The sequence below is a fragment of the Physcomitrium patens genome, chromosome 18 (genome assembly GCF_059467195.1).
Source record: "Physcomitrium patens ecotype Gransden chromosome 18, ASM5946719v1, whole genome shotgun sequence".
In the NCBI taxonomy this organism is placed as follows: Eukaryota; Viridiplantae; Streptophyta; class Bryopsida; order Funariales; family Funariaceae; genus Physcomitrium; species Physcomitrium patens.
Window position 1 is genome coordinate 4445396 of NC_143427.1, and position 72089 is coordinate 4517484.

General features: G+C 34.5%; 4 protein-coding genes, 2 long non-coding RNA genes and 2 pseudogenes across 10 annotated transcripts in view; 4 read left to right on the forward strand and 4 right to left on the reverse strand.

The window, feature by feature from the left end:
- Positions 1-11149: 11149 nt before the first annotated feature.
- Positions 11150-12172, forward strand: LOC149987436 (uncharacterized). The gene is made up of 2 exons (XR_016498161.1): positions 11150-11455; positions 11936-12172. It is a non-coding gene; the product is annotated as an uncharacterized LOC149987436 (long non-coding RNA).
- On the forward strand, positions 11869-17070 carry LOC112295449 (serine/threonine-protein kinase AFC3). Of its 2 annotated transcripts, none has more exons than XM_024547068.3 (13): positions 11869-12008; positions 12467-12795; positions 13078-13267; positions 13478-13504; positions 13666-13819; positions 14045-14096; positions 14494-14608; positions 14875-14966; positions 15374-15518; positions 15661-15725; positions 15923-16020; positions 16182-16287; positions 16416-17070. In XM_024547068.3, the coding sequence occupies exons 2-13, from the start codon at positions 12706-12708 to the stop codon at positions 16560-16562; spliced, it is 1281 nt and encodes a 426-aa protein (XP_024402836.1). In that variant the 5' UTR covers positions 11869-12008; positions 12467-12705; the 3' UTR covers positions 16563-17070. The 2 variants fall into 2 exon arrangements, with proteins under 2 accessions (XP_024402836.1, XP_090100284.1); XM_090244158.1 differs by lacking the exon at positions 11869-12008 and adding an exon at positions 12094-12233.
- Positions 17071-17513: 443 nt separating this feature from the next.
- LOC149987437 (uncharacterized) lies at positions 17514-18233 on the forward strand. The gene is made up of 2 exons (XR_016498162.1): positions 17514-17879; positions 18091-18233. It is a non-coding gene; the product is annotated as an uncharacterized LOC149987437 (long non-coding RNA).
- A 1114-nt stretch (positions 18234-19347) lies between these two features.
- On the reverse strand, positions 19348-20967 carry LOC112295151 (naringenin-chalcone synthase-like; annotated as a pseudogene).
- Positions 20968-25676: 4709 nt separating this feature from the next.
- Positions 25677-27089, forward strand: LOC112295571 (phenylalanine ammonia-lyase pseudogene; annotated as a pseudogene).
- A 22258-nt stretch (positions 27090-49347) lies between these two features.
- LOC112295585 (V-type proton ATPase subunit B3) lies at positions 49348-54608 on the reverse strand. The gene is made up of 14 exons (XM_024547357.3): positions 54502-54608; positions 53342-53427; positions 53026-53081; positions 52819-52917; positions 52609-52668; positions 52239-52350; positions 51798-52138; positions 51446-51583; positions 51103-51253; positions 50855-50937; positions 50561-50608; positions 50272-50325; positions 49941-50024; positions 49348-49790 (listed from the first exon to the last, which is right to left on the reverse strand). Exons 2-14 carry the CDS (start codon positions 53391-53393, stop codon positions 49605-49607), a joined length of 1464 nt encoding a protein of 487 aa, XP_024403125.1. The 5' UTR covers positions 53394-53427; positions 54502-54608; the 3' UTR covers positions 49348-49604.
- A 2661-nt stretch (positions 54609-57269) lies between these two features.
- Positions 57270-65531, reverse strand: LOC112295437 (protein ENHANCED DISEASE RESISTANCE 2). Of its 4 annotated transcripts, none has more exons than XM_024547037.3 (22): positions 65094-65531; positions 64245-64319; positions 63739-63798; positions 63432-63497; positions 63200-63273; positions 62857-62963; positions 62562-62666; positions 62325-62371; positions 62078-62166; positions 61769-61858; positions 61429-61493; positions 61076-61141; positions 60710-60877; positions 60164-60387; positions 59972-60047; positions 59558-59697; positions 59241-59342; positions 58997-59044; positions 58691-58834; positions 58385-58480; positions 58078-58179; positions 57270-57795 (listed from the first exon to the last, which is right to left on the reverse strand). In XM_024547037.3, the coding sequence occupies exons 1-22, from the start codon at positions 65220-65222 to the stop codon at positions 57700-57702; spliced, it is 2169 nt and encodes a 722-aa protein (XP_024402805.1). In that variant the 5' UTR covers positions 65223-65531; the 3' UTR covers positions 57270-57699. The 4 variants fall into 4 exon arrangements, with proteins under 4 accessions (XP_024402805.1, XP_024402804.1, XP_090100285.1 ...); XM_024547036.3 differs by having other exon boundaries at positions 59972-60050; positions 65094-65436; XM_090244159.1 differs by lacking the exon at positions 58078-58179 and having other exon boundaries at positions 65094-65427.
- Positions 65532-68416: 2885 nt separating this feature from the next.
- Positions 68417-72089, reverse strand: part of LOC112295638 (uncharacterized) — a 4021-nt gene continuing 348 nt past the window's right edge. Inside the window, exons 1-10 of the mRNA XM_024547477.3 lie at positions 71968-72089; positions 71583-71677; positions 71191-71258; positions 70957-71000; positions 70626-70703; positions 70283-70439; positions 69840-69980; positions 69478-69588; positions 69201-69266; positions 68417-68931 (exon numbers count right to left, since the gene is read on the reverse strand). The exon at positions 71968-72089 is cut by the window's right edge and continues 348 nt beyond it. Coding sequence (XP_024403245.1) covers positions 68821-68931; positions 69201-69266; positions 69478-69588; positions 69840-69980; positions 70283-70439; positions 70626-70703; positions 70957-71000; positions 71191-71258; positions 71583-71677; positions 71968-72089 — 993 coding nt within the window. The 3' untranslated portion in view covers positions 68417-68820. The remainder of the gene's footprint in view (positions 68932-69200; positions 69267-69477; positions 69589-69839; positions 69981-70282; positions 70440-70625; positions 70704-70956; positions 71001-71190; positions 71259-71582; positions 71678-71967) is intronic.

Genomic DNA, 72089 nt, shown 5'->3' on the forward strand with positions numbered 1-72089 from the left:
TTACTTCTTCAAATATAGTAAGCCATCACTAAGACTGTAATCTTGATATTATATATTACCCACCTTCACCCAATCACTAACCATCTTGAAATAAACATCTCAATACATAGTTTTTTTTCATTCTATTTCTTAGATTAAATTTAAAATAATACTATTAATAGTAGTAACTTTTGCATTATCTCTCAATTTGTCTTTTAAGACTAGTCTCCACAATAAGCTATTTGGTACAATATGTTGTCACCGTTACTTGTATTTAAGCTAGATATCAAAAAATTCCAACTATTCTTTTTAACAATGATGTCATGATTTCATATTTTTTAGTTGCAAATCATCTAGCAAGGATCAATGGTTAGTCTAAAAAATCATTGGTTTCTCCAACAAATACTATTACCACATCTTTGTGGCATGTACAATGCTAATTACTCTCAATCACATATAGAATAATTGTACTCTGTTCTTCTGAGCTTGTATGATTCATATGTCAGATTTGAAGGTTCTTACCAAGGTCTTTTTGAAGGATTACTCCAATAGCAAAGTAGAAAGCATCAATGTCAAGCATACAAGGAAGGTTGGAATTATATAGTTGCTATATTGGAGGAGTAATAAGTGCCTCCTTCCACCTATCAAAGGCACTTTGTTGTTCTAGTCTCTATTCAAATGGAGCACCTTTCTGAAATAAATTTGTGAATGAGGCAAAAAATATGTACAAATTGCCAAGCAAAATAGTGATAATATCTAAAAAGGCCTAAAAATGAGTGGACTACAAAAGCATCTTTGGAGTTTGGTCAATTTTCTACCATTTTTACCTTATCTTATTCCATACGCATGCCTTCAAAGGACATTATATGCCCCAAAAAGGTGACTTTTAACTTCCAAAGTTTATATTTTAATTGCTTGTAATAGAAGTAACTATCTTATAGCTAATTCAATACTTCTTTTAAGTATTACTCATACTCTTCAAGGATTTTACTATATATAAGGATATTATTAATGAAAACAATGGTGTTCTTATCTAAAAAGTTTCAAAATAATTTATTTATATGACCCATAAAAGAGGCTGGAACATTGGTGAGGCCAAAAGGTAAAATCAACCATTCAAAATGTCCATAGTGTATACAAAATATTATCTATTCTACATCCTTTCTTGTAATAGGTATCTATCAATAGATGTTCCAAAGATCTAATTTACTAAAGATGGTTGCAACTTGAAGTTGGTCAAGAAGATCATCCACGCGTGAAAATAGATATGTATTTTTAACATTCTGCTTATTGAAGCCTCGATAGTTAATGCAAAGACAAAGTCTACCATCCTTCTTGGATACAAAGAGTACAAATACTCTTCATTGTAATGTTCTTTCTTGAATGAGGCCTTTCTCTAAGAATTTGTCCAATATCTTCTACAACTCTTCAAGTTTTTTTAGTGCTAGGCAATAAATTGATTGATCTATTGGTTTGGCTCGAAGCATAGTTCTATTTAAATGGAGGCACTTTGATCAAGAGGCATGCCACTAGATATGTCAATTAGAAAGACATTCTGATATTTTTATATGAATTAATCTATCTATTCTATTCCTTCAGTTGTCTTTCTTACCATTGATGCAAGATTTGGAACCACGATATATACTAGTTGCTTATGTTATATTTGCTTCTTCATAAAGGTCATCTCTACGAGTAAGTCTTTGGTTGTAGATTGACTTTCTTCTTCACTTGATGTGAAGGTGTGAAGAGTCACCTTTCGTCCATTATCTTTAAAAGAGATCATCCTTGCTACCTAATTGACTTGCTTATTTTCTATCTCTAGCTATGGCATATCAAAGATAACATCATATCTTAGCTTTGTTACTTTGAACCTCTTTCTTAAGGCATAGGTGTCAGTCAACCTCAAGGTTTCTTCTTTACATATTTCACTCAATATATTCTCTTGATCATTTACAAGGTATATACTTCTTCCTTTAATTACCTTAGTTTTAATTCTAAGTCGGTTGGTAATTTCAATTAAGATGCAATTTTTTATAGAGCCACAATTTATAAGCACTTAACATAGTTGTCCTCTTAGTAGTCCCATTAGATGCACTAATTGATTCTTTTTATAGTTATTCCAAGCCATGTTATTTGCCTTTGAAAGACAATAGCTATTTTCAATATTGACCATTGGTCCCTTTATAAAGAAGCCTTATTTTTCTGCTCTCTCTCAATATTAACTTAGTGAGTTTTGAAATAGTGAACTTGCCTTTTTTTGCTGGTGCTTGAATTTTGACATATTAGACAACTTTCAATCTGATGGCCATGCTTCCAACAATAAAAATACAATCTCTTTTATACCAATATTTTTTAATTTTGTAGTGTCAATGATTCTTGTAGGGCATCAATCTCCATTGGCATTGGATGTTGTGCCATAGTATTATATAGTAGTATAGGACTTTGTGCTATAGATCGTTTTCTATGATTTTTGAAATCTATAGCATCAAACTTCTATGCAATACAAATGTTTATAGATTCTTTAATTCTATCTCTCGCTAGATTCTAGGTTTCATACCTTATAAGAATCAATCTATCATCTTTGCCTTTAAAATATTGTTAATTAGGAGATATAAAGACTTGAATCAAGAGCTATAATTTTTTACCAACTTAAATTGTGTAAAATTTATCAATTAATTGCGTACTATCTTCTTCGCATTGATGGGCCAAAATTGATTTCTAAACTCGGTCTCAAACTCCTTCTTATCTCACAATCTACCTTGAGCTCCATAGCTTTGAATTTAATGGCGCCACCAAATAATTGCCGCATCTCTCAAATAGTTAGCTGTATATATATATATTTCTTTTAGTGGTATTTGCCTCAAATAATTAGAAATATTGTCACATGTTGAAGAGCAATTAATATACATCTTCTTGTCTTGAAATCCTTGAGTATGTATTAGGCCTACTCAATTTCAGACTAATAGATGTTGACTCCTTTGTCCTCAAGGCTTCTATTTGCCATTGCAAGGTAGCTATCTAGTCTAAGAGGTGATGTATTGTCAAGGACAAGAAATCGATGAAAAAACAATTCAGACAAGTGAGCCTTTACTCAAAGAGAGGTAATAAAATATATATAAATAAGTATATATATTGAAAGAGAAACTGAAATGGCTATTGTCAAAAGACAAGAAAACTAGAGATCCTTGAAACTAGACTAGAAGCAAGAAAGGACTTGACAAGAGTGAAGAAGCCTTCACTCTTGTTTCTATATATACTATCTAACTAGGGGCTACGTGGCGACCTTCTATAGGACCTCTAATATGTGTTGACTTTGTAGGACACATGCCTTGACTTACAAGGCAAGTTTTTCTACATTTGGGCCACATTGTTAGCTTGATCTTCAAGCTAACAACATGTGTGGCACATGGCCAACTTGTTGACCACGTTTCTAATCCAAAAAGCCAATTAAAGACACCTATGAAGTCAAAGCAACATCTAGGAAGCTTCTAAGAAGCTTCTATATTAAATATTATAGAATTAATTTACTTTTACCTACTTTTACTTACTTCTACCTATTTGTATATGTAATTATTAGCTTACATGATTATGGCCGTGACATTACCCCCCTTTCTAGAGACGAGTTCTACGAGGAGCAGTCATCATATGTTGAGAAAATCTATGATGCGACGAATTGTATTTGCCACATACTCTGATCTCTGTTCTCTTCGAAGATGATTGATAGGGCCTCTCAACCATCAGTAGTGTCCCATACCAGGGCGGGAACACCACCCAGTTATTTGATCATTGTTAAGGCCTTCGTAACTTCGTTTGAATAGAATATTTGGAACACCATCAGGAGTTGTTCCTACCTCTAACACAATCACCAAACATTGGGAGTCCCTTCCCAAATCGTGATACCAAACGCGTTGTATCTCACCATCTATTCGAGGAAGAACATGTCATTTTTGAAGATTTTCATCTCGATTGCGTCCTCTTGAAGGTTGTGACAATCGTAATGTCTCGTCCGGCAGGTCAGCAAATGAAGGCTCTTGAGTTGAATCTGTTGGTTGTTGGTTCTCTATCTTTTGAGCGCCACTACTACAACGAAACTATGAACAAAAATTGAAAGTAGAATGTTATCTTGCCTAGATGTTGTTTCTTTTATAAAGAAGATTTTTATCTTGATTTTGATGGATGTCGTCGATGAAAAGCCTCCACCGCCTTTGCTGCATTTGCAAGATTCTTTATTGGCTCCCATGTGCGTTCACTAATACCATATCCACGCCAATGGACAAGATATTCTAATTTATTTCAACATCGCCTAGAATCTAGGACTTCTTCTACTTCAAACTCTTGATTATTGTCTACTTCTATAGGAGGAGGTGGAGCTTGTCATCTTCTTGGTATGTCCACTGTCTTGTATGGTTCAAGAAGAGACACGTGGAATACTGGATGGATTTTCATTGACTCTGATAGATGTAAACGATATGCAACTCGATTGATTTGTGCAAAAATAGAAAATGGTCTCAGCCTTCAATAGTCCAACTTGTCACAAGGACGAGTGGTCTTGATGTTGCGATGAAGTAGCCATACCTTATCACCTAAGACGAATGATGGTTGTTCTTTTCGATAGACATCCGCATTGGCCTTTTGTTATTGTTGAGCCTTTTTTAACTGCGCCTTCATCGTTGCATGTAGCTCTGATAAATAAATTGCCAAATCTTTCGCAGCAGGATTATCAACTTTTGAAAAGTCAAAAGTATCAAGTCGTAGATGATAACCATAATTAGTAAAGAAAGGTATTTATTTTGTAGAAGAGTGTACCGTGTTATTGTAGGTAAACTCTGCCAATGGCAAAAAAGTTGTTCAATCATCTTATTGGTAATTAATGGTACATCTTAAATATTGCTCCAAAACTTGATTAACACGCTCCGTTTGTCCATCAGTTTGAGGATAGAATGCCGAAGATAGTTTTATATCCACTTTAAGAATCTTGAAAAGAATTTGCCAAAATCTTGATACAAATTGAGTTTTTCTATCTGATATAATATCCTTGGGTAATCCATGATAGCGATAGATATTGTCAAGAAAGAGCTTAGTTGTTTCTTCACCTGTGATAGATTTTGTACATGGTACAAAATATGCCATTTTGATAAAACGATCTACTATCACGAATATAGAGTCATAAGAACCTGAGATTAGAAGATCCGTGATGAAGTCCATAGAAACAAAAGACGATGGTTGTTCTGGAATGGGTAATGGCTGAAGAAGTCCAAAAAGTTGATGACGAGGAGTTTTCGATGTTGAGCAAACTTCACATGATTGTACAAAATCTTTAACTGCCTTTCACATTTGAGGCCACCAAAAATCCCTATATATCAACTCCAAAGTCTTATTATATCCGAAATGTCCTGTTGCTGGAAAGTCGTGACGAGCTTGAAGAACACGTAAACGAGCTTCTCCTTCTGGAACATATAGGCGTCCTTTGAAATAGAGTAGATTGTTCTTGAATTCAAATTTAGATGGATCATGAGATTTAGAAGAATTATTCTTGATATCATGAACAAGAGGGTCTGAAGACATACTTAACTGGACTTGCTTAAGGAAAGTTAAATCAACAGTCAATGTTGATTTTATTGCTCGAAGATGAAATTATTTTGGCTTCAAGAGAACCATTCTTTGTTGCTCAAAAGCTGCATCTCCTTCTTTTGGTGCAAGATAAGAACGTCTAGACAAGGCATCGGATGAACTCGAATCAAGATTTTGTAGACATACTCCAACGAGCTTGGCGACGATTTAATATGCGTGTTGACATAAAATATTCGAGGTTCTTGTGATCAGTATACACGATGACTAGATTAGAAGCGCCTTCTAGATAATGATGCCATTCTTGAAAAGAATCCACAATTACAAGAAGTTCTTTGTCGTCGATCTCATAATTGATTTCTGCTACTGAGAATTTTCTTGAATGAAAGGCTATTCGATGAAGTTTGTCATCTGTTCCCATTTGTGATAAAACCGCACCTAGAGCAAAGTCCGATGCATCTGTTTCTATAAAGAATGCTTTGGAAAAATCAACACGATACAAGATTGATGCAGAAACAAACGCTGTCTTCAAAGATTCAAAAGTAACTTCCGCTTCTTGATTCCATTGGAGTTTGTCTTTACAAGTCAAACGTGTAAGTGGAGCTACAACTCGAGAGAAGTCTTTGATGAAGATCCGATAGTAGTTGGCAAATCCCAAAAAACATTGGACATCTCTTACTGTTTTTGGGATCTTCCAGTCTATAATAGTTTGAATTTTCTTAGGATCCATCATAAGTCCATCATTTGAAATGATGTAACCTAAGAAATCGACTTGAGTAGTGTGGAATATACACTTTTCTATCTTGGCATAGAGTCCTGCATCTCTTAATTTTTGTAACACATGACGAACATGAAGTTCATGTTCTTCTGGATTCTTAGAATAGATCAAGATGTCGTCTAGATAACATACCACAAAATCGTCCAAAAACTCTCGAAAAATATCATTCATTAGATGTTGAAAAGCTGTTGGTGCATTTGTAAGTCCAAAAGGCATGACGTTGTATTCAAAATGTCCATACCTAGTTCGAAATGTAGTCTTCCATTCATCTCCTTCTTTGATGCGTACTAGATTATATGCTCTTCGAAGATCTATTTTTGTATAGATCTTAGCTTGATTCAGTTGATCAAGAAGTCCAGATATTAAAGGTAGTAGATACCTGTTTTTTATGGTAATCTTGTTGAGTCCTTGATAATCAACACACATCTTCAATGATCCATCTTTTTTCTTCACAAATAGAATTGGAGCTCCTGCCGGAGATTTAGAATGGCGTATGAAATTCTTGGCTAGATTTTCTTCAATATACTCCTTGAGTTCAGCCAACTCATTTTGTGATAAACTATAGATTGGTCCGAATGGCGGTTGTGCTCCTTCTTGAAGGTCAATTGAGCAATCATAGGGATGATGTGCTAGGAGTGTATCCGCATTCTTTTTTTCGAATACATCTTGAAATTCTTGATATTGGCTTGGAATGTCACTTGAAGTCTTTTCACCAGTAGAAACGGGTGTAGCATAAATAATGTATGGTGTTTCTTTCATAGCAGCATGTAAGAAAGCTTTTACACATATAAATATGGGTTTAATTGAACTAAACTTATGACTCTCTACTTGCTTAACTACACTATTAGTTATACTTTCAGAGAAAGTGAGAGTTTGGAAAATCCAGTCTATTTGAGGGTTGTATTTTTCTAACCACGATAAACCTAAAATGATTGGATTAGAGGGAGATCTAATGATATTAAATACTACAAAACTATTATGACCATTGATTATTACTTCTATAAGAAGGGTTTCGTGAGTAATATCTCTAGAAGACAATGGACGACCATCTATGACTTCTACATGAACAAGTTTAGTTTTCTTTACTAAAGATATGCTATGTCTTTTAGTAAATTCTTCATCTAAAAAACACGCTGAGGCTCCTGAATCTAACAAGGCAGAGACTTTGTAATGTTTAGGTCCTAAAATAACATTTAATGTAAAACAAGGAGAGGGCTCTGAGGAGAGAATATGACCTTTACTAGAAGTTGTGTAAGGTTCCAGCCGCACGGTCCCTATTGTAGTTGGACAAACTCATTTTCTGACATATTATCTTCTTTCATAGCCATATTCCTCATTTTGTGATTGCGTCGTTTCTTTGGACAATGCTGAGCAGTGTGCTTTGGTTCTCCACAATATAAACATAATCTTTCTTAACGATGACGAGTCTTTTCTTGCTCAGTAAGAGGTTTGAAACGTATTGCATCAATTTGCGTATCCTCTACTTCCGAATGTATGTGTTGAAGAGATGTTGGTGTTGCCATTGAATTATAGTAACGTTGAGGTCCACTTGTACGATTCTCAGATCGGAATTCAAAAAGGCGATTGTCACACTTCACAGCAAAGTTAATTGCTTGACTCAATGTTTGAGGATCAGGTAAGTTGAGCATTAATTTTTTTACCTCATATTGTAATCCGTAGAGAAATTGGCTAATAAGTGCAGCATCATCCTACTTGATATCAGTTGCAAGTTGTCAAAATTGTGAAGCATATAACGTTACTGATCGATTGTCTTGTCGTAAAATATAGATCTTATTGGTTGCAACACGAATTGGATCATGTTCTCCATACATGGATCGAAACTCCGCCAAAAAAGCCTCTAGATTATCCAATATTAGATCTTGTCGTTGAAGAAAAGATGAAAACCACGATAGTGCCGAACTTGAAAGAAGCGTACCAATGAATCTAACTTGTGATCCTGAAGTTGGATAGCTTTGGGGTTGAAGTTCAATCACAAGTTGCACTTGATTGCTAAATCCTTGAAACTTGGATCTGGTACCATCAAACTTCTCTAGTAGGGTAATTCCTTGTTCTCTAACATTTGAAGGACATTCCACCATAGGAAAAAGGACATGGTTTGGTGCAGATGTTGAAGCAGCTCCAACCATTTCTATATCTTCACTTCCTGCCAATCTTGTTGCTCCTTGTGGTGGTAAATTGAGTTGATGCATCGCAAGCATTAACTCCCTCAATTACTCTTGCATTTGTGCCATTGCACTCTTCATTTCAAGAAGTTCTGCCATGATAACACTTAGAAGAGAGAAGATGTCTAATATCGCTGAAGACAAATAGAAGAGAGGACTTGCGAACAAAGAAAATACTAAAGACAATATCAGTTTAGAAGAGGGTAATCCGCAACTTCTAATATGCTTATATCTTATCAAGAAAAAGGGGTAATCCACTCTTAATCAAGATTAGACAAAGCTCTGATATTATAGGTGTACTCTTGTCAATCTCTCAAGGACAAGAACTCGATGAAAAAACAATTCAGACAAGTGAGCCTTTACTCAAAGAGAGGTAACAAAATATATATAAACAAGTATATATATTGAAAGAGAAACTGGAATGGCTATTGCCAAAAGAGACCCTTGAAACTACACTAGAAGCAAGAAAGGAGTTGACAAGAGTGAAGAAGCCTTCACTCTTGTCTCTATATATACTATCTTACTAGGAGCTACGTGGCGACGTTCTATAGGACCTCCAATATGTGTTGACTTTGTAAGACACATGCCTTGACTTACAAGGCAAGTTTTTCTACGTGTGGGCCACATTGTTAGCTTCATCTTCAAACTAACAACATGTGTGGCACATGGCCAACTTGTTAACCACGTTTCTAATCCAAAAAGTCAATTAAAGACACCTATGAAGTCAAAGCAGCGTCTAGAAAGCTTCTAAGAAGCTTTTATATTAAATATTATAGAATTAACTTACTTTTACCTACTTCTACTTACTTCTACCTATTTGTATATGTAATTATTAGCTTACATGATTATGGCCATGACATGTATTTGAGCTTCCATTTAGGATTATTCTACCATATCTTTCATGTTGTAATTTCTCAGCTAGATTCCACTATTGTAGTATCTTCTCACATCTTGGTAGCTTCAATATAATATTTTGTATGACCATAACAGCTGACCTTAGACTAAATGATGACTATCAACATACTACCAAAAAAATAGTCTAACACTTGCTCTAATATCAATGAAACAAGATCAACCTTACTCAAGTGTTAAAAACTCTTCCAATCTATAGCAATATAAAAACCTCATCACAAGGGAGGACAAATTGAACCAGAATAAAACTAAACAAAATGAAACACAAAAGATAAAAATAAGTAATTAAAATTAGAATAAAATAAAAAAAACAAAAAGATACCAAAATCTAATTATATTTAAAGAAAGAGTCGAAAGCATTATCTGACTTGATGCTCCGAAAGGCCTTAGTCAATCCTATTTATACTTTATTCTAATATCCTAAACTTTCTAGAATGTTCCTAGATGATGGGCCCCATTTAGATAACCACCTTAAATTCCTTCTAGAAGGTTCTATAGTGGATTCCACCTAGATAAATATCCTAAACTCTTTTTAGAATGTTCTATAGTGGATCTTACATGATCTACCAACCTAACTCCAATTCTAGAAACTTCCATAACTTCTCAAACATGATTCTAATGTTTTATCCCTGTGTGTCAATAATACAAATATCTTAACTATATCTTGTTATAGTTTGTGTAAATGTATATATTACTTCTAGGTATTCTTATGTTTCTTCAAACATTCTCAATACCCATAAGGTATTAGTAAGAGACATATATTGAACATGGACTCAACCACATGACTTATTTATTTCTTTCTTTTTTTAAATCTAAAAACTTACTCTTTAAGATTGTCAAGTTTTGATATTCAAAGCTTTGAATAATTTTTATCAAAATAAAATTCATGCAAAATTTCTTAACCAAATATCTACATAAGCATATTTACATTGAAAAAAAAATCAAAATCAAAATCAAATAAAATTATGAATTGTTACCATCATACTATCAAATGTATATCCTTCATTAATCTAACATGACAAGCTCTATTTTTAAATTCGTAATTTTATGTACATTATATATATATATATATATATATATATATATTATATAATAAAATTTATAAAACTAATAGATATTTATCCTAGTTATTTACAATACAATGGCTTTGACTTTTATAAAAAAAATACTATTTTAGTATTCTAAAAATGTTATAAATTTCTTATTAAAAATTAAAATCTATAACCACTTTAAATTCCAATTTTTTTAGAGGATTATTATTTTTTTGATGGTCAAATAAAAAAAATTAATTTAATAGTTTTTTTGGATCCTAATCAAGAATTAATTTAAAATAGGACTTGTATTGTGAGTTGTTAAAACTTTTATGAATAGTTTCAAAGTGTGGTGTATATATATATATATATATATATATATATATAAGAAGAATTGATGATTACAAAGCGCCAATTTTGGAAAGGCTTAATGCAGCTTGCTCTTTTATTTATTTATTTATTTATTTTTAAAGTATTATTCAAGGTGATTGTGTTAATAGTCCAAAGGGCATAGACTCCATTGGATGAGCATTGTCATCGAAAGAAGAACAGAGCGAATGAATACGCACATCATTCATCCACTTTGACCACATGCGACGTCGATGACGGCCACCCATCAACTCCACGTTCATCCACACAATAGACGAACACCTCCATCCACACAAACGAATGCGATAATGGACAGGGACGGATGAAACCATCCAAAATGGCATCACATGAGTGAGTTCTGACACAAATACTGTATATCGGTCGTCGGAGGAGACGAGGGACATTCATCCAGAAGTGGGAACATTGTAGACTCGGACACACCGTCTTTTTTTTCATGCTGATTAGCTTTTTCGCAGTCGCGGGGCCGCTCTTCTTAAACTCTCTTCCTCGTTCAGCAGCTCCATGTATCGTCTCGCCATCGCCCTCCTCCTCGTCGCTTTTGCTCGCGACTTCTCGCGGACATTCGATCTCTGGCACCAAATCCGGCGACGACTCCCTCTGTGTCGGGTCGCAAGGTTGATGCCCGTTGTTCACTCTTCTTTTGAGGTGCAGTGTCGCGTCTGGGAGGCCGCAGAAACTAGAACCGAGTGGGGTTTAGTCGTTTAGGAGCGTTCGCGCGTGTTTGTGTGTGTGTGTGTATGTGTGATGTCGTTGTGAGATGCTTGTGGTTTTTTCCTGCCCTTGTGCACGGGTTGAGGGCGAGTGTTGGAGGTTTTTGTATTATGAGTAGGATGTGGGACCAGTGAGCTCGCAGCGGGTTGACTTTTGTTTTGTTTAGTTTTTTTATTAAAATAATAATTTATTAGACAATGCTTTATCGTGTATGAACGTCTTATTAGAAACCCTAAGTTGGAGGTGAAGGGGGAGAGTTTTGGAAGAGGTTATCTGTTTGGATAATCTCAGGTGCCGATTTGAGGGACCGTTGAGAGGAGTGTGGTAGTGCTACCAGGTGCTGACTAGCTCGTGACATGGGACTAGAATTTTGGCCGTTGCAGTTAGAAGAGTTGGGAATCAGTTGCGCGGGCTTGTTCGAAAGATGTTCGTGAGCGGCCGCAGTGAAGCATGCAGGTGAATCAGGAACTCGGAAGGAATGAGTTTGTTTCTGAGTTTCATTCATTGTGACGAGGGTTTAGCTGGCTATTCTGTATTGCCGTCGGAGGTTCTTCCGAATCTTCTCATTCTCCTTGGTTGTTGCGGAGGAAGTTCTTTCTGGAGTCGTGGTTGTAGCCGCAGTGTGCTAGCATCTATGAATCCTACGGCTGGCCAAGAGAGTTTGAAGGATCCTATTATTAGGTTCGAGCTCCACTGTTTTATACCTCTCTTATCTAGAGTCAACGAGGACCTAACGACCTAGAGAACTTGTGGTGTGTTTCTAGGGCAAACAGATCCTCGTTTGTGAAGCTTTTCCTGCAGTTTTAGAACTCTGCCCCCTTGTACCCTTGTGTACGTCAGTGGTGATAGTAGTCTTGATTGGTTCGTAGCCTGTGCTTATAATTGGGTCTTGTGTCTCTGTCTTGCGTAACCAGGACATTCTTCAGTTTGGGATGAAACACGAGTCATACGAGTTCTATTCAAGATCCGCTTGGAGAGTCTTTGGGATAGAAGATGAAGCTTGAAGCCTTGTGGTTCTGTATGAATCATATGCAGCTACATACACCTCGCCATTGTAGTGTTCGCTGTTGGTTTCATCAATAAATTCCCGAAAGCCGAATAGGAAGTGGTCTAGCTTAGGCAGCAAGAGGGAGGGAGCCAGTTTCATTGCATTATGGACCGTACAATATATGAGAGGCCTGAAAAGCGCGCCCGTTTAATGCTACTCGAGGACAACGCCCCCCGGGCTGAGATTTATGATGGGGTGCGTTCTTTTTCTTTTTTCGTGGTCATTTTCTGTCCATACTTCTATGATGCATGGCAATTACGCTGGAGAATGATTCGATAACATAAGATCGTTTCAATCTCCACTGAGCAGATGTACAATTTCCCGTATGCAAGTCAAACGGTTTTGGTGAAATATGTGGTGATGTATGTATATTATGGAAGTTACATGAGATTATCAGTTTGGTTGGTGCGTTCAGTTGAGCCTTGAATTTGATCAACGGAAGCATTTGTGGCTGGTAATCTTTGTGCATGTGTGCAGAGCCACCAGGTAGCGGTCAATAGTGGGCAGTACGAGCAACTGGGACTAGGGAGGGGAGTGCCACCAGCTGCTATAGGGAACAGTCCAGATTTCTACAATGGTTATGCCAGGGTTGCCTCCCCGGCGTGGCGGGAGGATGATAAAGATGGTCACTACATGTTTGAGCTGGGAGAGAATATAACACCACGCTGTAATCATACCTTAAACCCTGGTCATAGTGTCCGTTCGCACGGTTTAGCCTGCATAACTCTCCGCTTGCTCCTGCCTTCTGTTGATATTGGAGGCGCATAACATTGAGAGGCATTAGACGCCTTTGCCAGGAAGGCTGGCTTCAGAGGTTTTAATACCTGATCACGTGGTGTCGTGGTGCCTGTTTGGTTGGGGTTTTGTGATACCGCAGACAAAATCATCAGCAAGATGGGTGAAGGTGGGTGGTCTTCCTTCGATTATTCACATCATCGTCGAACAAATGAACCTTCATGAATTTGGAATAAAAATTGACCAAACGTGGTGAAGTTTGCTAATATTGAAGCGTTTGTGTGGGGTTTTAGTATGTTGGCCTGTAACGTTTTTGGCTGGGTTCTGCAGGGACTTTTGGTAGGGTGTTAGAGTGCTGGGATAGGGAGATGCAGGAATATGTGGCTATCAAGGTCATTCGCAACGTTCAGAAGTACCGGGATGCTGCGATGATTGAAATCGATGTGCTGCGCACGCTTGCCAAGAATGACAAGATGGGCATACGGTTCGTTTGTTTTCTGAACTTCTCGTTTACTTGAGAGTCACAGATGTCCCTTAGAACGATTGTTGAATACGATGATTGGTGCGTTGACTAAATCCTTAATTTATAATCTTTTATTTCAACTCCTCAGTAATGACTTGCGTGCTTTTACTCAATTTTTGGGCAATTGCAACTTATTCGAGGTGGAAGTGTTTTACGTGCATTTGACAAAAGCCTGGTTATGAACAGACGATGTGTGCAGCTCAAGACTTGGTTTGACTATCGAAATCATGTCTGCATTGTAAGTTCCCTTCTCTGTTTTGTTATTCGGAAAAAAGGGACGAAATAATTCGTTGTGAAGACGCTTTGTATGGCATTTTAGCTGATGCTAGTTTATGCCAGTTGTGTTTTTGCTCTCACACTGACGTGTATTGTGTGGATTCAGTAATGTTTGATTCTTTTTTTGGAATCAACCGCCCCCTTTCGAGGTTTGATATTGCGGTTCATGACGTTCATGTCGAACATTGAGGTTCCCTGTTTGTAATAGGGAGTAAGAGGTTTCTGATTGTTGCACTTGTTGTTCGACTTTCCTCGTTGATATCCAGGGATTCGCACATTGAGTTCTTGGATACAACGTTTGAAATTACTCCCTGAATTAAGGCGCGTACTTCTTTTGTTTACTATTGGTAATTATGCAGGTGTGCGAGAGGCTGGGGCCAAGTTTGTACGATTTTCTTCGAAAAAACAATTATCGACCGTTTTCTGCAGATCTTGTTCGAGATTTTGGCCGCCAACTCTTGGAGTCTGTAGCTTGTAAGTCATATTTTGTATGTATATATTTGCAAATAATATATGATTTTCCTCAGTGTATGGATGTGTATTTCTTATCTGATTCATCAGAAATATGATCTGTTTTGTGGTATGTGAATGGATCCTGCAGTACCACGTTAGTGCCATTTGATTGTACTTAACTTCTGGACTCATCACCTTGTTTAGACTTTTTCTGTTAACGAATCAGCAACAAATGAATTTTCTGGTGTTTGATGTTATAATCACGACTATGCTGTTGTTTGTCGCAGACATGCATGAGCTAACCCTGATCCACACCGATCTTAAACCTGAAAATATTCTATTGGTCTCCTCTGAGTACGTGAGAGTGTCAGATTACAAGGTATTGGAAAGTGTCGTAGAGGAATATGTGTAGTTTCCGGCAATGAATCTCCTAGTTTATGCTTCTATCCTGTTCAACATGTCATCTTTCGAGCAGTTCTGAAAATAACTCAAATCTATAGATACTGGTAGCGATGAATTGCTAGATAATGTTGATGTCAGTACAGCGGGTTTTTCTCTTTTGAAATGATGCTATGAATTCGCTGGTTTAGCAATTGTTTGCAAAGGTGCACTAGTTTTCCCATGTACTACGGTGGTGATTTTGCTGCATGATTTTTGATTATTTCTTTGAATTTGTGTTTCCTATTTGCACACTGATGTGTTTGCTTGATTTCTGAATTTTTGGGGTTTTTTTGGTGGGGGCTGCTCTGATCTGCATGCATCTATTAATGTCGGTGAAATGTGCAGGCATCAAATCCAGGAAAACATTTCAAGCGGGTGCCGAAAACAAGCGAAATTAAGCTTATTGACTTTGGTAGCGCGACCTTTGACAGCCACTACCACTGTTCAGTTGTTTCCACTCGCCACTATCGGGCACCAGAAGTTATTTTAGGTTAGATTTTCATCAACTTTCATGCTCTTTACGAGCTGATATTAGGTGTCAATGAAGGTGGTTAATCTTGCTAAACGTTCCGCATCAAGTTTCGCGGAAAGCTGTGTGAGAATGGATAACCACAGAAATGCTTTTGTTCTAGGTCTTGGCTGGACGTATCCTTGCGACATATGGAGCATAGGATGCATACTCGTAGAGTTGTGTTCGGTATGTGGCTTCATCCCTGCCTTGATCTTACCTGTAATTCCATTTACAATATATATATATATATATATATATGTCCTGTTTATTTCAACTTTTATTATTAGTGTACTGTTGCCATGTTATTCAGATTTTGATACTCGTGGATATTTTGAGATTATGGTATGTATCTATTAGTAATTGTGCTTGTTTGCGGGTGGCAGGGTGATGCATTGTTTCAAACTCACGAGAATCTAGAGCATTTGGCTATGATGGAGCGAGTTTTGGGTCCCATCCCTGTGCACATGATAAAGAGGGCAGAGTGCGTACCATGATCCTCGTATTATTTATTGGCTCTATCGACTGCGGTCTTGTAAATGACTTGCATTAAATCACCATATCTGAGCCTATGAGTATTAATCATCTTCAATTTTTTTTTTTTGAACTTTCCTGACTTCCTATGATCACCTGTATCCTACACAGTCGTCGAACAGAAAAATACTTCAGACATGGGAGGGAATTAAACTGGCCTGAAGGGGCAGTGTCAAGGGAAAGTATTCGAGCCGTGAGAAGATTACCCAGACTACGGGTTTGTTCTCCTCCTTGACCATTTTACATCGTTTATTGTTCTTGTATTCACGTGTAAGAATACACAGGTGTGTTCTATACTGCTGTTCTATTGTTTGACAGACTGTGAATCGCTCGATTGTGTGGCAGAATTTGATTATGCATCATGTGGACCACTCCGGGGGACTTCTTATCGATCTGCTTCAAGGCTTGCTGAAATTTGAACCATCGGAACGGCTTACGGCTAAAGAGGCGCTTAAGCACCCATTCTTCAAAGAGTCCAATCGGCGCCTGTAAGGCTACTACTGATTGCTGCGTCTACGGTCCATGGGGTGCCCTAACTTCAATTGCTGGAATTGATCACAATAAGACATGTCTGAGAAGCGTTGTTGTGGAGAACTGTCGGAGAATTGTCCTATGTGTCCCTAAGTTTGCTGAGTATTTATGGCAGTATCGCTGATTGGTATAGTCTTTCCAATCACAATGACTGGGAGGCATGTATTGAAGAGACGATATTAACGAGTCCTGCTCGTTAAACAATCCTCGTCCACCCTTTTAGAGGTGCTCCACTCTAAAGACGCATCCTTTTTGTGGGCGTTATTCTTTTCACCGGTTTCGCGGACTGCATTTCGCGTACCAGGTGTGAGTGTACTTGTATTGTAGGGCCCTATCCTGTCGAGAGCTTTGGCAGTAGCTTGATAGCCATTGAGTTCAAGGACATTGAGGCCCCTTCTCTAAGGAAGGCTCAAGCTTGTTGTAACATGGTTTCCACGTAACGAAGGTTTCCAGGATGCTAGTCACACGAGATAGATGTGTTCTTGATTGCTGTCGTATTTATGGTACGAATTACTTAGATGTTTCAATACAAGCTACTTCCATATGCACGTATTCTGTGTTGATACTAGTTTTGGTATTGTCTTTCAACATACGAGTGTAGTTTTTTCCATTCCAATCCTATTTCAAGAAGCCAACGCTGTGGCTTGAAAACAAGCCACTTACTCATTTTGAATCGGTTGAACAATAAGAAATCAAATAGACCACGTGTAACTTGAAATTGTAGACAGCTACTGTATCATTTAGCCCTCACCCATCCGGTACATTCGTATGAGCACACTCCCGGATTAGTAGGTGGGCTCAATACTTAAATCAGTGTAAATGAGCTTATCAATTGAACATTATTGTTCCCTCATTCCATTATCACCCTGCAGCGTTCTTCATGATATCAGAGCAATCCTTTCAAGGACCGTAAGTCTCTCCAACACTTTGCTTAGCACATTGCCCAGCACTTAGCTTGTGACGTGTTGTGGACGAGTCAGAGTTCTCTAGTAACACTAGGCAGGCTGGTAGAGGCAGAGGTAGCGCTGACCTCGCAGGCTATGACCAGCAGACAATCGGGCAGAATAATCGTTCCGCATAACACACCTCGACGCAGAATGCAGCCTCCAATACCACACACTACACAGCAAAGTCACCATGTTGCCCGAGATCATATGTCCATGGAGGAGATCAAAGGGCAACAACATGCTTTGAGTGCTCTCAAAGCAAATGCAGAAGGCACAGCATTTCGGCTCATGAAGAGATTCACAGACCCATACGACTGTTGGCAGCATCAAGGTATGAGGCTGACAATAACCCTCGCAAAGTTTCTCTTATGGTCAAGTTTTTTTCCATGAAAAAAACTAGCGCCATGAGCATGGACAAGTATTTGATAGAGATGAAAGAGGTATCAGATTCGATAGAAGAAGTGAATGTTCCTCTCCCCAAAAATGTTGTAGTCTGGTACACTTTGAAAAATTTACCAAATGAATACGAAGTCTTGAAGCAGATGATATTGGGTGACAAGCTATCCACCTGTTCCGAACTAGAGATGCTGCTCTTGAGTGAGGAGATGGCCCACTCAGTTTGGAAGAGTGGAGAAAAGAAGAGCGAAGCGCTTTTTCACTTACCGTGACCAAAACAACAACAGGCGTCCCTATAATCGTGGTGGCGCAGAAAACCAAGGTGGTCAATCTGGCTACCAGCAAAACTCGTATCATCGCAACTGTGTGTGTGGGCATTGAAACTTGTACTTGGGAGGACCCAATTATGGGAACCAGCACTTGGGAGGATTAATAGCTGGGAACCAGTTTTCCAGAGGATAAACTTACGGACGAGGTCACAACAAAGGCCGTGGCCACTCTTGTTCATTAGGAACCAACGTGGGAGAATTGACACAAAGCCGTTCCCAAGGTTGAGGCTCATACCAACATTACAGATCCTCTGTACTTAAAGTGGATGATGGATCGTCTCAATGGGATGGAAACCAAGATCCAAGAACGACGTTGCAGACAAAACAACGGTTGCTATGCGCCTTCCCTAAGGTGCAATTTAAAGGGTTGATCATGTTATTGAATAACCTGGTACCCACAAAAATCTCCTCTCAGTGGATTACTTAGCAGAGAAAAACTTGTGCTTAGAATTCATGAGTGCACGATTTGCAACACTGTTGGAAAGTCAATAGCCATAGCCGAAAGAGATGCAAACAATGGTTTGTATAGATTCCATGGAAATACTATCACAAACTACACAGAGCTAGGCTCCTGTGAAGTAAACATCATAACCACTTCTAATCATATTAGAAAAACCTTACTTTGGTACAAGAGATTATGTCCCTTTTATTACCGGCCGTAGTCACTGGCCTCCTATCCATCACAATTGGCATATTACCATGTAAAACTTGCATCAAGGGCTAAAAAGCCAAGCCAAAAATACTAAACAACGCACCATAGAAACCACCAAAATTTTAGAATTATTTCACACCAATGTCAGTGGTCCATTTACAGTCAAATCCTTAAGAAAAACCCCCAATATAAAACTGTACTTTGCACCTCTGATTGCATTGTGACTATACATTGCCAAACTCATGTCTTCCAGAAATGAATTGAGGGAACAATAAGAACGTTAGAGTAGATGCACTGCCAATTTAGCATAGCGAGAGAAATATACCCACAGGCGCCAGATCGTTTAGGTTCTGGATACGAAACAATGGAACCCTAGATTTTTGAGTGTATAAAGAGCTTGCTGAAGTAAGAATGTAGGTTGATTCGATAACCTGATTTCTCTTTTAAAATTAAGCGCGAACTCTAGCTCAGGAATACATTGAAATTGAATTGCACACTTCGATGCTATGCTATGCAATAATATGATATGATACAAATTGGTGAGAATGGGGAGTAAAAAGGAGAGGTGGGGTGGAATCTAAGCGGAGTTGGGAGCGGCGCGGAGCACAAGCACTTCCAGTGTCAGTCCTGGTCCGAAGCCAATAAAGAATCCGAACTCGCTGTCTTCGCCCAAAGTGGACGCACCCATCTTCACAAACTTGTGCCGAATCTGATCCAACACAAACAACACAGAGGCGCTAGACCTGTTGCCAAACTCGGACAATATGTCCTTGCTTCCTTGCATCTTGTCCTTTGTCAGCTTCAGCTTCGCCTCCACCTGATTGAGAATGGCTGGACCTTCGGGATGCACCGCCCAGAACATCTCGTTCCATGCCGGTGATCCCACTGGCTTCCTGGCCTCGTTCAAAAACTTCTTGATGTTCTTGAAGATGAGCCCAGGTACATCCTTCATGAGGTGGAAGATGAACCCTGCTTCGGGGAGATGTCCATCGATAGCTCCGTCACTCTCTGGTAAGATGGTCACTCCAGCCCAGTGCTTTTTGAACAATAGCTTCTCTACCTCAGGCTTGGGGTCGGATCCAACCACGTACACGCAGACACCATCGCCGAACAGAGCTGAGCCCACAAGCCCGTCCAAGTGGTGCTTGCTCGAGGCTTTGTATATGACTGCGGTCACCTCGCTCGCTACTGCTCGTACTCTGGCGCCTTTGATGTTTTCGGCTAGATCCTTGGCCACTTTGAGCACGGATGCACCGCCAAAATACCCGGTTTGGCACATCATGATACGCTTCACAGTGGGCTTCAGGCCGAGCAGCTTGGCCAGGGCGTGGTCGGCTCCAGGCATGTTGACGCCCGAGGTGGTGGCGAAGACGATGTGGGTAATGTTGGACTTGCAGCTGCATCATTCCTTGATGGCCTTTAGGGCGGCCTCGGCGGCGAGCTTGGGGACCAGGACAACCACGACGTCGTGGCGGACGTTCAGGGAGGGCTCCATGTACGTGCAGATGCCTGGGTTGGCCTTGAGCACCTCCTCCGTGAGGAACATATGGCGCTTCTTGATGCCCGACTTGTCACAGATGCACTTGAATTTGGCCTTGAGGGCTTCCTTCTCGCCGCAGTTGGTGATGTTGAAGAAGAAATCGGGGTACTCACTCTGCAAAAACTCCGCGAGAGGCACCGCAGTCCCGATGCCTAGCACGCAGGCTGGCCCTTCAGCGCAGGGCTGGCCCCTGGGAAGCGCGGCCCTCGTAACCTCCCCAGCAGAAGCCATTGGACGACCTCGGTCGATTTCTTCACTCTAGTTCTCAATCTGTGCTGCCAAACGTATTTCGACTTTGTCTGTTTGCTAATTCTGCAACAAGAGAGGTTGTTCTACGCACCGATTCAGTTATGCTACCAGTTGGGATATGCGGAACATCCCACTCTCTTACTTCGCCACGAACTAGTTTATTTTCGTAACTTGAGTACAACGATTGGAGAGATTGCCAGAGAAGTGATAGACGGTGTGGTTGGGTGGCGACTTTCGTTGTGAAGCTCATATCGGCCCTACTATTTCATGCACAGCGTGTGCCCTTTAAGAGCATCGCGATGTTGACACTTTCATCAGCGAAACGATCCATTCCAGCAGACCAGCGTGACTGACTCTGAGAGTCAGACTGAAGACCACGAAGAATTGCAGCACTTCGTCTTTCCAAACATGAACACGCATCCGACTTTCCTCCAATAGAAAGTGGGTCCACCCCAGAGAACCTGAGAATCACCAACAAGAACATGAGGGGAATTGTAGTTTAACATAGTGTTGAAGTAAATGACAAGCGAACTAAATTTCAACAACCCTGTATCATAAATCAATCTGGAGGACTCTCATCCTTCATGTGGCACCAGGAGGCTCATATTGGATTCACAGAATACTACACTAAGAATATCAGGAAAAACAACAACACTTTATTACAAGTCAAATCTTACATATCAATGAGAAGTTTTTATTTCTTACTAGTAACACACTAGTTACTAAACTCTCACTAAATAATAACTTCTCCATTGATATTACAACATGTCTTAATTCTCCCACTTCAATGGAGAAAAGCATTAGCTTGAGTATAGAGTCAAAAAAGCACGCAATATCTATCAGGAGCTAGAGCTTTTGTAAAAATATCAGTTACATTTTTGTTAATAGATATATAATCTATTTGTGGAACTCCATTTTTAACTTGCTTTTGAATCATGTGATATTTAATATCAATATGTTTAGTGCGGGAATGAAACTCAGGATTAACTGCCAATTTTATTGTACTTTGTGAATCAAAGTATAAAATAGTAGGTTTTTCTTGAGTATAGTCAAGATGTATTAACATTTATCAACATCAAATAATTTCTTTTGCTGCCATGTAAGAGGCAATATATTTGGAATAGGTTGTGTTGTCAACTAAACATTCTAGTTTCTTCAATCTCCAACTAATTGATCCACCATTTAAAAATAAAATATATCCACTGTGTGATTTTTGATCATCCAAATCAACCACATAGTCAGCATCAGTAAATACAATAAGCAAATTTGATAAATTTGTGCCACCATAAACAAGTTTAAAATCCAAAGTGGCTTGAATATATCAAAATATTTGTTTTACAACATTATAATGTGCTTGAGTAAATTTTGTTTTGAAATGTGAGATGTTACAAAGTAAGTAATATGAGGTTGAGTTCTTCTAAAGGCAAACTGAAGACTATCACCAGTATTTATAAAAGAGAAATTTTCAACCAAGTCGTTGTTAGCAGAATTAATACTTCAAAGAATAGAATTACAATCCACTGGGATAGTAATTGGAGATGATTTTGAAAATCCATAATTACATAAAATCCTTTTAAAAAAGTACATTGATGTATGAATAAAAGTTTTGCAGCTCGATTTCTTTTAATTTGTAAACCAACATATGTGTTTAAATCACCAACTTTGGTTTAAGAAATGTTGTTTATTGTCATGATGCATACTTTCCTTATTCACATTCCTTTCATGTATTTGAGAATTGTAAAAATCCAGATCTATGGTTATAAAATTTTGAAGTGTTCTTGTAGATGACATGTTTAATTCCAGTAAGAAAGGTTGCGTAGATTCTTGAAAAATTCAAGGAGATTCCCGAAAAAGAACTTCAAATAAAGTTATACTTTGAATAATATTTTCTTTGGATAATATTTCTTGTTTATAATTGTATTCATCAACGATTATATCTTGACTGATTATTACTTTTTTATGTATTAAATTCCAAATTTGATAAGCTTTTGATTCATTTAAGTATTTAATAAATAATCCCATGCAACTTTTAGCATCAAGTTTCTTTCTTAATTTGTCAGGTACATGATTATAAACTTTGCATCCAAAATGTTGTATATGAAAAAGGAAAGGCTTCTTTTTACTATAAGCGTCAAAAGGAGTAATACTTGGAAGAAGATGAGAACATGTGTGATTTAAGATGTAAATTATGTTGTTAACGACCTCTGCCCAAAACGTTGGATCAAGATGAGCTTGATAAATCATACTTCTAATAGCCTCTATAATTATACAATTCTCTCTTTCTGAAACCCCATTTTGCTTTGGAGTATATGGAATTGTTAATTCATATTTTATGCTTTATGTATGTAAAAATTCATTAAATTGTTGATTACAAAATTCTCCTCCATTGCCCATTCATAAAGTAAGAACCTTATAACTAGTGTCTAAATATGGTTTTACAAACCTTTTGAAAACATATAAAAGCTTCTAATTTTTGAAAAATACAGAAAACAAATCGATATTGTGTAGAATCATCTTAAAATAAAATAAAATATAATAATCCTCCATGAAATGGCACACTCATGGGACTAATATCATGTTTGGTGGTTTTGGCAAGTTACCCAAAATCCAGAATATAATTTTGGGTGTTTAAAAAATTTAAGTCAAATATCAATTACTGAACCATTAATAGCCATCTTTCTTGTCATATTGTAATGCAAGTGGCCAAGATAAAGATGCCATGTTTGAATATTTTGTAGTTCTTTTGAAATCTTTTAGTTGAATATGGTAATTGATCTAAAATCTTGATATCTTCTTTTTCCATCATAAAACATTTATGTCCAACAGGTGTGTCAACAAGCCATATTGCATTTGCTGGTAGAGGTTTATAATTGATGAACCAATGAAGCTTGTCAGTCATATGTTCTTTTGCACCACTATTAGCTATCCATCCTTCTGTAATTCTTGCAAATGCTAGTGCACTATCAACTTGAGTAATAATAGAATTGTAATTAAATCCATTTTGATCTAATTCATAATATTGCTCTTGATATAAATCATTAGAATGATAATTTTTTGATTCTAAATAAGGAGCTTCTGAAATCTAAGAAGTACTAGAATTTGAAGATTCTGCAAATGAAGCTTGTGTATTTTGTCCTGATTGTAATCCATATGGTTTGAGCATTGATTCTTGAAAATTTTGAGAACAATCTTGCCACCAATGGCCAAAGATTCCACAATTATTTACATCGGGATTTTCTTTTCATTTCATTGATATTTGAATTTCTGAACTCTATCTTTTGATAAGATTGAGATCAGTAAGAATTTTGATTATTCTGTATTATATCCGGTCGATAGTAAGGTTGCCTTGATAAAGTGTGTGGCCCTGGAGAAGAGCCTCAACACCGCAGCATAGGTCCTGGATGCCGCAAAGGTCTTGGTCCTGAAATGTTTCGTGAATAATTTTGGACAGGCTCATTAAGATACATACCTGAAATTGATCAGCAAGGATTGTAATTCCCACTAGTGGACTGCCCTCAATAACTACTCGCATTGAAACATCCTCTATGTCCAACTCAAAATGCCCTTGACTTCGTAGTTAAATCATTCTGAGTTTGTAATCAAATCCTGTGTTCTATTCTCGGATGCAATTTCAGATTGGATAAGTTTTGAACATCCTTTGATGTCCTCTCCTATGCACTTGATAGAATCCGTCAAAATTAGCAAGGAGGTTTGAAGTGAGTTTAGATATCATGTAGGAATTCGCAAATATTGTATCACCCAAATCCTCCAACTCGCTCATAGTAAGTTCCAGTTGAGCTATGAAACTAGAAAGGATTGACAATGTTAAATTCTAGCATCAAAGAACTGTCGCTAATAGTTCATAAACATTGGCACTGTTTTTAAATTCATGCTCTTCTAATCATCTGATCCAAACTTGTTGCGCCGTTTTGCTCGTGTTAGAGGTGCGAGAAAATTAATAGAGTATAGGTGCTATAATCCGCTTCTGTCCATTGCGCACTTTTTGTTTCTTTCCACCCTATGCCATCAATACGAGTGATGTACCCTTTTGCTCGAACGATTAGATCTTTATCGATAGACATTGTGATCAAATTGCAACGTGATCGAATTATAAGAAACAGAAAATGAGTAGGAAGTTGAGAAATGAAATATGTGTAAAATCAAGAAAATGTTCGAGAGAACAAGAATAAGCACTGCAAATTTTCTAAAAACTGCAAATGAAAAACTTGAAAAATATACTGAATACAGGAGTAGCCACTCAATTGCTCTAATCACTTGATCAATCGCTCTTAAAGAAGTCAATCTCTCTGATATTATTTGCTTGAAAACAAAAGAAAACAAAACAACTGAATTAATCAAAATCTAGCACTTTGATCTTGATTAACACTCTGATCTAGCACTCTAAAAAAACAATATGTATTACAGAACAACGAAGCGTGGGCCCATAACCTATTGGATTCACAGAATACTACACCAAAAATATCGGGAAAAACAACAACACTTTATGTTGCATAAAGAGCATTCCCCGAATCTCATTAAGCTTCACTTCACCCTGAGGCCCATTCAAGCAGCGAATGCCGGACAGAGCCTGCATCCCACCCTTCAGTAATTGATTCACCTCCCATCTCTTGAAAGATCAGCAAAGTTTGCTACTACTGCTTGGTTGAGATTGTTTCCTGAAGTAGGCGTTCAGGCCCGACTTCGAACTCTCAGTACATCACAGTCTTGCGTAGCTCCGCGCACCCAGTAGATCTCGACAGATAGTGTAATTGCAGGTCTTCAATACCAACAACGGCACCACGAGCTGGGGAGCTTAATGTCATCGGATCAGGTGAGCAAATTGATGCGGCATCTTCAAACATGATGCTTGATGATAACACATCACCTTACTGCATTGACCTACTCGGTAATGGAGCAGTTCATGGTGCGGATCCTCTGAACTGGGCCAAGACCGCCAAGGCCATGGAATGCAGCCACCTCGAAGAAACTAAGCGCATGGTCGACACTTACCAAAATGCCACCCAGGTCACGATCGATGGAGCCACTCTCACTGTACCTCAGGTAGCAGCCATTGCTGGCAGACCTGACGTGCATGTCGTGCTCGATGCTGCCAATGCCAAGAGTAGAACTTGACGAGAGCTCCCACTGGGTGTTCGACAGGATCATGGGCGGAGGTGATATCTACGGCGTTACCACCGGGTTCGGAGCGACCTTTCATTGTTGCACGTAGCAAGGAGTGGAGCTCCAGCGCGAACTCATCCGCTTCCTGAATGCGGGAGTCCTCAGCAAGGGTAACTCCCTGCCATCCGAGACTGCCCGAGCGGCGATGCTAGTGCGTACCAACACGCTGATGCAGGGCTATTCTGGCATCCGCTGGGAGATCCTCCAAGCTATGGAGAAGCTACTCAACGCGCACGTCACCCCCCAAGTTGCCCTTGCGGGATACCATCACGTCATCCGGCGACCTCGTCCCCTTGTCGTATATCGCCGGCCTGCTTACCGATCGCCCCGATTCGAAAGCTGTCACCGAGGACGGACGAGAGGTTTCCGCGCTGGAGGCCTTGCGCATCGCAGGCGTGGAGTAGCCCTTCGAGCTGGCGCCGAAGGAAGGGCTCGCCCTTGTCAACGGCACCGCAGTCGGTTCCGCCCTCGCTTTCACCGTGTGCTACGATTGCCAACATCACGGTGTTGCTCGCCGAGGTTCTGCCCGCGCTCAGGGAAAGCCTGAATTTGCCGACCCCCTGACTCACAAGCTGAAGCACCATCCTGGACAGATGGAAGCTGCGGCTGTCATGGAGTGGGTGCTGGACGGGAGTTCCTTCATGAAGGCTGCCGCCAAGTTCAATGAGACCGACCCCCTGCGCAAGCCCAAGCAGGACAGATACGCGCTGCGAACTTCCCCGCAGTGGCTGGGCCCTCAGGTGGAGGTCATCCGCAACACCACCCAAGCCATCGAGCGGGAGATCAACTCTGTGAACGACAATCCCATCATCGACGCTGCCAGGGGCATCGCCCTTCACGGCGGCAACTTCCAGGGCACGGCCATCATCGTGTCTATGGACAACATGCGCCTGGCGCTGGCCGCCATCGCTAAGCTCATGTTCGCACAATTCTCCGAACTTGTGAACGATTACTACAGCAACGGATTACCGTCCAATTTGAGCGGGGGATCCAACCCCAGCCTGGATTACGGCATGAAAGGGGCAGAGATAGCCATGACCTCGTACTTATCTGAAATTAACTACCTAGCCACCTAGGTCACCACCCATGTTAAAAGTGGGGAGCAACACAACCAAGATGTGAATTCACTAGGATTGGTGTGAGCTCATAGGAAGCGGTAGAGATTCTTTCTTGAGAAGAAAAAATTTAGTTGGATAATACAAAGATGGATGAAGATGATTATAGATGAAGTTCAACTATAATAGATGTAAATTCCTCCTATAAGAAAATAGTGTTGGAAGTGAAAGGCATCTCATTCCATACTTCTCTTATATGCAACATTTTTAATTTCTTCTTACTTGTGTCTTGCTTATTGTATTTCTTTAATAAGTTCTGCACCAACATACTTTTTGTTATGCCATTCAAATAAGTTGATGTTATTTTTTAGTAGTTGTATTTGTGTAGAATAGGTCTTATAGTGTTTGTTGATATAAGAATTTGTAAGATCTAAACTTGTGTTTTGGCATGAGGAGGTGCTGATTTTAACCTCATAGATCTCCAACACTACTTTGTGGATTCTTAATTCTTAAGATTGTGAGTTTAAGACCTTATAAAAAGACCTTGATATTATCTTTTTGTATTGTTGAAGTTGTTGCACTTACTTTGTATGTATTATGAAATATTTGATTTAAAAGAATGAAAGAATTTAATAGTAAGGTTCATTAGAGTGCTCGCACTTGTTAAAAGCTTCAAAACTTGAATTAAGAATGTTTTGAATGAGAAAGCACTCAATAATTCATAAGAGAGCATTCTAAAATTTTGCTAGTATAAAATTATTTTGGTGATTTTGAGTACATAGAGATTTCTTTTTTTAATATTTTTTAATTAAGTTCTTCTCAAATATGGCTTCTAGTGAAGGCGTAGGTTTCAAAGTGATCGAGAAATTTAGAAGGAGTAATTTTTACCATTGGAAGGTCAAAATAGAACTTTTGTTGGCATCCTTGGACCTTTGAAACATTACAGATGAAAGTAAAGAGTCTCTAAGTATACATGTAGATATTGAAGAGAGGAATGACTTTAAAAGATGTGAAAAGAAGGCTTTTGGCATAATTTCCACTAATTTGGATGAAGCCAATTTTTCTCACATTATTTCTTGCAAAGAACCAGCAAAAGTATAAAAGACTCTTTACAATATATATGAGAGCAAGAACTTGTTCAACATCATCTTTACAAGGAAGAAATTCTTCACTTACAAGATGGAAGAAAGTAAAGACCTCTTAGCTCATATCAATAAGATAAAGGTTCTTGCAAACCAATAGCAATTGTTGACAAGCGTTTAGGAGAAGGTGATATTGTCATGACATTGCTTAGAAATCTTTTTAAGTCCTACAACTACCTCATTGTGGCATTGGAGTCCATCAAGTTAAAGGAACTTACCATGAACTATGTAACGGCAAGACTTGCCCATGAAGTGACCAAGAAGAAAGAAAATGAATCTCAAAATGAAGATTTGGCTCTCTTTTGAAGATAAGGCAAGAAAAGCTATTCTAATCAATGTAGCAATATAAAAAATTGCTTCATTTGTGAAAAATCAAGTCATTTTGTATGAAATTTCTATAAGACAAAAAAATGAGATAGAAAGATTATCAAAAATGTATATGAGCAATTTGAAGAAGATGATTTTGCATTCATGGTAAGTGAAGACACCTTCATGGTTGCCATATCCAAGTGCATTGTTGATTTAGGTGCTACGAAATACATAACTCTATACAAATATTTATTTAATATTTATAAAGAAATTTTAGCAACAAATATTTTTATAAAAGATAATGGTATGGTACAAGCTATTAGAATGGATTCTATTATAGTTGAAATTTTTGTAAGAAGATAAACCAAGAGGATCAAATTGAAAGATGTCTTATATGTACCCAAGATTAAGAAAAGCTCTTTTTGGTGACTAAACTAGTTTCGTATGGTTGTAAAGTGTAATTTGATAAGAAAGAATGTTTTGTAAAGACATTCGATGGAGATAATGTTGCCAAGGGCTTTAGAGATAGCAATGTCTACTTAATTAAGTATAAGAAGGTGAATAGAATTGAAGTGGTTGCATTTGTTGAGTTTTCAAATAATCAAGACAAATTTAGCTTTTAACATCAATAATTTTGTCATTTGAATGCTAAGAGCATGAAGAAATTTCAATCTATAGTAAGTTGCTTGGATCTTTGACATTCATGCAATAATGCTATGCTTCTTGCTTGTAAAGGTTGTATCTAAGGCAAACAACAAAAGGCCTTATTTTTAAATGGAATTATAACATGTGCAAGCAAATTGTTGAAAATTATGCATTCAAATATTTGTAGACTAATGAAAATGCCATCAATTGAAAGAGCAAAGTACTTTGTCACATTTATTGATGATTTTTAAAGAAGATGTGGATTTTAATCTTCAAATCCAAGAATGAGTATTTTTTAAGGTTTAAGGAGTTTAAAGCACTTATAGAAAAGCAATGTAAGTGGAAGATCAAGGTGTTATGTACGGACAGTAGAAGTGAATACTTATCAAGCATTTTGATGAATTTTTGAAGATCCAAGGCATTACAAGATAAATCTCAACTCTTTAAATTCCATAATAAAATAGAATTTCTAAAAAAATAAATTGAACCATTTTGGAGATGGCAAGGAGTATATTACATACTTAACACCTTGGGCATAAGTTTTAGATAAAATTCATGGTAAATATAGTATATACAAGGAATAGGTATTTTATAAGTGTACTTACATGGGCGACTCCAAAAAAAAGTATGGAATGAGAAGAAACCTTATGTTTCATACATGAAATTATTTAGATATATTATTTATGCAAAAGTACCAAATTGTATAAGGTCCAAATTTGATACAAAAGATACAAAATGTATATTTGTTAGATATTAAGAAAGTACTAAGACATATAAGCTAATATGTTGAGATACCAAGAAGATCATCAAAAATCATGATCTAGAGTTTTTGGAGCATAAGAATGCTTGTGAGTACTTTGAGATATATTAAAGTAGGAGTAATAATATATTTGTGGATACATCTTCAAATTCAATAATGAAAGAAGAACAAGATGATGACAATGAAGATGGTAGAGGTGTGAATGAAGGTGAAGAGACAAAGAAGATGAAGAAGAATGCTTCTACAATTTATAGGACCAATAATAAAAATGCTCAAGATTATAATGATAATGACGAAGAGTACCAATTTTTAAATGAGAACAGACAAGCTTTAAGAGAAAAAAAACTTGAAAGAAAGCATAAAGTGTAAGAAGATGAATCTTCTTCAAATGAAAGGAGATATCTTTTGAGAGAAAGTAGATCATGTGATAAATGATAGAAGTATCATATATTTTTTTCAAATAAATATATAACATAAATATATCATATTTTCCATTGATCTATTGAATTTGTATAATATAATGAAGTCCATAGATGCTATGAAGTGGAAGAAGGCTATGGAAGAAGAGTAGAAATTACTTGTGGACAATGGCATATGGAAATTGATTCAACTTCCATCAAATCGATCTTTAATTGATTGTAAGTTGGTAATTAGAATCAAAAAAATGTAATGGACAAAGTTGTGAGATATAAGTTAAGATTAATTGTTAAAAGCTATTTACAAGTTGCTGATATTGATTTCAATGAGACATCTATTCTTGTGGCCAAATTCACTACCATTAGAATCATTGTCATAATTAGGACAACAATGAACTTTGAGATGCATCAAATGGATATAAAGATGGTTTTTTTGAATGAAAAGTTGAAAGAAATCATCTATATAGATTAATCTCAAATATTTTTTGAAAAAAACAAACATCTTATTTATAAGTTGAAGAAATCCTTATATGGACTAAAACAATCATCAAGGGTATGGTACCAATATATTGACACATTCTTTGTGAATGTAAGATTTGTAAAGAATGATGTAAATTATTCTTTATATGTGATGCAATCAAATGAATTCATATTGATTTTCATCCTCCATATTGATGATTTAATCATATTCAGTAATACCATGAAGAAGATAGATTGATTGAAGGCAAAGTTTAAAAAGAAGTATGAAATGAATAATTTGAAAAAACTCCATTATTTTTTAGGAATGGAGTTTGTAAGAAATCATAGTAATAAGACTATTATAATGAATCAAAGTAAGTACATACAAAAAGTATTGAAACAATTCAACAAAAAAGATTGCAAGTCCATTGGAACACCTTTGGATGCCAATTTGAAGTTGATGAAGTTTACAAATGAAGAATTTACTAAAGTTGAAGATAAAAAGAAAGAAATTCAATATAAAATAGTAGTATACTCACTTATATATGCAATGATTGGTACAAAGATGGATCTTACATATACTATGAGTGTTTTAAGCCAAGACATGTCAAAGGCTGGTCTAATCCATTAGGCAACCATTAGAAGGATTATAAGATACTTGAAAGGAAGTTTGAACTTCAAATTGTGCCTTTAAGGAGATAATATTGCATTGCATGGTTATTGTGGTATAGATTGGACTAAAGATGCAAATGGTAGAAGGTCGATAATGAAATATTAATTTTTTGTTGAAGTGAGAAAAATCTCATGGAATTGCAAGGAACAACCAACAATTGTAAGATCATTAATGGAAATGGAATACATGGCAATAAGTTATTGTACAATGGAGGCAATTTGGCTAAGACAAGTTTAAAAAGATATTGGACTTGTACTATTGGAAGCAATTCTAATGAAGTGTGATAATTAAAAATATCTTTTTTTATAAAGAATCCAAAACATCGCTCAAGAACCAAATATATTAACATTCAACTTTACTATATAAAAGAAAAGATTGAAATAGGAGTGATTGATATGAAATATTGTATAATAGAAGATATGCTTGTTGAATTGTTAATAAAAGTACTAATAAAAAATATTCATCAAAAATTGGCGAAGGTATTAGGTTTAAAAGCCTTTGACCAATAGCAAAGTAAAAGTGATAAGTAAGAATAAGATATAATTATCTTAAATAATTTACTAATGGTCAAAGAGTAATAAAAGAATGAAGATAAATTACAAATGTGGTGGCTAGGATTTTAAGTCGTAGCTAAGTTAAAAAAGATTTAATTAGATAAAGCAAAGATAGATGAAGATGATTATAGATGAAGTTCAACTACAATAGATATAAACTTGTCCTATTAATAAAGGTTGTTGGAAGTGAGAGGCATCTCATTCCATATTTTTCTTGTATATGATATTTTTGATTTCTACTTACTTTTATCTTGTTTGTTGTATTTCTTTAATATTAATATATTCTAATATAATATAAAGTATAATTGGAATATATTAACTTATCAAAATAAAATTAATAATGAAATAAATGAAATTACAATAAAAACACTTTAATGAAACATTGGATAGTTTCAAACAATTGCAACTCAATTAAAGGTTGCAAATATAAAAGCTCAAAAAAGCACATGGTCCAAAGATTTATTTCTAAATTTTATGGCATAAAGATTCATTTCAATGAATTACATTCTTGAATTTCAGATCTATAAATACAATATAAAAGGATGCATGCATTCTTTCAAAAAGAAAGTAGATTTATGGCAATATTTAATTCAATTTAAGATGGACCAAGAAATAAATATACTAAAAAAGAAGGTATGAAGAAAAAAAATGCACAATCTAAGACTTGCTTTTGTATTCACCTATAGATAGTTGAAAATTGTGACAATTTGAATGCCTCATATGATAACTCAATAAACAATAGCTTATGAATTAAAACTACTAATTATTAATTTTTTTGATTTAATTAGTTTTAAAAATATAAAAAAACCACAAAAAATAATAAAAAATATATAACAATATTTATTAAATCTATTTTTCTTTATAATAAATAATTCTTTAATTCCTTATTTTAATTTTAATAGATATTGTTGATAAAATGTATTGACCTACTTTGTGTACTTATAAGATTTTCTTAATAGTAGCTTATATTTTATTAAATAATAATATCTTTACAAGATTTGAGGATAAAAATCACCTATAATATAGAAATTAGAATGCCAAAATATAAAATCAAGTTTAAAGTTTTTGATTTGGGAGACTTGATAGAATATAGTCTTGGACAAATTTGGAGTCAAGGATCAGAGTATATAGGATAGATTTTTTGATCCAAGAGTAAGCTTAGAAGGAGCATATTGCACCTTGGATGTGACATCAATAAAGTTGTGAACTAAAAATATTTTCTATAGATATAGCTTCAAAGGAAGTGAGCCATGTATACATTGCATCTATATACATGTGATTTATCTTTATTATTTTTGTCATTATAAATGTCACATATACTTTTTGTAATAAATTCTTGAATAACATCCCTCTATATTTATTAATATCTTATCTATGCTAATATTTAAGATATTCTAACCTATTTCAATGTTGCTTCAAATCTAAGACCTCTTCTACCTCAAATTCTTGATTATTTTTTATTTTTTTAGGAGAAGATGGTATTTTTCCTCTTATTGATATGTTCACTATCTTGTATGACTTAAAAAAGGACACATAGAATAAGAGATGGATTTTTAAAGATTTAAGAAGGTCTAATCAATATGTAACTAAATTGATCTATTTACAAATAGAAAATAGTCTAAGTCTATCGTAGTCCAACTTATCACAAAGACAAATGGTCTTTGTATTACAATAAAATAATTATACCTTATTTCCAACATGTAATTAAACTTTTTCCTTGCAATAGGTTTTGCATTGATCTATTGTTGTTCACGAGTTTTTTGAATTGTACTTTCATTGTTGCATGTAATTGTTATGAATAATTTATTAAATCTTTTGTTTTAGGATTATCAACTTTTAAGAAGTCAAAAGCATCAAATTATAGATGATAATCATAATTAGCATAGCTAAGTAAATTTTGAATAAAAAAATGTATCATATTATTATAGAAATTTTTTGCTAATAGCTAAAATATTATCTAATTATCTTAATGGTAATTGATGGTATATCTCAAATACTACTCCAATACTTGATTGATTTGTTTTTTTTTTTTTTGTTTATCAATTGAAGGATAAAAATTTAAATATTTTTTTTTAATATTTAAAAAAAATTAAAATTTTTAATATAAATTAAATTTTTCTATCTAACATAGTATTCTTTGATAATTCATGATAGCAATAAATATTATCAAGAAAAAATTTAAATATTTCTTCACATATAATAGATTTTGTATATGATTCAAAATGTACCATTTTAATAAAGCAATCTACTATTACAAATATAGAATCATAAAAACTTGAGAATGAAAGTTTTGTGGTGAAATCTATGGAAACAAAAGATAATTGTTGTATTTTAATATAAGTATTAACTAAAAAAGTTTGTAAGATTGATGATGAGGGATTTTTGATCTAAAAAAATATTACATAATTATAAAAAAAAAAAAAATGTTCTATATTTGAGACTAATAAAAATCTCTTGAAAGTAATTATAATATTTTATTGTATCTAAAATATCCTACAACTAAGAAATCATGACAAGCTCGAAGGGTATATACTTATGCTTTATCTTTTGGAACATATAAGTATCTTTTGAAATATAGTGGATTATTTTTTAATTTAAAATTAAATATATTATGAGATTTAGAAGAATTATTTTTAATATCATAAATAAGAATATTTAAAAATATACTTAATTGTATTCAATCAAGAAAGGTTGAATCAACAATCAATATTGATTTCATCATTTAAAGTTGAAGTTACTCTAGTTTCAAAAGAATAGTTTGTTGTTAATCAAAAGTTATATTTTTTTTTCCTTTAGCACAATGTAAGAATATTTAAAAAATACATTATATAAATCTTATCATTTTTTTGGCCAGTAAATAATATTAAATACAAATCTTAATAATTTTTTCAAAATTTAAAATTTTTAGTAACTTGAAAAAACTCTTTAAGAAGATCAAATAAAAATTTAAAATATTTTAAATATATTAAATTTTTCTTATTATTCTTAGAATCTTTTAATCTATGATAGTTTGAACTTTCATAGGTTCTACTATAAGGCCATTATTTAAAATGATATATCCTAAAAAGTTAATTAGAGTAGTATGAAATACATTCTTTTCCATCTTGGCATATAATCTTGCAACTCTAAGTTTTTATAATATACAACAAAAATAAATTTTATATTCTTTTGTATTCTTAGAATAATTTAAAATATTAATTAAATAATTAAATAATTAAATAATATAAAAATTCTTAATAAAATATTATGCATTAGATGTTGAAAAATAGTTGGCCTATTTATAAGTCCAAATAGTATGGCATTGTACTCAAAATATTCATATCTGATTTTAAAATATAATCATTTTTTTTTTAAATGTATAGCATAAATTTTATATTCTTTATAGATCTATTTTTATAGAAATATTGACATAATTCTATTAATCAAGAAATTTTGATATTAAAAGTAAAAGATACCTATTTTTAATAATAATCTTATTGACTCTTTACTAATCTATACACATTTGTAATGATCAATTTTTTTTCTTTACAAACAAGATATCAACTCTTCCCAAAGATTTTAAATGGCATATAAAGTTCTTAGCTAAGTTTTCATCAAAATATTCCTTGAATTTAATCAATTTATTTTCTAATAAGCTATAGATTGGTCAAAATGGCAACAAATTTTTTTCTTGAGGATCAATCAACTAATTAAAAGAATGATGCTTTGAAAGAATATATGTATTTTTTTAAAAAAAAAAAGAAAAACAACTTGATAATCTTTATATTAAATTTGAATGCTCCTTAAAGTCTTTTGATCATTAGAAATGGATGTTCTATGAATAAAAAAAGATGATCCTTCTTTTGTAGCATGTATAAAAACTCTTTCACATAGAAATAAGAATTTATTTATATTAGAATTATGACTTTTTAATTGAATAATAGAAATTTAGATTATACTATAAAATAAATTGATACTATAAGAAATTCAATCTATCCAAGCATTATATTTTTTTAATTATGATAAATCTAAAATAACTAAACTAAAAGAAGATCTAATAATATTTAATAACACTAAGCTATTATGACCATTTATTGCTATATTTATAAGATTAGTTTTATATATAATATTTTTAGAAGACAAAAAATGACCATCTATGATCTTTACATATATAATTTTAATTCTTTCTATTAAAATTATTTTATGTTTTTCAATAAAGTCTTTATTTAAAAGTTAAAAAAAGACTATTGAATTTAGCAAGTCATAGGCTTTGTGATTTTTAGATCCTAAATAAATATCTATCGTAAAATAAAAAGAAAGTTTTAACAAGAAAATAGAATCTTTGCTAGATGTTATATAAGATTTCAGCTCCATGGTTCCTATGGTAGTTGGAAAATCTTGTTTTTTGACATATTGTTTCTTTTGATAACTATATTCCTTATTTTGTAGTTGCATCTTTTCTTTGAATAACATTATAGTGTGTGCTTAGATTCTTTGCAATAAAACTTTGATCATTTTTTTTTAACTTATTACATACTTTTCTATCAATTGCTTAAATTTATTATAATAGCCTTTCAACTCTTCTTTCAACCTTTGAATTTCTACATTGAATTATTTTTAATTATTTTTATATTCTTATTAATTAAATATATTTAACTTTAATAAAAATATATAATTTTTAAATTTTATTTATAAATATTATCTTAAAAATATTTTTATTTAAGTTAAATTTCTTATTTTAATTCTTATTTTCTTTTATATCATAACAAGAGTTTATTTTAATAGCTAAATTCTCTTTCTTTGCCTCTATTTTTTAATACTTTATTCCTTTTACTATTATCAATTCTTAATGAATTTTTTTTCTTCTATATTCTATTGTTAGTCTTCTTTATACTTTATTTGTTAATAATCTAGTTTTTTTTTTTTTTTTTTTTCTTTTTTTCTTTTCACTAGACTTACAGATTTTTTAGCTAAATCTTTTCAATAATTTTCTACTATGATAAAAATAGAATCATTAAAGCCATCTATTAATATTATTTTTGTCTTTCATTCTATTCTCATTTCTTATTTATTTTATAAAAGAACATCCAATGTTGTTAAAACTATTGCTGACATATATATTGCACTATAAAGCATTATTTTTTATATAAAAGAGACTCTCTTGTGCTTTAATAATCTTTCTTTGAATATTATTTAATATTAATATTGGCAGATTATCTTCTTGCTATTAAAGCCTAACTTGATTGCATATAATTTTATAATTTCTATTAGATTCTTATTTTATATAAGACATAATTGCTCATTTTTAAACTTCAACTAATCCTTATGATAAAATTCATTCATTGTGATTTTTCAACAAATGTAATCTTGAATTTTCTCCAAACTCATTATAATATTGTTGGAATAAAAATATTTCAAAGACTCTCAAATTCTTTTTTTTGTAAAAAAAATTATATATATATGTATGTACATAAATTCTCTTAAAAATTAAAGATTTTTTTTATTGACAAAAATTCAATCAAATTTCAACTCAATTGATCTATTGAGATAAATTATAGAAATAATAGAAAGACCTTATATTTGTGTTATTTATTTATTTTAAAATATATAATATTAATTTTTATTAAGAAATACTAAGTTTTTTTAATAAAATACTTTAGATACTAATCTAAAATTATAATAAAATTTTAAATAATCTTACACACTTTCAAATATGTAATAAAATTTGAAGCACTATTTTTATAATTTTTCTACAAAAAAGATGATGTTATAACAATTGGTCATTTTGTGTGTAATTTCCAATAACAAAAAATAAATTAGAATTTTTTCGTTTAATTAATAAAATTATTTTTTGGCCATACATTAGTTAGAGTAATATCACATTAATAGTAAATTTGAAGAAAACACAATATGTCTCTAATGTTATAAATATCTTTATATTCTAATCAATACTAATATTAAAAATGATTTTTATAAGTAATTAATATAAAATTTAATTGGTCTGCTTATTTAGATACTAATATAAGGATAATATAGATCTGTATTGTGATGTTTGATTAGGTTTTTCGTAATTAATGCTTTAATAATACTAATAAAAATCTTTTTTTTATTGTTGTTTAGTTACATTAGAAATTCAGTATGAATAATTATAAACTTACAAAAAAATTAACAGATTGTAATGTTATCATCTTCTCTAATTGCAATAAAAATATCTTATATTTTTTACTAATTTTGTAACAACCAAAATATATGCATTTTTTATCAAGTCTCAAAAAATATAAAATTGGTTAGTTTTCTATGATGAAGGTGAATTTCTACCAAAGTATCCACCATGCCATAAAACTTTTGATTGCAATTTTATTATGAAGTATTTTAACTCATTATGGTCAATATGACAACATACTTGTATTTTGATAGTTAATAAAAATAATTTTAGATAGAAAATATCTTATCAATAATTTTTTCAAATTAGAGTATCATAAATTTCATTATTAATAATCATAAGATAAGAGACAATCATAATAATTTTTATTTATAATATTATTTTATAAAAGCTAATTCAAATTATAAAAGATTAAATATCTTAATAAATTTAAGCATCCATAAAAGAATTATATTAATATCAATTTTTTTAATAATTTTATTAATAGTAGAGCTATATTAAAAAATATATAGATTAAATGACAATAGAAATCAATAAATTTAAAAATTTTGCCATACTTCAATAATCATAGTAATAGATTGGATTTTTTTTTCTTTCTATCAATGTTAAAAGATCCTTTCTAAGAGCTATTAAATGGTTCTAATTGCTCTTATTGTAAAATAAATAAAAATAAATAAATAAAACAAAACAATAAAGCCACTTGCTATGCCTTAAAAATTAATTTAGTTCAAATAATGATCACTAACATATACAAATATTTACATAATTCTTAGGTAGAAGATAAATATAAGTAGATTTAATAATATTTTATAGAAAAGCTTTTTAAAAGCTTTATAGATATGAATTTGATTTTATATGTATTTATAGTTGATTGATAGTTTGAAAACTTGGCCAACAAATTGGCCATGTATCACATATGTTGGCAACTTGTGGTATAAGTTAACTATGTAGCATATATGTAAGAAATTAGTCTTGTAAGTTCAATATGTATCTTATAAGTTAAACACATGTAAGATGTCTTATAGGATGTTGCCACATAACTCTTATTAAGTTAGTATATATAGAAACAAGAGTAAAGCCTTCTTTATTCTTATCAATATCTTTCTTATTTTTAATCTAGTTTCAAGAATCTCTAGTCTTCTTATCTTTAGCAATAGTCATTCTAATTCTAATACTGTACTACTTTTGAATAAATATCTATTCTTTTTTAGTGATACAAGAATGTATAGAGATTTTTATTATTTATAAATCATATCCTTGATAATTTGACAAGGGCTTTAATTTTCTTTTCTTGTTTTATTTTAAAAATTTATAAATTATTCTTTTTTTGTGCTTTAAAGATTGTGATTATATATATTTAAACTAAAAAAAATATATTTTCTATCATTTTTTTATTTCTTAAAGAAATTAGATTATATTTTTTTGTAGAAATTTTTATTTAATATTAGAGGTTATAGATTACCTTCTTTTAATTTAACTTATAAATTTGTTAAAGTCATTTGTTATAGAAATAGAAAGAAAAATTATATATATATTATATATGATGGAAGTGAGATTAAATTTTCAACTATTCTAGATCTTCATGAATTTTTTAATACTCTTACAATAGAAATCTCATGTAATACCAATTTCAATTATAAAAGTACTATATTTTCGCCTATCAAAAAAATCAAAAATTAGATTTAATATTTATACCAAGAAATTATGTAATTATAAGAAATAAGTAGATCAACCTCATAATTTAATCTTAAAAGTCTTGCTACTACAAACATGAGGGATGTAAAGATCAATATTCTAGAGAAGTTTAATAAATCTACAATAAATCAAGCTCCACTCAAGATTGCATCTTTTAAATATTTTCATAAATCAAATAAAATTTTATACTAAATAGATTTATAAAAAGCATATGATTTAATACACATTAAAGAATGAAATTAATAAAAAATATTATTTTGAATAAAAAATAGATATTTTGAATATAATGCCATGTCTTTTAGATTCATAAATATATCAAGTATTTTTAAATTAATAATTGATAATTATTAAAAAAAAATTAGATAATTTTGTCATTTTTTATTTAAATAATATTTTAATCTATTCTAAGAATATAAAAAAGCATGAACTTTATGTTTGTCATGTAATAAAAGAAATTAAAGATGTAAGATTACATGCTAAGATATATATTTTATACTACTCAAGTTGACTTCTTAGAATACATCATTTCAAACAATGGCCATATAATGGGTCCTAAGAAAGTTTAAACCATTGTGGATTTGAAGATTTTAAGAATTATAAGACATGTTTAATGTTTTTTGAGATTTGTGTATTATTATTGGATCTTTATCAAGAAATTTTTTCAAGTTGAAGTTCCACTTATATACTTAGCTTATAAAGACAAACTTAAGTAGAGTAAAAAAGTAGGAGCATTATTTGAAGCTTTGAAGATAACTTTTACTTTTATATTAGTTTTGTCTTATTAAAACTTCTTCAAAGTATTTTTTATGGAAATAGATGCATTAAAATGTTTTTAAAATATAGTGTTGTGTCAAATAAGAACAAATGATAAACTTCATCTAATAGATTTTTATTCAAAAAAAAATGATAATTAAAATCAATTAGAAGATCCACTATAAAAAAAAATTTATAATTATGAATTCATTTCATAAATAGCGCTATTATCAAAAAGATGATCTTAGTCCAATTATTGTATATACAAATCATGAGATTCTTAAATATTTCATGTCAATACATATTCTAAATTTTCATCAAGTGTATTAAAGCATGTCATTATAAAGATTTAAATATTAGATCATTTATCAACTAAAAAAGTAATAAGGTTTATCAAATATCTTTCTTAAATATTTTTATTTAGCACCAAACAAAGAAAGTATAGCTTTTGATCAATAACAAATATTTCTTTTGAAGCCAAAGCAATTTCATCTTTGAGCAATGAAATCAATATTTATTTTTAATTCAATATTTTATAAAGAAGTTCAATTAAATGTGTCTTCAAATTTTCTTATTTATGATATTAAAAATAATCCATCTAAATCTTATAATACTTCAAAATTTGAATTTAAAACAATCTACTTTATTTCAAAAGAATTTTTATATTCCAAAAAATTAAGCATAGTTATGTATTTTTTTAGCTTATCATAACTTTCTAGCTACATAGAATTTTGGATACAATAGACTTTAAAGCTAATATCGAGATATTTTTAGTAGCTTCAAATATAAAAGTCAATTTAAGACTTTTTACAATCATGTGATTTTTATTTAAGATCAAATATTCTTCATTATTATTTTTATAGGCTTTTTTGTTATTACTTATTATCAAGGATATGAATCTCGAAGAAAAAAATCCTCAATACACTCTTGTATCACTAAAAGGAACTAAAAAGACATTCAAAGATGATATAATATTGAACTAGAATGGCTATTGCCAAAAATAAAAAGACTAGAAAGTCTTGAAAACAAGATTAACGACTAAAAAGGCATTGATAAGAGTGAAGAAGGCTTCAGACTTGCCTCTATATATACTATTAATTAGGAGCTATGTCGTGCTGTCCTATAGGACTTCTAAAACATATTGACTTTACAAGACATGTATTTTAACTTGCAAAGCAAGTTTTTTATATATATGCCATATAATTAGCTTGTTTTGTAAGCTACCAACATGTGGTTAACTTGTTGACCAAGTTTCTAACCTATCAATCAACTACAAATATATATAAAATCAAGCAGCATCTATGAAGCATCTATGAAGTTTTCCTAAAAGATCTTATAAAATTAACATACTTTTATCTATTTTTACCTATTTTTATCTAATTATATAAGTATTTAATAGAATACTTACATATGTCTGTGACATTATCTTCCCTTCAAGGCACAAATTCCACAATGATGAGTCTTTATATGTTGAAGAAATCCAAGATACAACAAATCATATTTGCTACATATTCCAATCTTTATTCTCTTTGAAGATGGTTGATAGGCTCTCTTAGCTATTGATAATGTCTCATATCAAGGCAAGAAGACCACCTTGTTATTTGGTCATTGTTGAGGCCTTTGTAACTTCTTTCAAATAAAACATTTGGAACACCGTCAATAATTGTTCCTACCTCTAATAAAATCACCAAATATTGGAAGTCTCTTCTAAGGTCGTGAGACCAAATATATTGTATCTTGTCATCTATTCGAGGAAGGATATGTTATTCTTGAGGATCTTTATTTCGATTTCATCATCTTGAAGGTTGTGACAATTGTAATGTTTCATTTGATAAGTCCATAAATGAAAGCTCTTGAGTTGAATCTATTGGTTGTTGGTTCTCTATTTCTTTAACTATACACAAGCTATAAAGAAGAATAGAAAATAGAGTGTTATCTTGTTTTGGTCTTGTTTCTTTTATAGCAAAGATTTGTTATTCATCATCTTAGTTTTGATAGATGTCGTCGATAAAAAGCTTTAATATTTTTTACTACATTTGGAAGATTCTTTGATAGCTTCCGTGTATATTTACTAATATCATATCCTTGCCAATGAATAAGATATTCCAACCTATTTCAATGCAGCCTTGAATTTAAGACTTCTTCTATCTCAAATTCTTGATTATTATCCACTCCTATAGGAGTAGGTGGCATTTTTCTTCTTTTCGAGATATTCACTGTCTTATATGACTCAAGAAGAGATACTTGAAATATAGGGTAGATTTTCATAGACTCTAATAGATGTAATTAATAAGAAATAGGATTGATTTGTTTACAAATAGGAAAAGGTCTCAGCCTACGATAGTATAATTTATCACAAGGAGAAGTAGTCTTGATATTACAACAAAGTAACCATTCCTTATCACTTACATTAAATTGTAGTTATTCTTTGCGATAGGCATCTTTGTTGGTCTTTTGTTGTTCTTGAGCTTCTTTTAATTGTATCTTCATTATTGCATGTAGCTTTGACAAATGATTTGCTAAATCTTCCATCGTAGAATTATCAACTTTTAAAAAGTCAAAAGTATCAAATTGTAGATGATAACCACAATTGGCAAAGAAAGATATTTGTTGAGTAGAAAAATGTATTAAATTATTCTATGCAAACTCTATCAATGGCAAAAGAGTTGTCCAATCATCTTGATGATAGTTGATAGTATACCTCAAATACTACTCCAAAATTTGATTCATCTATTCTATTTACCCATTAATTTCAGGATGAAAAGCCAAAGAGAGCTTTATATCTACCTTTAAAATCTTGAATAAGGTTCTTCAAAATCTTAATACAAATTGAGTCCTCCTATCTAATATAATATCCTTTGATAATCCATGATAACAAAAAATATTATCAATAAAAAGATTAGCTATTTTTTTATTTAAAATAGATTTTTTATATGATAAAAATATTCCATTTTAGTGAATTAATCTACAATTATGAATATAGAGTCATATGAACTTGAAATTGAAATATCTATAATTAAATCTATAGAAATAGATGAGCATAGTTGTTTGCATATAGGCAATGGTTGGAAGAATCCATAGAGTCAATGACGAGGAATTTTTGACCTTGAACAAATGTCACATGATTAGACAAAGTTTTCTATCTCCTTCTACATTTGTAGCTATCAAAAATCTTTGAATATAAGCTCTAAAGTCTTATTGTATCCAAAAATATCTTACTGTTGGAAAATCATGACTTAAAGAATACATAAACGTGCTTGAAGAACACGTAAACGTGCTTCTCTTTCTGGAATATATAGGCGTCCTTCAAAATAAAGTAAATTTTTCTTGAGTTCAAACTTTGAAACATCATAAGATTTAGAAAAAAGATTTTTAATATCATGAATAAGAAGATCATAGGACATACTTGATTGAATATGTTTGATAAAGGTCGAATCAATAGTCAATGTTGATTTAATTACTCAAAGATGAAAATGCTTTGGTTTTAAGAGGATTGTTCTATAATGATCAAAAGACATGTCTTTTTCTTTTGGTATAAGATAAGAGAGTCTAAAAAAAATATTTGATAAACTTTGTTATTTTTCAAGTCAATATGTGATCTTGAAATAAAATCTTAATAATGACATGTTCTAAGGGGCTTGGCAACAATTCAAAACATGTACGGACATAAAATACTAAAGGTTCTTGTGATCTTTATATACTATGACTAGACTTAAAATGCCTTCTAGATAATGATGCCATTCTTAAAATGAATCCACAATTGTAAGAAGTTCTTTATTGTAGATGTCATAATTAATCTCAATTATTAAAAATTTCTTAAAATAAAAAGCTATTTTATGGAATTTGTCATCAATTGCCATCTGTAACAATAGTGTACTTAAGGCAAGGTCTGATGCATATGTTTTCATTAAGAATACATTACAAAAGTCGATATAATATAAAGTTGGTGTAAAAATAAATTCTTTCTTTAAAGCAACAAATAATGCTTTGGCTTCTTTATTCCACTCAAGTTTGTCTTTACAAGTCAAATGTGTAAGTGGAGTTACAACTTGAAAAAAATTCTTCATAAAGATTTGATAATAATTGGTAAAGCCCAAAAAGCATTGCACATCTCTTACTGTTCTTGAGATCTTCCAATCTTATGATAGTTTGAACCTTCTTTGGATCCATCATAAGGCCTTCATTGGAAATGATATATTCCAAAAAGTCAACTTGAGTAGTGTGGAATACACACTTTTCTATCTTTGCATATAATCTTGCATCTCTTAGTTTTTGTAATACACAATGAACATAAATTTTATGTTCTTTTGTATTCATTCAATGTTAAAAAGGATACTAGTGTATTCGTGAATCCAAAAGACATAATATTATATTCAAAATATCCATACTTAGTTTAAAAAATAATCTTTTATTCATCTCATTCTTTGATGTGGACTAGGCTATATGCTCCTTATAGATCTATTTTTGTATAGATCTTTGCTTGATTTAATTGATCAAGAAGTCCTGAAATCAAAAGTATATGATATCTATTCTTGATGGTGATCTTATTAAGTCTTCGATAATCCACACACATCTCTAGAGATCTGTCTTTTTTCTTCACAAATAAGATAAGAGCAATGGCTAGAGATTTAAAATGGCATATAAAGTTCTTAGCTAAGTTTTTATCAATGTATTCTTTGAATACAACTAAGTCATTTTTTCATAGGCTATAGATTAGTCCAAATGGTGGTTAGTTCCTTCTTAAAGATCAATGACACAATCATAAGGATGATGCTTCAAAAGAATATTTTTATTTTTCTTTTAAAAAATATCCTAAAAATCTTTATACTAGCTAGGAATACTACTTGATATCTTCTCACCATCAAAAATAGATATGGAATATATAGCAAAAGATGGCCCTTCATTTGTGGCATGTATAAAAGCTCTTACACCTACCAGTAAGGATTTGAATATACTAAACTTATGGATTTCTACTTGCTTAGTAAGACCTTAGGCTAAACTATAGAAAAAATCAAAATTGTAAGAAATGTAGTTTATCTGAGGAATATATCTTTCTAACCTCAATAATCCTAAAATTATTGAGTTAGAAGGAGATTTAATCACATTAAATATTAATAAACTATTGTGACCACTAATTGCTACTTCTACAAGAATAGTTTAATGTGCAACATCTCCAAAAGATAATGAATGTCCATGTATTACTTCTATATGTATAGGTTTGATTTTCTTAACTAAAGATATATCTTATTTTTTGATAAAGACTTCATCTATAAAAACAAGCTAAGGCTCCTAAATCCAACAAAGCTAAGACTTTGTGATTTTTTAGTCTTAAGCAGACTTCTATTGTAAAACAAGGTGAGGGATTAGAGGAGAGAATAGGACCTTTACTAGATATTGCACATGATTCTAGTTACATGGTACCTATTGTAATTGGAACAACTTATTTTTTGACACATTGTCTTCTTTGGCAATTGTGCTTCTCATTTTGCAATTGCATTGTTTCTTTGTATAATATTGAGTAGTATATTTAGCTTTTCTACAATATAAGCATAAGCCTTCTTGACATTGTCAACTCTTTATCTACTATGTAAGGAATTTAAAACATACCTTATCAATTTGCATTAGTTCTAGCTTTGATAAAATAAGTTTATGAAAACTTAGGAGTTGCAATCATTATTTGATTTGTTCCTCTTTATCCATATTTTTATTCTTGATATCTTTCAAATAATCGATTATCACATGCAATGCCTTAAAAAATAAATTATTTAAAAGTTTCTATCTTTAGTATTGTTAATAACAAGTCTTTGACATTATTCTTCAATCCATATCAAAATTAATTGATAAGGGCTTTGTCATTCCAATCCACATCGCAAGCAAGGTTTTAGAATTGAGTAGCATATGGTTAACTTGTAAATAAAATAAATAATTTCCAATTAATTATATAAGTATTTACTAAAATATCTATGTATTTTTGTGACACTTATACCAAAATAAACATAGTCTTTCATTTCTACAGATTTTATTATGAAGCTTCCAATCTCAAGTTCTTATGATTTTATAATTGTAATAGTAGATTATTCTACCAAAATGGCACATTTTATATCATAAACAAAATCTATAAAAAGTAAAGAAATAACTTTAAAAAAATTCATAATATTTTTTGCTATCATAGATTGTCAAAGAATAACATATTCAATCAAAAGACTCAATTTTTATCAAGATTTTAGACAATATTTTTTAATATATTGTAGGTGGATATAAAACTATCTTTGCTTTTCCATCCTCAAATTCATGGACAAAAAGAACATGTCAATAAAGTATTTGAGCAATATTTCAGATGCATTATCAATTACTTTCAAAATTATTTAATAATTCTTTTGCTATTAGCAAAATTTGTTTATAATAATACAATACATTCTTCTATCCAAAAAATATTTATTTTTTCTAATTATGATTTTTTATCTACAACTTGATATTTTTGACATCTTAGTAGTTGATAAGTCTATAGAAGAAGAAATGAAAAATTATTTATGAAAATTATATCCAATAATAAAGCTTTAAAATAACAAAAAATTAATATAAATATCTATTATAAGAAACAACCTCAATTCCACGTTAGAGACAAGATATGATTAGTCTATTGTAATATGAAGACTAATCGCCTTTGTAAAAATTGGATTACTATAGACTTGAATCATTTCCTATTAATGAACAAATCAATCGAGTTACATATTGATTATATCTACTAGACTCAATAACGATCTATTATGTGTTCTATATACCTCTTTGTGATCCATATAAGACTATGGATATATCAAAAAAAAAAAAAAAAAAAAAAAACACCTCATCCTTTAGAAATGGATGATAATCAAGAATTTGAAGTTGAAGAGGTTATAGATACTAGGCAATGCTAAAAGAGTTTGGAATATCTTATATATTGGTACAAATATGGTATTAATAAAAGCACATGGGAGCCAATAAGAAATCTTACAAATACAGCAAAGAAGGTTCATGTTTTTTATCAATACCGTCTATCAAAACTAAACTGAAGAATCAACATGTGATCATATTTCTTTATAAAATTTTTCTCTCAAAGGAGGAGTAATATCATAGACATATACAATAAAATGTGTCAAGTAGAAGATAAACATAAGTAAATTTAATATTACTTTATAGAAAAGCTTTTTAGAAGCTTTATAGATGTGGATTTGACTTTGTATATATTTGTAGTTGATTGATAGGTTGAAAATTCTGCCAACAAATTAGCCATGTATCACATTTGTTAATGATTTGTCATACAAGTTGACCATGTGGCGTACATGCAAGAAATTTGTCTTGTAAGTAAGACATGTGTCTTATAAATTAGACATGTGTAAGTTGTCCTATAGAACATTGCTACATAGCTCCTAATTAGATAGTATATATGGAAGAAAGAGTGAAGACTTCTTTACTATTATCAATGTCTTGCTTAATATAGATTCAAGAGTCTCTAGCCTTCTTATCTTTGGCAATAGCTATTCTACTTCTAATACTATATTACTTTTGAATGAATATCTATTCTTTTTTAGTGACATAAGAATATATAGAGGTTTATTTGTTTGTAATTCATATCTTTGATAGTTCTTCAATGAATCTCTTTTGTAGCTTGCATTTAAATAAGTAGAGCAATCAACAATAGAAGCTTTTTTATTCTTAGTGCCTTCAATAATCTTTTTATCTAAAATTTGTAGGATAAATCAATGTTTATTACCAAAGATTTATAAAGTTATTTCTTTATCTTACTAAGTATCTTAAAATGATGAGATATTTATAGAAATTGATCAATACAAAATATGATCAATTTCATATTACTATTTAGCCTCTTATATTCTTAATTATAAGATAGTTTTAAAGATGAATATTTTTTTAATTTGAATATATTCTCAAAAACTTGTATTTATATTTAATATATACCTTCTATTGCAATACATATATTGTCTTTATTTAATAGTCCAAATTGATTATACTTCTATTAAAAGTCTTTATTTATTAGTTGATTTGTCATCTTGACTTCTTCATCTATCTCAAAAGAGTTTTAAACCATAAAAATTGTAATTCTTATTATTTTCTACAATAGTGACATTAGATTGCCCCTACATATTTAACAATTTTATTCTTTTTGTTTTGGATATATTTTTATGACCAACTTATAAGGTGTGCTCAAATCCTATAAAATAAATAATTATAAATCTCAGACCTATTTTGTATGCAATGGTGGCTATTAAAAATTATAAAATGTATTGAGACTAATCAAATAAATCTTTTTATAGTTGGTTGTTTCTTATCATCTTTACTATTATAAAAATGATTCAAAAACTATTATATTTTTTTTTCTAAGGTTTTGTTATTCAACCTATGATTTTGCTATGCATGTGCATACATTGACAAGTGTGAGTATGGACTTGGTGTTGTGCAACTTGTAGACAATCTCCTCCTTTCTTGTTATTGGACTACTTTCTAATAGCAAATACTAATTTGATTTTAAAAAGTTATTTTGACTAAGGTTCCTTACATTGCTGGACAAAGAGTTAACGGTCGAGTATACCTTCTGAAAACATATTGTTGGGTGGGCCATAGAAATCAACATGGATTAATACTTTTCATTTTTTTGGTGGAAGGTTCAAGTAAGATTTGGTAGAATCCATGATTTGCTTTATTAAATAGATGTGATAGTGGATGTTTTGCAAGCAGATACTTTTAATGGAGAGGGTCAAAAGATCTGATATGTGACATTTCTCGTACAATTTCAAAAGAAAATGTATCAACAAAACGCTGCAATCAAAGAGAGAAATTCCCCATACTCTGGACAGTAACCAAACATCATCTCAACCCAGTTAAATGCCCTTTGCTTACATGAGGAGTCAATAGGATTAGAATCGAACAGCTGCAGAACAGCAAGCTGTTTTTGCTAAAGATCCAAAAACCAAGGACCATGTTTATAAGACAGCGAACATTACACTCACCTATTTCGCAACCCTTAAGTAGCGCAATGTTACAAAGAGAACACAGGAATACTTGGTGAGGAGAAACATACCCTAAACTAAATCAGAGATCCACTTAGTAGCAATCAGTTGTCTGAGTTTCGGCTGTAGAATTCGTCTAGAGTCTTCGCGGGAATACGACGTAGAAGCTCCCTAGGGAAAATACGAAGTAAGGACCAGGCAAGGTCCAATGACTGAAAAATGTCACGGGTATCGTAAGGGCCTTGAGCCACAAACTTCCGCTCGAACTTGTCAAGAAATTCCAAATACAACTGCATAGAGCCGGTTGAGAGTGTCATTAGGGAGTGAAAAGCTTCAGACCAGAGATAACGTACTAGAGATAATGTTCAAAACCATCAACATATGGAGATTTCATTGTAGGATGTCCACTGCGTAACGGGCAAATAGAATGAGATGGATACCAGATCCTCTGAAGACAAGGCTTCTTCTCCCACCACAGCCTTCATGGCTTGTACATCCTTTCCAATCGCATAGTTTGCGTACAACTGCAATGGGTAGACACCATGTTAAACCCAAAGTCTTGACTCAAGCAGACTTCATCAGAAAAATGGGGAAGTTGATGGCCACAAATGATGCTCTCATGTGTATTCTCAGCGCTCTCATATGTCATATTACAGTGAGAGTAATCAGATCAAAAAATAGCGAAACGAGCTTTTCCTTGAGATTGAAAAGCCAATTCCTGACTGCACAAATGACAATAACCTCACGACTCTAACCAAAAAGTATGCGTACCTGGTTAGAAACTTCGGAGTGATCTTTCCGAGTCATTCCCTGTCCAATAGCACTCTGCAAATACAAACTGGCTTCGTCAGCATCGATACTGGTACATCAATGCAATAGCCCACATCTCACCAGAAAAATGATATCTCTTCAAGTCGTATTACAGTGAGTATAATCAGATCTAACAACATTGAATGCATTGCATCCAAGTAGAGTAAATACACACAAAATATCGTCTAGCATGATACAATATCCATTCTACCACTTGAAGAATATATTGTACGCAGATGTAGGATCGCACCTTCATCAGTCGAGACAGAGATGGCAGAACATTAATAGGCGGGTAGATCTGTATCACGAGCACCATAACAATAAATCAACTACAGTCCCTCTATCTCTCTCTCTCTCTCTCTCTCTCTCTCTCTCTCTCTCCTTGATAATAAAACGAGATTTCATAATTGTCGTTACATTACTACAATGTTCGTGTCAGAATAAATCAACATTAAAAAAAAGCGATTAATACATACAAAAAAACACAACATCACAAAGCAAAATAACACCACTGATAAACCCAATTCAGGGATTGAGCACATACCTGTCTGTTTTGTAACTGCCGATCAACATAAATTTGACCTTCCGTAATATATCCTGTAAGATCAGGAATTGGGTGGGTAATATCTGCACGAAATGCCACAAAGGTGAAGCTTAGTACAGACAAGGAGAAGTCCACAGTCGAAGACTGCACGCAGTCAAGAAAGAGCAAAAATAATATAACAAAGTAAAATGCCCATTTCAAAGAAAGCAAATACTGAAACTTGATGACAAAGGAAGGATGCAACTGACCATCATTCGGCATAGTTAGAATAGGAATCTGAGTAATAGATCCTTTACGGCCTTCGATTCGTCCAGCACGTTCATAAATGGTGGCCAGATCAGTATACATGTAACCAGGATATCCACGACGCCCAGGCACTTCTTCACGAGCAGCAGAAACCTATTTGAAGAATTGAGAGTGGAAAAAATTTGTAGCACACTGAAGGTCTTAATTAAAAACCAACTGAATAGATTACAAATTTGCTTAAAAACTATTTCAGATACCAACTGCGGAGTAGCATGTAGAATTTCACAGGAGCTAACTTCTGAAAAAGGAGTCCAAGCGAAAAGTCTTTAAGAGAAACACTTGTACCTCACGCAGCGCATCTGCATATGAACTCATATCCGTCAGGATGACCAGGACATGCTTCCCACATTCATAAGCGTAGTATTCAGCAGTAGTAAGGGCGATTCGAGGAGTGATAATCCGTTCAATCGTTGGATCATTAGCCTGCAAGCCCAAGAGAGATTCGAACTTAAATTCTAAATATAAGACTTACCACAGAAATTGTTCGAGGAAAAAGAAAGAGGGAATGGAAGAACATTGATTTCAAGAAAATTTTAAAACACTCCACGCTTCCATCCAGAGTACAACCAGGACGAAGTTGAGTATGTACTCCAATGCTGTGGTAGAGGGATACAGGAATATTAAGATTGAAACATACCAAGTTGAGAAAAAGTGTCACTCTCTCCATAGATCCATTTTCTTCGAAATCACGTTTGAAGAAAGTAGCTGTCTCCATGTTAACTCCCATAGCAGCGAAAACGATACAAAAGTTGTCTTCACCGGGCTCATCCTCCAAGAGGTTTTTCTCCTTCTCCAACCGCTGGACAAGACCAGCTTGACGACAAATTTGTGCGGCAATCTCGTTGTGAGGAAGACCAGCAGCAGAAAAGAGAGGAATCTTTTGTCCTCTAGCGATGGAGTTCATGACATCAATCGTAGATATTCCTGTCTGAATCATCTCCTCAGGATACGTCCGTTCACTTGGATTGATCGAAGCACCTGAGGTCATGTCAAATTGACTAATAAGCAAATCTCTTCAATCTTTAAAAAATATTCCAAGATGCTGAGGTTAGTGGAAAAGACAAGCAAAAGACCGCACCTGAAATGTCAAGGTAGGCTTCTGCAAGAATGGGAGGGCCGTTGTCAATGGGTTTCCCAGAACCATTGAAGATACGTCCAAGCATGTCCAATGAGACCGGTGTTTTGAGTACCTAAACCATGAAAGAGAAGAAATTTAAATCATTAATCAAATCAAAAACTGAAGACGAACAACATTACTTAAGGTAAAACAGAAAACAATTCGGGCAGGAACGCTGACAAAGAACATCGAACTTGCAATAGCAATTTGCGGAGACGTAGTAAGTAATGCAAAGTAGTTTGCAAACTAGAGGGTAGGGTCCGTCGAGGCCAGATGCATTCACGTTAAGTAAATAAAGAACTCACGAAAGTATACTAAGAAATCAAATTACCTCTCCAGTGAATTCAATGGTGGTGTGCTTGTTATCGATTCCAGAAGTTCCCTCAAAGACCTGGAAGGCAATCAAATATGAGTCAGTCTAAACACTCATACGAAAATAAACATTGTCACAATCTAATCAGATAGCAGTCTGACCTAGACAGAGGGAGAGCTAAAGTTTTGCGATGGCTACAATTTTCGAGACTAAGAAACCGATACAAACCTGGACAACCGCTCGATCACCATCCACTTCCAGGACCTGACCCCTTCGACGTGTGCCATCACCCAAACGGAGATTCACAATCTCCTGGTACTTGGGACCCTGTCATGTACAAAGACAGAGCTGTTGCAATTACAACCGAAACGAAAAAAACAGATTCAAACAGTACAAGAGACAACAATACACGGATTCTTAGGTGAAAAATATAACCTTGACTTTCTCAAGGATGACAAGTGGACCGGCTACACCAGACACAGTTCGATACTCTGCACGAAATTGTGAATACCATTAGGAGCTTATCAACTTATCAGGGTATATTACCATACAACTGCAAGAAGCTCCAACACACAATACTACAAAGAAAATACCAAAGATATATTCAAAGCATACGTTTATGAACAGAACAGGGGTTTCACAGACAAACCTCACGTACTAGGTACGTAAGGACATTCTCTTAATTCGAATGAAAAGAAACGTCGAATGAAGAAAAGAAGGCGGAACCAGAGAAAGTTTCAATTGGGCGTACCAAGTAGAGGCTGGCACTCGTAACCTCCAGCAGCTTGACCGTTAGCAACCATTTTGACCTGCGCTCAAGAGCTCCCGCAATGGAAGCTGCCAAAGAAAAACTAGAAAGATGAACAAAGATTCTACCACTGAATAGCTATCAAGCACAACCCAAATTCAGAAACTGCACAAGATCTTTCAATGAAAGTCCAGCATTCACAACAGAAAGTTCTCGAATGATCAACAGTAAATGACCGAACAATAGAAGGTGAATATGAAAATGAAAGTGTTCTTAAGCTGCGGGAGATTGAGAAAGGGTTTCCAATCATAGAGACAACTCACTCCCTCAATACCCTAATTCCAACTGCAGCTCGGTCCGACTCCGGAACCCTACAACATGCGGAATAAATTCCTTATCTCTCGTACAACCGCGACCCTCTAGTATCTGACATTCAATGCAGACCCCACTCTGGCGAGACACATGACCTTACCAGAACAAATTGACATAAACTTAGAAACACATTTCCTAACACAACACCTACACCACACAACAATTAACCCTCTCACAACATCTCTTCAATAAAAAAATGCAGATCGCTTCCCCTTCACATTCCTTGAACAAATATCGTGAAAGTCTCAAGGCCCCTGCTTCTGAAACACAAACTGATGGTAGACCATACCACAACCAAAGCATTGAGCTACGTAAATGGCACCACGATTAGAAATTTCTGAACCCTACAGTGGCGATATTCCGAACAATCTCGCGGTAGATTCTAGAAAAGCGCAGCAAGACCTAATCCAACAATCGCAATGGCAATTCTGACAAAAACCAATCGCAATCCGCCATTGTAATTCATTGCCCTCCTTCAAACAAAAACAACCCATCCCAACCTTCCGAATTCATAGCAATCTACACATCATCACGATTCCCCGTCACTGATCCACGAATGCCCCAAAACCGCACAACAATCCAAACCAACATAAAAAGCCGATCGTCAAGCGCACCAAAACTCCAACCGATTACGTCTAGAGACGTATCAAATGCTCAACGCGCGCTTTTTCCGCGAGGCTCAGCAGGAACTAAGCCCGACCCTTCGCAAAACAGAAACAGAGCACTAGAAATAGAGGCCAAAAAAACGACTGTAACGACCGCGAGAATGCACCAAATGATACAATCTTTACCTCGAAATGTAGAAGAGGAGGGCAGCGAACTCGGCAGGTGGTCCGGAGCCAAGATCTGGCAACGGCGATCGAAGCAAAATGGGACTGCGTTGGATCCAGGCAGCGGAATGAGTAGTATGTCGCGCTCTGTTCCAAGGCATCAGAGCTCACTCTGCCTCGCTCCGTGACGCGGTCACCGGTGACCGTCTAACAGGCGGCGTGGTCCACCGGCCAGGCCGGTGGACCTTCTCGCTTGGTCTAAAAACAAACCGCCACCACTTAATGTTCCTTGATCTGGGATTCTTTAAAAATTAAGTAAACAAACAAATAAACCCGATTTTTCATTTTGAGAGAGTCTCGAAGTTTGTTAATCAAGTCTCACTTAATTGTTCTTAGGAATATTCATAAGCTATACATTGTTTATTTACTAACTAAACATGTGTGTGTGCATAGTCCTATCAACGTTTTTTTATACAGAAGATACTGACAAAAAAATGTTTTTTTCTTAAATGGACCAAACCTATGTATTTTTCTGCAACTCGATGTTTGAATGGCTGGGTAGAAATTGATTGAACAATAAGTCCACTCCAAACATCTTTTAAGTGTTAAAGATTACTTCTCACATCTTAAAAAATAATATTATTATCTGTAAAATTCTACAAAACAATTCAAATTAGATATACTATAATTTTATGTTATAATTATTTGGCCGAAGTTAAATTATTTTCTTTTGCATTCAAACCAGTTTAAGTTTTTGAAAAATGATACAAGATGTTAACTATCATGTCCTCTACAAATACCTAGACAAGAAAAAAAAAAAAAAAAAAAAAAAAAAACACTTATTTATATTTTGTTGATTGAATACATGATATTGAGCAAAATCACATGTAAATAAGACTTTTAAAGTTTTTAGAAAGTATATCTAACTAGATAGAAAGATAGATAGATATCACAAAACTACGACAATATAAATTTTCCATTCTTCAAAAAAATAAAAACATAATTTTTTAAAATTAATAATATGGTATTAATAATTTTTCTTGTTTAAATTAATAATATAGTGTATATATTTTTTATATTTAATGGAATATAAATAATCTAAGGAGATCAATGAGAAAAAGAGCCATGTGAAATTTATTCATCAAATTATATTATTTGCAAAATAAATTGTCTATTTCAACAATAGTAAGTCATTATATTTTGACAATAAGATGCCAAACAATAAATATCCAATCAAAATAATTTATTGATAGTTTGAATAGATAAGTTTTAGTTATAATAAAATTTTAATCATAATTTAAGTAAAATAAATAAATTATATAAAGTCTTACAAACTTTATGTGATTATAATTTAATCCAAGTAAAATGGTCATTGGAAAATTAAAAATATTATCTAAAAAATGAAATAAACAAGTAATAGCATTTATTAACTTGTATTATCATTCAAGAAGAATTAATATCAAAGTTTCATTAATGAAAGATAAGAATCTATTATATCATTGGTATGGATGATATGGAAATATATCAAAGTAGAATTAATATCAAAGTTTCATTAATGAAAGATAAGAATCTATTATATCATTGGTATGGATGATATGGAAATATATCAAAGTAGAATTAATATCAAAGTTTCATTAATGAAAGATAAGAATCTATTATATCATTGGTATGGATGATATGGAAATATATCAAAGGCTCAAGTCTCTTCAAAGGTTTTAACATTCAATTCAATAATATTTAAAGTCTATTAATTCTTGATTTTTTTTTCCAAATAATTGATATTTTCTATTATAATTCTTGGATTTTGCAACAAATGATATAAGTCAACTTTATATTTTATTCAAAATTATTTGACATGATTTTTTAGTTTTATTTTAAACTTTTTTGTTATTTTCAATAATAAAAATATATAACAATATGCAATTATTTATATATATATATATATATATATATATTGTATTACAATTATATTTATAACGCTCTTCTTAGGAGCGCATGTTTTCTCTATTTTATGGAATTGCATGAACGCCACTTCTATTGCTGATATTCACACTTTTGTGTTGTGCATGGTTCCCTACACGTCTACACTGATGCTCATAGATTGTTGCCTGGATATTGTATTGATGAATTTTTATTTGAGTGATTGGCAATGATTATCTTGAAAACTATTAGTAAGAACAGAAACAGTATGAAATGTATATTAGAATTGACAAAAACATTTGATAAATAATATTACGTTTTATAACACTTTGTTCCGAATATGATTGATTAGGATTCTAATGTTCATTTACAGTTTCCTCATTTCGATTTCATTATTTTACTTTATAAGGAATATTATTTACTAATATTATGATTATGATTTACATTTCGAATCTGTATATTAATCTATAATTGTATCTTTAATTTTGTGGAATTAGTCTGATGTTCAAATGTTCTCATTACTTCTCAAATTTTGACAATACAATGAAAATCATAAAGCATAACCTACACAACAAAATCATTACTGTAAACTTAGAACTCTATAAACTTAAAACTTAATGTACAACCAGTTGAACTTGTTCTATTGTCATAGAAAATATGCAAAAAATTAGTTAAATTCATTCAAGGAACTACTTCTAAGATTTAACCATAGGAAAACAAATAGTGTGCTGTCATTAAATTATGTGTTTTATGTAGAGATTTATATAGAGATGGTTGTTGTGCAGAAATTATCACTTGCCTGAAAATCAACAAAGTGCAAGTCACAAAGCCACAAAGAGCTCAAATTGCAAGTGCAAGTGAGATAGGAGTCATAGCAAGGGAGACCCAGGATCAACAGTGCTATATTACAATGAAATAAAATCACTCGTCAAAAATTTCAGCGACTACAAACACGCATGCAATGAATCAGAACTTGAGGATGCTACTTCGTGACTGCCCCATGTCCGAAATGCACAAATTCGTGTGGCAAATTACTGTTAAGTCAGGATGAATTTCACAAAACCTCTAATTTCCAACAATAACGGTTGCAGTTCGCTTCAGCTGGCAAACTGGCTGGATCTGCAGTAGATGTGGAGCGTGATCGCTACGTAAGTTACTTCAAGTACGAGTCAAGTCGATGAGCTCGAATTGATTTACAAACCATACATACTTGTGTATGCTGAGCTCTAGGATGGGATGACGTTTTCATGGTCACCAACATAAGTCCACGAATAATGCCAAGCACAATCGTACAGACCCCTAGGTTGCAGAAAGATCTACGGCCTTGTCCAGTTGAATGTGAGAGCAGCGTCCAACACCGATAAGCCGCTCTGGTAATTCATCTGCGGTTTCTCCCTGAAAACTCATCAAACATAAACTTTAGACTGGGGTTTAGTGCATCAAAGATGTGCCATGGGCTGATACTTGTCGTGTATAGATTATAATAAGAAATGTGGAGCAGTGATTGAACTGACAATGCGATGCATAGCTCTGCACAGGTAATAACAAATCAAGGGCCAGAAGCCCAGAGAACATCCAATATTTCTTAGCAACAATAAATCTACAACAGTCTAAAATAATTGCCAGGGGAATGCATAATGAAAGTGTGGTGAAAGATGGTGGCAGGAACACAAGTACCCTAATGAAAAAGGCCATGTCTACGACGAGGGCAGATATATAACCAAAAACTAAGCTCAGAACTCCTCGGACCACCCCTGAGGATCCAAGATTTAGGTCTATCTGTGGATACCACCAAGTCGCACGAAGGTAAGCAACAGACGGATATATGTATATATATATATATATATATATATATATATATGTATAGTAATTTTTATGCGAGTACCCACCGGATTTATACTTTAACACAAAATAACAAGATCGAAGTGTCATTCACTAAGTAGGATATTGTGCTGTGCAATCCTTTAAAGGTTCAGCACTGTACCTCCATATAGTTAAATCCAACATGATACTTGACTTCCACAATCTGACCCAAGGGAACAGACTTTGTTCCAACGGCTTGTCTTACTATCCAAGAACCCTGTCATTCACAAAGCGTAAGTCGTGATCTTCGACGGTCGAAACTAAACACACACAAAATACTCGTCTTATTGCAAATTATATATTGTTAAAAGAATGCGGTTTATATGAAGAAGATTCATTTGGAGAGTTACACACAAATCGTAATCACTCCATTTCCCACACCTAGCGTTATAGATATAATGACATCATATCAAAACTGCACATGTACCTCAGGGATAGCCGGTATGAGGGAGAGCCTGCTGTTTCGAAAGGTATCATCTCCAGATATAAATCTATGAAGAAGGGAGCCTTCGACAATCTCTTCCTCAGTCACGAAGTAGAAGACCCAGCTATAATGTGAAGTGTAGGGAATCTATACACATATTCCATGGTAGTATTCGATTTTTGATAAGAAAATGATGTTACAAGTATCAATTATTATTTGAAACACATTAAGTAGCCAATAGAACACCCACGAAACTGATCCCTTTGGACGTCATTTCAAGTTACAAACTGAGTATGAAGATTATTGTACCTGCAAATTGACGACAAAGAAAAAAAGGCCTTCCTTTGAGCACGCCCTCTGTATAATGAACAATCGCCCAATAGGCAGTAGCATCAGCTTGGATTATACAAACTAATTACACAAAATTCATCCGTCTCACTATGCTCTTAATCTTATCTGAAGAACTCGACATGGTAATGGTAAAAAGCGCTACACAATTCCTAGTCATGTGCGTAGCCTGGCTTACTTATAATTTCAAACAAATGAGGCGAACCTGAACAAGGCTTCGAGATCTTCCTGCTACATGATCTATTCTGTCTTTAGACTTGAACCAATCCATCCCTATCAATTTGCAAAAGGGCTGACCTGCAGGAACCTGCTCACCAAATAAAACATGGTCAAATCGTCTTCATCAAGTGATAGGTGCAAGTCTTTCATCTAGCTGGAATATGTAATAAAGTACACGATCTGTCACCTAAGGCTCATTCAACAAGACTAAATGTACTTGTGGTTCGGAAAATGACATACAGAAATTCAAGAACTCGGTCAGCCACCTTATCCAAACATTGTACAGAAAGGAGAAGTGCTCACTCTTGATCCAGTTGAAAGGGAATTAATACCCTGAAGAAGGAAGACACTGCTATCAGGCTCCGAAAATGAATGTTTACCACCTTGCAGAGGTCCTCTAACTACATTCCCTCTGAATTTCGACAAGTCATATATCCCACGGTCTGCAATCACCACCTCATTAGTTTAATTAACACTCATGATTGTAGGTAGGTGACCATAAATTGTAATTGCACTCATCCCTGCATTACCTAAATGAGTATCAACTGTGTGAACCATATTGGTTCTGGTACTCTTCTATGAACCCAGAAAGACTGGTTCCAGGAAAAAAATATAGTCTCCACTATTCAACACGAATTTTGTTACAGGGAGCACCTGTCACACCTCTCATATTTCAAGATACTATCAAACTGCCATAAATTGAAAAAGTTACAGTACCTGATCGAACTTTGATCCTGAGCGGCTTGTGATGTTCAACAATAGGCAGGGTTGGCTCAGACACGCTATGCGCACTCTGCTGAATCAAAAAGTTGGAACTGAGGAAAGAGACGACTCTTAAAACACATCAAGATGGTTGAAACAAATAAGCTATCCAATTATCTTCAAATCCATAAAGAGCAAAGGTCAAACCTCGGAGCTATCCGAAAACTGATCCATTGTGGCATCAAAAAACTCTTCAATGTCGTCACTTGTGCTAAGAAAAGGAACGTTGCTGACAGCAGCTTCTGAAAAATCAAGATTGGCTGCTTGCAAAGAATCTTCTGGGTACACTTCTGGGTACTCTTCTAAAATATGTCGCTTGATGATCGTGACACAAGAATTGAATCTTTGTGCAGCAACATGTTCTCGTAGGCCTGCCAAAGTATAGAGCAGATGGAAAGTGCAACGTAAATAAATATACACAAGTTCGCTGAAGCCAGTCCACCGGTACAAACTTACAGACGGCTGGAATATCGAAGCAATAAAGTTTCAATAGCGCAAAATTGCCATCAAAGGCAACAACTTGTGTTGGATATGACTTACTTACAACGAAAAAACCCAATTTCTCTCATTAGATAATTTTGTGAGATGCAGAGAAGATGATCGGATATGTGAGAAGTACATCGAAAGATTAAAAAAAAATCTTTCAGACGTTGCCATTTGAAAGAAGTATACATGAACGATTGTGAGGTATACCTGCGACAACCCGCAGAAGGGAATCTCTAAGCTGAGCAGGGTAGCTAGAAAACCCGGCGCCTAACAACGAAGACCAACCTGCTGCATCCATTTCCAAAACAGACTCCACCAATGTACGCGGCTTTCCACCGCCAGTAGTTTTCAATGGTGTAACAACGTAGCCACCACCTAATTCAGTGGGCATGCCACGTACACTGTCAACACCACCTCGACAAAGGGCAGCCAAATAATCTCAAAATACATGCGCATATTTCGCTTTGTCAGGCAACCACAAGACTCCGAATAATTGATAGAACACATTCAACCTCCCAAGTCAATGCATTAAGTTTTAAGAGAGCTCAAAGAATGACATCGATTGCTACTCACTATGGATATAGGCTCGAACAAGTCCAGCTTGAAGGGGATGTTTAAGTATCGACCTGTAAAAGACGGCTGGCATCAACCATTGAATCAGAGTGCAGCACAATTGTATTAAACGACCATTGCGAACATCCTACTTTTCAGTCAAATATACTGAATGCTGCTATAGGAAACGATTCACAATATCATAAAGTGATATTAGCAACCTCACCAAGCGCATTCCGCAAAAGATAACTTGAAAAGTTTCAGTTTATCCATAACAATGCCTTCGTAACGTCCATAGTTTTCGTTAATGTAGACAATACATGTTCACAATCATGTTGAACTGAAAAGAGAAATGCATGAAATTGACCACTCACAATAAGCACCACTCTCCTCTCGTTTCCAATAACGGGATAGGCAGAGATCTCTTTGTCGTGAAAACCTGGCATTCATATGTTTCAATTTAGAAAAGGACTAATAAGAAGTTCAAAGAATAAGAGAAGAAAGCACTGAAGGAAGAGCAGACCACGTATTCAAACAAGAAAACCAAATTTAATTGATATCGATGATATTTTATAAAACGCCTTACATCCAAAAAGAAAAGGAAAAAAACACAAGAAGCACTCTGCATTCCACAACATAAAATGATTGGAATACAATCTTGAAGGAGAGCATTTGTGCACTCATAAACTTTTTGACAACAGATCATTAACTTACCCCCAATCTTGCCGAAGTCTAATGTACACAACATCTGAGTGACCATCAATAACTTCAATTACAGATGCGCATTCAAGAGTGTGATCCCATCTGGAATGCATAGCAAGTGAGAATGAGTTAACCACTTTGAGCTCTAATGCCTTTCGCGTAGGGTTCAACCAGCATTATCAGAGTGACGCCTGCATCCGAAATGATGCTATTCGAAATTGAGGATAGCGAACTATCATAGAAATTTGCTGTAAAAATAATAAATTAAAATAGATAAAATGCAGATATAGCATTGTTGAGTTTTGAGTTACCAAAACTTACTGCTGACGTTCCGGTCCATAGTCCATAATAAGATTAAATATCTGATCAGCAGGAGCATTCACCACTCCGACTGCTTTCATAACTGGTAACTGCAGTCATTCACAGCAAAATTTGCATCAAGGTTCTAACATATTCCACGGCACAAGTACCCTTGGAAATCGAATTCAGTTAAATTGAATTTTACAGACACAATACAGCGCTAATAAAGAAGGCAGACATATGAGTCATGGCCTGAAAGCTAGAATACCTTGTATACAAAAGGAAAGCTCGAAGCTTCCTTAAAGAATCTCAATCCTGCACGTAAGATACAAACCCATCATTGCTTCAGTTTGAAAAATTCCCATAAGTAATGAACGATTTTTGTAGACTTGCTCACCTCAGTCAACCCTGTGAAATTACTGACCAATCCAGAAATCAGCTCGACCAGGGCCATGTTTGTAATCTTGCAAGTGTTATCCATACACTGAAATGAAACAAGGAGTACCATTTTCACAGCGCACTAACTTCCATTTTGACGCCTGCCCACCATCTGTTGATTGGAGATCTGTAAATCTTTGAGAACTGGAGCTCTTTGCTAGAGTTGGCGATTCTGCCCAAGCCAATACACGAGTCGTGAGCTCATTCTCTTTTAGCGATAACATAGGAAAAACCAGTTGCACAATGAATTATCTATTCGTTTTTCATTACATCAATCCAAACTAAAAAAGATGTTGTGTACAGCCAATACGTCTAAAATAGAAAACCTATTTAGCTCCTTTAACACAAAGAGATAAATTGACCATGGCCAATGGTAGTCAAGCTGGCGTAAGATTTCTCTCTCTGCCAATGAAACATGGGTGACTCGGGTTCCAGCCTTGGTGACGCTGCTGGACTTGTATCGCCCACACTTCATGCATAGCATTCCAGCACATTGCATAAATGAGTTTCGTGAATCAAAATGAGCAAAAGGCGAAGGACATCAACGTGTAAGAACTTGTAACTTTTTACCATTGCTTCCGGTTAGCGCGAGACGATAACGTTGTCAACGACAGATCTAAGATTCAACATGTTTACTAATGCAAACATATTAGCGATTATTTTAAAGTTTATCAACTTAAAATACTGACGAGTATTGACTCTTACAATTGCTCGCCAAGATGAGCGTATGCAGGGCTGATAGTGGAAGGACATGGCTCAGCCGGGACAAATTCAAATGGCTGAACATTTCCAAACCAATTAGAGTAAATCGGCCAACATTAATAAGAACAGTAAAATAATAACAAAACAAAAAAACAAAAATAAAACAAACGAGATGTGAATATGAGAAAGGTATAAAAAAAATATCTGACTACTAATTGGTGAGGCTTCGACTAACCCGTCCAAGAGAGGAAGTAAAAGCCTTCAGCCACTCTGCAATTTCCTCACTATTCAGAGCTCCAACCTAGTGACCAAAGTTGTTAATAATCAGCGAGGCGCACTAACACGCTCAACAACGTTTTGGGTTAATTACATTGAAAGTATACAGCAGCTTTCCATGTAATACCTACACATTTCTTTCCAGCTTTCCCTCAAATTAGTTGACGGATTCCTGTCATTGCCACTAGAGAAAATTCTGCAGAGGCGTATCACTAGCATGCCAAGGTATCAACAAAAGATAGTGTGCTCGCTATTTCCAGACTTACAAGAACCTCCTTCTTGGCATCAGTCACAGTCACATTGTATAGGCGTAGTGTGTACAAAACCTGCGATACAAGCAGATAATTCCATTGTTTCATTATGAAAACCACAAAAAAAAAAAAAAAAAAAAAAAAAAAAAAAAAAGCAAATCAATAAATTGCACACTATACAAACTTATTGGCATTTGTCATGCACTCCAGAAGTTGTGTTCTTCCATTGATACATGCTGCAACGAACAGTCATGAATATTATCAACGAGAGCACTGTGGAAACTTCTTTATGACGCAAAGATATACTATCACGCGCTGTTCAGGTTAAATATACTGAAATGTCTTCTGTTCGCTTATATTGAAAAGAGTACTATTGTAAAAACTCAATCGTATGAAAACACTACATTTGACAATCACTGCACATGGACGGAGTTCCTGCAATCACAAGAGAGATTGAGACCTAACACACACAAGAATTTCTGATTCTAAGAATCACATATGAAAATATGATGTAAATATACCTTGTCGTTCACAATCTGTCTGCCTGTGTCTTCGACACGATGATCCACGTCGAGGATTCCGGATCGTAGTGTGACCTGATAATAATGACCATCAGCAGCACTTTGATCGACATAACTAGACACTGACTGATGAAAAGAATGTACTCCAAAGGTTAGAAGAGTTCGTTTCTAATCGTCAGAGAATTTTAAAGAACTAGAGTTGTCAAAATTTACTTCGTTTTCAGCTGAATTAAAAGACTTCCTCACCACTTTACCTTTTCCTCCATCTCTATGCTTTACAGCTTCAGAATATATGTTTCATAGGTCAGAATTTGACAAACTGCTAAGTAAAAGCGGAAAAAAGTGGATACCAGGTTGGAAAATCATGTTCGATCCATTCCACTTATTCTTTAGAGAAGAAATCCACATTCAAATGCACCATCCATAAAAGCCGAGCTCTTTAAAAAACAATGCACACAGCAATAAAATCAAAGAGTCTGCAATTGAGAGCATTATAATTTGAAAAAATCAACCGATGTAATAATATTTCTCCGTCAATAGTTAGAGGAAGTTTGATCATTACAGGATACCATGCTGTGATTGAATTTAGACTCTGAAATTGCCCGATGCAATGTTGGGATTTGAAGAATTGGACAACTCTGAGCCTTCCACAGTAATTTGAACCATTTTGAAGGATTATTAACATTCCAATGAGATAAGTTATTGTATTCCTACGACCAGCTGCTCTTCTTCCTCACGGCCTTGCAGATCCCGACCCACACCAGAGGAACTACGCACAGCAGCTCTAAAACTCTTGGACAATTAGTGATCCGATCAAACCAAAGCACACCGATAGAGAAGGCAACGCACCAGATCTCCTTTGTGCCGACACTGTGAGAAGTGGCGGCCTGACAAGACGCAGAATGTCTGAATGCAGTAGACTCCTCCTTGTCGACTCGGACCGAAACTGTACAAATAGCCCTCAATTGTACTCGCCATGACTCCTCAACCGGATTCGCCACCTTCATCTGTGCTCCGCTGCCGATCACTTAACACTCTCGCTTCCAGCTACCAAATACCTAGCTAAATCCATGACAGAAATATACTTAAAATGGAGGTCGATCCATCGGGCTCCTCGGGGGGTGGGGAGCTTCACTGGGACGGCAAGCTCTGAAGTATGCACAAAAACGAGTCCAATACTGCTCCGCGCAGAATTCCGAGACACTAGTTAGGGCGGCGTAGAAGTCGAGGTACAGCAATCCTACGCACGGTTACATCCGTGAACTCGCTTTCGTCATGCAGTTGTTGGAGCTTGCCTCCATGTACCACGCGACGGGACGCGCGATTTATCACTTCGTTTTGGTGCAGGATTGGAATCCCCACCAGAATGTTGGAACAGCTCGACTACAGCTCCGTGAACCTGGAGAGGCCCGAATTATTGCCCAGAATCAGGATGGAACAGTCGAGGCTTATCTGTCAGTAAGAAGATCTTAATGAGATGGTCAGATCAGTCTACGAAGGGGACAACATTGGCACTTGTTTAAAATCCATGCCTGTGAGGAAAAGGACATAATAATAGTGTAAAATAATTTTTTAAATAACAAAAATCATAATTGTCAAGTTGCACGTAGCTTTCTCAATCTTCTCAGAGAGAATCATCTACTATCGTCTTTGGTTTGTTATCCTTATTGCTTTTTCAATCTAAAATTTGTTTATTTATTTTATGTACATAAAAAAGTAACTGGAAAAGTTAGAATTCTATATTCTGTGTTAACTCTTTCTGTAAGTATCAATATGTTTTCTTTTAAAATACACAGAATAAGACATAGTTTTAAGTTCTACTTATGTTTTAAATGTTTTGTAATAAATCAGTGCTTTCAAGTTCTTAAGTATGTTAATATAGTAAGGAAGGATGCATCTAATGTGCATGACAAATAACAAAAATAAAAATATTGAAGATTAAAAAAATGAGGTTTAAAGAATTTTTTGCAATTAGTCAAAATCTTAGAATTGATTGTGGTAATGATTTTATTGTCCAAATTTCTTGCAATCACTAAAGAAAAGACAACAAAAGAAAAAGATAAATAAATCAAAGTTGAAGTGTGTAATCCCCACTTCTAATTTGTGCATACTTCAAGGCATCTTTGTTTTGCATCATTGCCAAGTTTTTCTATAGCCATTGGTGTGGCATCCTAAAAATATTAAACTTAATCATGTAATACTTGAGCCAAAACTCTTGAATCATCATAGTCAATAATTGGATCCAACACATTCGTCACCATTAATGGTGACAAGGGTTCTTTGCCATACAATAGCAAATAAAGACTAAAAGGTACAAGAAATGTTTTTAAACCAAACCAATAAGCCATTTCTATCTAAGGCAACTTCAAATCCTAATCTTTGTTAGTTGCTTACCAATAAATTATATTTAAAAAAATTACTCAATGGACACAAATGAACCAATGTAGACCATTTGTTTTAACAAAGATTGATTTCAAACAATTTGAAACTTTAACAATTTTGACAACTATTGTATCATTGTCCCTATGATATGTTTACAACTATTGTATGTTTACAACTATTGTATCATTGTCCCCATTTTGTATCAATTACTAACACGGGTAGTTGAAGTCACGGGAGATGTAAGAAGGAGAAGAATGAATGCGCTCTGCTCTAGCACTTTGCTACGACTTGGGACTCGGTCGAATGATTTGGTAGTTTCCAATTGTTCCATGGAAACTGTCAGGTTTCAGAAGACATGTCCAATTCTATACAGTTCGTTGTTTCTTAAACTGATCTGAAGAATGCGATAGAGGTCTTTTGTCCATGTTAATTGAGCAAAACAGCAGAATCCCCCCAAAAAATGATGAATGAAATGCAATGGACCAGCGAATTTTCGCAGCACTTAGCCACCACTGTATTTTCCTTGGAGGTCAGATCTAGAGGGAGAAATGGGTACAGAGGACAGGTGGACAGAGGCCTTGCGTACGATTTGAAGCCCTCCGCGGATGTGTTGGGAAATGCCGCGTAGTTCTGGATAGGTGTGGCTTGTTTCTCAGGGGTGAACTTGAAAAGGAGGATGTGTTTTATGATGCTATCGATTGCAAATACCTACCAGAGTCTGCACCCTGCTTTGTCTCACAATCCTCTTCACTATTATGGGCTCCAAACGCCTCTGCTCGGAATCGTGGAAATTAACTCCACCCCAAATTTATTACAAATAAAAATGTAAATAAAAAACCAATGATGCTCGAGCACGGGCGGTGCTTGTCTCTTGCTCGTAAGTTGCTTGCATAGCTTCGTTTAGAAATTATTTTCTGCCAGTGTGTAGCATGCCATGTACTAATTATTCGATCCAGTTACTCTGCTCGATCTTTAAACTCGTTTCCTTGTACAAACTATTTTTGGAATGTACAGGGAGGATATTTCTTGAACCAACTCACAGGGGTATCTGCTTTTGTGAATATATGTTGATTTGAAGTCCTAGGGATTCACATATCTGGCCGGGCGCCTCGCGACTCACAATGAAGGGAGAAGTGATGTGATGATGACAAAAAACACTTGTCTCTGGTTCATTAAAAGACAGTCTTCACACTATTTGTGGAGCCTTGTTAACCATCACATCACTTCTCCCTTCATTAGACTTTCACGGTCCTTAGGAATCCCCACCTTACGTAATTGGTGCCGGATTTTAAGGCCGAAATGATTCAATCTTATGGAAGTAGTCACAGATGACATAACGTTGAATTTATGGAAGTATCCATATTCGCTGTAAATAGGTGTGATTCTGGGTGATGAATCATAGTTGGCAAAACACTCTTTGAGACTACACTTATATGAGAATAATCCATGGGATTCCCAAGGAATTACAGCCGGACGAAATCATTCGCAGAGCACAACTTGTATGACTGGCAGGTACGTCATAGGTATTGTACTTTGTTTCTGAAAGGTTTGGTTATCTTCCTAGTCCAGCACTTGAAAAAGTACAACAGAAGCTAGTACCACTAGCGGCAGGTGTGGGCAGCATGCGGTTGCATTTTCCCCAAGATGTTTGGATAATCTTTTAGATATTTATAATAGAATACATACTTTCTCAAAAATGGCAACGAACATGTTGGAATGTGAAGCTGCTCCTTCCCACAGATCGATAACGACAAATTTTTTTGACTGTCAGAATTTAAAAGCTAGAAATAGACGGGTGAAAGCTCCTATTGGGAGCATTTACATTTGTCCCAGACTTGGAGATTGGAGATTAGTCTCCAAAAATTGGCGAAGGCCCGTGATGCAATACAGCAGCCCAGCTGCGATGGAATGGTCACAAAAACAAAACCAAACCCTACATTCATCTGATGAGCCAGTGCAAAGCTCAAGACTTTCGACTACTTGGCCCCATGACTATCAAGAACCGTCAACACTTCACAAGCATTGAAGGGACTATACCTGCCGAATTGATAAGCCATAACCCCACAAACTACTGTGCAGGTGCAGGGTTGTTCCCAGCACATAGTCTTAAAAATAGATACACTGCAAGAGACTGATCCAATCGTGGAGCCTAACAATAAAAAGGTCTCTTAGATTCTTCAGATCGAAGTGGACCTTATAAAGCAGAAGCAGGGGAGACTGGAACTACACTGGCTACCCAATCCTCGACTTGGCCACGCGTATTAATCTCCACATTCGTATCCAGACTCACGGCCGTTACCGTAACCTGCACTCATTACCCCAGGCCATGATATAAGTGTTTGGAGTTAGTGTGAGAATGATTGCGATTCGACAAGAAACAAGACTTGATTACAGGAAGTCCATTAACTTTTTTTGGAAAGAAAGAAAGCAAGCCTAAAGAGAAAAACTCAAGCATGCCAAGAAATACATGAAATAAATAGGGACACTCTTACTACCCAGACACATTGAAATCCTAGAGGCGAAGGAAATAGAGAAGCCAATAGACTTCTAAATTTAAGGAGTTAGACTACTTACATAGCCTAGTTCCAACGCTCCAAAGTCATGATCAGGGGCAACCTCTCCAATTTCTTGCTCCGATCCCTGTGCACGTGCGACAGAAACCGAAATAAGGGGTTTGCGAGCAAACATTCTAAGTCAGAACCCGGAAGTGAATGCAAGACAGCCGACAGAAATAAACATTAGAAATAAATGACACATGGTTGGCAACGCATGCAAAAATAAGAGATGAGTGGTAAGATGAGCGCATGGTGATATGCATCTGAGCTTAAAGCGAGATACGCAATAGACTTACTTCTAGACGAAAGCGCATCCTTGGGGAAGGTTCCTTGTCGGGCTCTTCATTAGCCCCTACTGATTCAACATCGGGATTTTGCTTCTTAAAATTGGCACGCCTGGCTGCTCCCTGCTCACATCAATTACAGCATCCATTAATGACACGATACGCACCAACGTACATGTTCATTTACAAGATATAATTGCCACTCTTACCCCTCTTCAGCACACAAGTCTGTCTCTCTGACTTCCAAACAATAAGTCGAATACACAAGCAAATATGGGAGCTCCTGAAACTGCAAGAAGCCAAACCAAGCGACACAGTGTAGGAATAACAGTCCGATCCATGCATATTAAAATGCTGTATATGAAGATACATACCGCAGCAGAGGCAGCAAGTCCAAGCTGTGCCATCTGTAGACCAATGCCCGAGTCCTTCAGCATTTGCATACGTTTCTCCTGAGTCACTTTCTTCCATTTTAAGGGCAATCGGGAAGTACCTTGCCTTGTCACCTTGTACCCCTGCCAGATTCATGGTCCTACTGGATGAGCATCTAGCCAATAAGAGCACTCAAGAAATTAAGGTCAGTCTCACAGCACAGACGGGATTCCTGCCCCTAATTGTTAAAATGAAGACTAAAGACCTAACATCAATTTATCACGTTGTGCGCATCCCAAAGAAAGAGGCTGTAACAGAAGTTGGGTTTTACATGTAACGCAATTCGCACATAAATGTCTGTGTCCTTGCGAAGGAATCGAAATTTGGCCATTCTTGGAACAATGTACAGTTAATTACTGTAAAAAAGGAAAGATGTTCATTTTACCTTGTGCTCCAACGGATCTGTTGGTATATCAACATTAAAAAAGAAACCTTCGGGATATATTCCTCCCTGGATGTCTCGCAGAGCCGCTTTTATCAATGGAAGACTCACAGTTGCTGCTGATTTAAAATCGTTATCATTGCTCTTGCCTCCTCTTTTCCTGGACGTTCAGAGGATATCAGCAAACAGGAGAACATGTTTTAACAACTGAATTTAAAGTCTCTGACTTGGGTGGCAGGATGCAGAAACAAAATCTGAATTTCAAATACGAGATCAGCGATGCTGAAATCGTACAAGGCCATACCACAATTTGAACATAAGAAAAAGGCTGCGTATTATAAGGTACCAGTCTAGAGAAAGTGCAATCGCGGGTACACCGTTGATAAATGCTTCACGTGCTCCTGCCACTGTACCTGAGTATACACTGCGCGAATCATCTCTCTTAGACTCCAAAATAATTTCAATCTCTACAGTTATAGAGTTGTATAAATACTGCAATACATTCAATCGGACTATGCATCCACGGACATGTCATGTTCACCCATTTCTCTACAGTTATTGGTAAAGATCATACCTACGAGCTTAGCAGGACATTCCAGCAAAAGATGCGTTCTGAACACTGGCAGTCATTTCTAGTTATCAAGATTGAAAGTACGGTAAGAATGTAAAGGGCATACATGTGGTAACCACAGTTGGAGCCTTTGTTGATACCACTGACCACCTGAATTTCCAACCCCATAAAAAGTTAGATTACCCTTGTGGAAATGTTCTCTGAAGACCAGCAGCAGGTCGAAAGACCCCAAACAGACGAACCATCAGCAGGGACCTCTGAACAAAAGCGTATGGCTTTTGTCAAGAAGTCTGTAATACAACCCCACAACTTCGTCAGACTATAATAGGGATAATATTACCAAGGTCGGTTTCGCCCATGGGAAAATAGACGATGTCAATGCCAACGAGACACAATCAGCAGGGGTTCCTGCTCAAGACAGCGACAAATTATCGTAAGCAATGTAGAATTGGACAATTCATTATCATCATCAAGACATTGTACACATTGCGAATGATGAATTCTTAGGTGATCCACAATCAAATACTAAAATTATGAAAAGTGCCTGTAAACGTCTGAACAGAATTTTCGATGCATTAGGGTTGCACCACAATAACCGTATTAGCAACCATGCTGAAATCCGCCCAGAAAACTAATGATGAACAAATAGAAAGTTCTTTAGCTTAAAACTCCGGACGCATGCTAAACATAACGGATGTTGACGACTTCGGCATAAGACAACCAAGGACTTACCGGAGGTTTCAAATGCTGTGGCGCCCAGGATGTTCACCGACGAAACCTCTAAAACGCTCCTGTGTGTAATGCTATGAGACACGCCTGACTGTTCTCTGCAACAAAAACACGGAAATTACAGTAAAGATCGAGTGCCTTGAAATTCGAAGCAAAAATCAATAAAGGATCAACGTCTTGTATTTCCACTTCCACAGATTCGCACTTAGAACTGGTAGAACCGCATAAAATTCCTAGTTTTCAGTAAAAAAATCAAAATAAAAAATTATGTGTTGAACACTGCATGCCCAAGCATATTAAATCCCACTTGGCCCTCCCACCATACTCAGTCATCCATGGTTACAGTATCTATTGGGTGGTCTCGAATTTGACAAGGGAAGAAACTCACGAATCCGGGGCGCAAATGAAGACGTTACAGCTCACATCCTCGATCAAGACGGCAACCAAGGCCCGTAATCCTGGCGCATTGATCCCATCGTCATTCGTAACTAACACGTTCGGCAGGCCATT

Coding starts and splice junctions, on each gene's coding strand:
- LOC112295449 (XM_024547068.3), top strand. CDS start 12,706: ATGGACCGTACAATATATGAGAGGCCTGAAAAGCGCGCCCGTTTAATG. Junction 14,609..14,874: donor ACTCTTGGAGTCTGTAGCTT/GTAAGTCATATT, acceptor TGTTTGTCGCAG/ACATGCATGAGCTAACCCTG. Junction 15,519..15,660: donor GGCACCAGAAGTTATTTTAG/GTTAGATTTTCA, acceptor CTTTTGTTCTAG/GTCTTGGCTGGACGTATCCT.
- LOC112295585 (XM_024547357.3), bottom strand. CDS start 53,393: ATGGTTGCTAACGGTCAAGCTGCTGGAGGTTACGAGTGCCAGCCTCTA. Junction 53,082..53,341: donor CGAGTGCCAGCCTCTACTTG/GTACGCCCAATT, acceptor AATTTCGTGCAG/AGTATCGAACTGTGTCTGGT. Junction 49,791..49,940: donor CCTTGTCTTCAGAGGATCTG/GTATCCATCTCA, acceptor GGCTCTATGCAG/TTGTATTTGGAATTTCTTGA.
- LOC112295437 (XM_024547036.3), bottom strand. CDS start 65,222: ATGGCGAGTACAATTGAGGGCTATTTGTACAGTTTCGGTCCGAGTCGA. Junction 60,051..60,163: donor AGTTTTCGGATAGCTCCGAG/GTTTGACCTTTG, acceptor TTTTTGATTCAG/CAGAGTGCGCATAGCGTGTC. Junction 59,045..59,240: donor GATCTCGAAGCCTTGTTCAG/GTTCGCCTCATT, acceptor TTCATTATACAG/AGGGCGTGCTCAAAGGAAGG.